The sequence below is a fragment of the Salmo salar genome, chromosome 09 (assembly GCF_965601325.2).
Source record: "Salmo salar chromosome 09, fSalSal1, whole genome shotgun sequence".
Classification (NCBI taxonomy): domain Eukaryota; kingdom Metazoa; phylum Chordata; class Actinopteri; order Salmoniformes; family Salmonidae; genus Salmo; species Salmo salar.
The window spans coordinates 117,782,783-117,854,871 of record NC_138299.1 but is presented as its reverse complement, the minus strand read 5'-3'; the positions used below and the strand labels follow the sequence as shown (position 1 = coordinate 117,854,871).

Below are 72,089 nucleotides of genomic sequence, written 5' to 3'. Positions count from 1 at the left end.
TTTGTGACATTGTAGGTTGGTTCCAGGACTTGGAGGTCCAGAGGGAGTGTAAAGCCTTGTCCCCCTGGCTCTCACTGCCCGACCACCACCACCATTGGCAGCACCAGTGGCCCCACCACCCTTCTGCCCTGCCCGGCTGGCTATGTCTGCCCAGAGAGAGCTCCTTCAGCCAACACTCCCCCTGCCCCAAAGGCACCTACAGCTCTGTGTCTCCCATCCCCTGGTGAGAAATAATATACTATAGTTAGTGACCAGAGTTTTACCGGACCAAACAAGGTAGATGCTATATATATGGGCCAGGAGTTTTTCATCACAGCGAACAACTGACCAAGAAAGACTCTTAGCCCTAGCTTTTGTCTATAACAAGAGCCCAAAGGGCCCAGAGGTTTTCCTGGTCAATTAATGTGGCAGCCAGGACAAAACTCCTGGCCGTACATGTACTACCTACCTTATTTGAAATGGTAATCAGCCATAACCCTTTGTATTAATGAAGTTTTGAATTCATGTTTATTTTTTACGAATACATTTGTTATATCATATAATTGAATTTTGTGTCAGAGCCCATGCCCACGTTTGTCTCACTGCGGTTGCAGTTGAGTGCTTGATGTGTCTGGGGGGCCAGTTCTGTGGATCAGAGGGTCTGGTTGAGCCCATTGAACCCTGGTCTCCTGGGTTCCTCTGTGTTACCAGGGCCACAGTGCCCAACCCCACTGACAGTTGGACAGGGTCACCCTGCCCCCCCGGAAATTACTGCCAACTAGGACTCAGAGCAGGTAAAGTACAGAGAAACTCTCTCATCATTCTACACTCTGAGCTCCTGATTCAGACTTAAGATAAGTAGACTTAACATGGACTTAAGTCAATAAAACATGAAATTAAGAAGAAATGTTTTTTTTTACCTAAGTCCATAGTAAGTCATTTTATCTCAAGTCTGAATAGGACCCATAGGGCATTCATCAAACTTCTTATTAAGGCTAGGGGGCAGTATCCTGGATTTCCGGATGACTGACGTGCCCAAAGTAAACTGCCTGTTACTCAGGTCCAGAAGCCAGGATATGCATATAATTGGATAGAAAACACTCTGAAGTTTCTAAAACTGTTAAAATAAAGTATGTGAGTATAACAGAACTGATATGGCAGGCGAAAACCCGATGAAAATCCATCCGGATGTTCTCTTTTTTTGAGGTCACAGGCCATTTCAATGCTAGCCTATGGGATATACAAAAAAATAGCTCCCAGATTACAGTTCCTATGGCTTCCACTAGATGTCAACAGTCTTTAGACAGGGTTTCAGGCTTGTTTCTTTAAAAACGAACAAGTAGTTGTAGTTTATCCAAGGTGTTCTCATCAGGAAAGGTAGACTTTTGGTGTGCGTGAACGAGGGCGCGCTATTCGTTATTTTCCTTTTCTATTGAACACTGTTCTTTCTGTCTGAAATATTATCGTTTATTTACATATTAGGGTACCTGAGGATTGATTAGAAACATTGTTTGACTTGTTTGGACGAAGTTTACCGGTAGCTTTTTGGATTCCTTGAAGAGGAAGATCTTAAAAGGTAAGTGATTTATTTTATCGCTATTTGTGATTTTTGTGAAGCCGGTGCTAGTTGAAAAAGTATTTTGATGTGGGGCGCTGTCTTCAGATAATCGCATGGTATACTTTCGCCGAAAACTTTTTTGAAATCTGACAACGCGGTTGGATTAACAAGAAGTTAAGCTTTTAAATGATGTAAGACACTTGTATGTTCATGAATATTTAATATTACAATTTTGTAATTTGAATTTGGTGCTCTCCAACTTCACCGGATGTTGTCGATTTTGATCCAGCTAGCGGGATCTAATCCCTAAGTTAAGATGTTGGTTATTGTTGTTACGCTAAGTACAAATGGTTAGTTGCTATGTGTAAACATGTTTATATATATGAATTGGTTGGCGAGCAGAGGTGGTTCCAATTTTTCCACAATTTAAAATTATGTCCTTTTGTTTGAATGAATACCAATAAAACAAAAAGTACTCATTGTGTAACTACCATTTTACCAAGTAAAAAATGAGCCATTTCTGTACCGCTTAAATAATGTTTGACCTCATGTTAATTGTGGGAAACAATTGTAGGTGCTTGTTGCCCTGGGTTCTTCTGTGACTGGGGCTCCAGTAGTCTTGAGGAGGACCTCTGTCCAGCAGGCTACTTCTGTCCAGGATGAACTAGGGCCCCCCTGGCCTGTCCTGCAGGGACACACAGCTCAGTGACAGGCAACAGCCACCAGAACAACATGTCCTGATGGCTACTACTGTTGGATTTCAACTTCAAACATGATTATCAGTGTCATTTTAAAACCGTAAGATCAGTTTTTAGTTTAACATGTAATTACAATACCAGTCAAAAGTTTGGACACACCTACTCCTTCAAGGGTTTTTCTTTATTTTACTATTTTCTACATTGTAGAAGAATAGTGAAGACATCAAAACTATGAAATAACACATATGGTATAATGTAATAACCAAAAAAGTGTTCAACAAATCAAAATATATTTTAGATTTTAGATTCTTCAAAGTAGGCTCCCATTGCCTTGATGACAGTTTTGCTACAATGCTACTGAATATGAGGTGCCTTTGTAGTAATATTGAATGAATGAAGAGGCACAAACAGAAGTGGTCATCTTTTGATGTGTTTGCTCTTTCTGTGCATGTCATGCACAAGTACCCTACAAGGGACATTTAACCACACCTTTACAATAAAACATCACAATTCCCCAAAATGTGATGGGGAGTTGATCAAAATCAAACAGTATACAAGGAATTCATGTGTCACGCTGGAATAAAGGATTTGGTGACAGGCGCAGGAATACACAATAGTTTTTTTAATACACCCAAAACAAACACGTATACAAAAACACTGGGCTGTACCCAAACAAAAGAGCGAGGGTAAACCTCGTTGAGCGATACGAGACAATACCCGTAATACACAATACATATAGTATGCAGCATAACAGCTGCACCAACGCATCGGTACTCACGCCACCAACGGACATGGGAACAATAACCGACAAAGACAGAGGGAACAGAGGGCACATATATAACGCACTGATCAGGGGAAATGGGAACCAGGTGTGTATAATCAGATAAGACAGTCGGGGTTGATGATAATGAATCCCGTTCAGTGAAACCTTTGAAGATAATGAATCCCGTTCAGTGAAGCCTAGAAAGCTGGTGTCGTACACCTCCGGAACTGGTGAACAGAATGAGTATCAGTACCGGGGGGATCCGTGACATCATGTTTCTTCATTCTGTTGTTTTCCATCAGAATTCTACCAGCAATAATCCACTAATGTCCAGCTGGCACTGGCTACCCTCTTCTGTGCCCATCGGGCTCGCTCTCCAGCTTCCTGGGACTAAGGAGCGTAGAGTGCCAGCGTTGCCCCCCTGGGCATTTCTGTGACAGGCCTGAGCTGGCGCTGACCTTGGACTCCACCCCATGTAGCGCTGGGTAATATAAACACATGCTGCTCATCTCCTAATGAGGAGCCCTTGGCTAATGTCTGACCAAAATGCAACTAAAATTGATACAATTTATCTAGTTAATCTGGCAGTTTATCTCTCTGTCTCAAGTGACCTGGAAACAGCGGAAAGGAAACGACTCAGAAAATGCAGTTGTTATGGTCACTGACTTTCTGTTCCTTGTGCTCATTGCTGTGAGAGAAATTAGCAAAACAGACTCGAGCCAATCGAGAGATACAGATTGAGCTAAGCATTTCCTGTTTATCTATTGTTTGTATCTACACTACAGTGTGTGGTTGACTCTTTCTCTACTTATCTAGGTATGTGTGTCTAGGGGTAGCTCCAGTGCCACACCCCTCTGATGGTCTCCATGGTTACCTGTGCCCCACAGGGCATCGCTGTCCTATTGGCACAGCTTCAGATGTGCCCTGTGAGCCTGGCACCTACAGTCCTGCCCCCTCCTACTGCCTCACCTGCCTTAATGGCACCATGTGTCCCTCTGCCACTCAAGAGCCCTCTCTCTGCCCTGCTGGTGAGTATAAAAAAGTATATTATATAATGTAATATAACTATTACTTGTTGGACCCTTCACTGCTGCGGGAGTTCCAACGTCGCCATCCAGATCGCCCTGCACCTCGAGGCCGGTGTCGGCGCGCTGCTGTAGCCGTGCTTCAAGGGGGGGGGGGGGGGTACTTGTTCGGGCGGCGTTCAGCGGTCGACGTCACCGGTCTTCTAGCCATCGCCGCTCCACCTTTCATTTTCCATTTGTTTTGTCTTGTTTTCCCGCACACCTGGCTTTATACTCTACATGTATATTATCCTCTGTTCCCCCCATGTCTGTGTATGGTATTGTTAGGTCGTCACATGTGTGAAGCTTAAGGCTGGTTTTGCGCCGGGTATTATTGTAACCCGTGGTTTTGTATTTTGTACCAGTTTGTGTAATTTGTGCGCTATTCGCTTTTTTCCTTGGGCCGGAGTGTTGTGATGCAGTTGCGTCCGGCTGTTTTCCTATGCGTGATTAAAGTATGCCTGTTCACTCATCTCTGCTCTCCTGCACCTGACTTCTTTTGACCAGTTGCGCACACGCTGACACATTTTCTGCTTCTCTCCTTTTTCCACCCAGGTCATTTCTGTCCTGCCGGGTGTGTGTTACCTCTGCCCTGTCCTGTTGAAGAGCTCTTTTCGGTTCCATGTAGAACCCATTCCACAGTGTTCTACATGGAACCCAAAAGAGTTCTGCCTGTAACCAAAAAGGATTCTATCTGGAACCAAAAAGGGTTCTCCTATGGGGACAGCTGAAGAACCCTTTTGGAACCCTTTTTTGTAAGCGTGTATGTACTGCGCAGGGTTCAAATCCTGACACTGCTGTCTGTTGTGGATGAAACATCTGACCAATTGCTTGGCTGATAATTATTGTCCCCCATGATGAAATCTGTGGGGGGGTTTGGCAACTATGGATCTATCTCTGCCGCCCATTCATATGTACCAGTCAAAAGTTTAGACACCTACTCATTCAAGCGTTTTTCTTTATTTTTACTATTTCCTACATTGTAGAATAGTAGTAAAGACATCAAAACTATGAAATAACACATATGGAATCATGTAGTAACCAAAAAAGTGTTAAACAAATCAAAATATACTGCTCAAAAAAATAAAGGGAACACTTAACCTCTATGGGCTAGGTGGGACGCAAGCGTCCCACCCGTGGTGCACTCCATCAACAGCAGGTGCATTTCAAGAGCGGCAAATTTGAATCCAAATAAATGTCAAAATTCAAATTTTTCAAACATACAACTATTTTACACCCTTTGAAAGATAAACATCTCCTTAATCTAACCACGTTTTACGATTTCAAAAAGCTTTTACGGCGAAAGCATAAATTTAGAGTATGTTTAGAGTACATTTACAAGAGTTGTGTGTAATGTTTTGTCAATTCAAAGACAGGGTCACCAAAACCATAAAACCAGCTAAAATGATGCACTATCCTTTTACAATCTCCATCAGATGACACTCCTAGGACATTATGTTAGACAATGCATGCATTTTTAGTTCTATCAAGTTCATATTTATATCCAAAAACAGCGTTTTACTATGGCATTGATGTTGAGGAAATCGTTTCCCTCCAATAACCGGCAGTCAAGTCAGCACGACAAATTAAATAATTAAAATTAGAAAACATTGGTAAAATATTATATTGTCATTTAAAGAATTATAGATTTACATCTCTTGAACGCAATCAACTTGCCAGATTTAAAAATAACCTTACTGGGAAATCACACTTTGCAATAATCTGAGCACTGCGCCCAGAAAAATACGCGTTGCGATACAGACTAGCCATCATGTTGGGGAGATCTAAAATCGAAAATACTATGTAAATAATCCATTACCTTTGATTCTCTTCATCAGATGTCACTTCCAGGTATCACAGGTCCATAACAAATGTAGTTTTGTTCAAAAAAGCTCATCATTTATGTCCAAAAATCTCCGTCTTGTTAGCACATGATCTAAGCCCGCCGGACTTCACTTCATGAACGAGGGGAAAAAATATATTTACGTTCGTTCAAACATGTCAAACGTTGTATAGCATAAATCATTAGGGCCTTTTTTAACCAGAACATGAATAATATTCAAGGTGGACGAATGCATCCTCTTTTATAACGTATTGGAACGAGGGTACCCAACATGAACTCGCGCGCCAGGTGTCTAATGGGCCATCATCGTTCCATGGCTCTTGTTCGGTCAGATCTCCCTCCAGAAGACTCAAAACACTTTGTAAAGGCTGGTGACATCTAGTGGAAGCAATAGGAAGTGCCAAAATATTCCTCAGCCCCTGTGTTTTTCAATGGCATAGGTTTAAAGGTAATACAACACATCAGGTATCCACTTCCTGTCAGAAAATGTCTCAGGGTTTTGCCTGCCAAATGAGTTCTGTTATACTCACAGACACCATTCAAACAGTTTTAGAAAATTTAGGGTGTTTTCTATCCATATATAATAAGTATATGCATATTCTAGTTACTGGGTAGGATTAGTAACCAGATTAAATCGGGTACATTTTTTTATCCAGCCGTGCAAATACTGCCCCCTAGCCCCAACAGGTTAACCTCTATGGGCTAGGTGGGACGCTTACGTCCCACCTACTCAACAGCCAGTTGAATCCTGTGGCGCGTTATTCAAATACCTTAGATATGATATTACTTCAATTTTTCAAAAATATGACTATTTTACACCATTTTAAAGATAAGACTCTCGTTAATCTAATCACACTGTTCGATTTCAAAAAGGCTTTACAACGAAAGCAAAACATTAGATTATGTCAGAAGAGTACCGAGCCAGAAATAATCAGACACCCATTTTTCAAGCTAGCATATAATGTCACATAAACCCAAACCACAGCTAAATGTAGCACTAACCTTTGATGATCTTCATCAGATGACAACCCTAGGACATTATGTTATACAGCCTTTGTGCAAGGAGGAGCAGGAGGAGCACTGCCAGAGCCCTGCAAAATGACCTCCAGCGGGCCACAAATGTGCATGTGTCTGCTCAAACGGTCAGAAACAGACTCCATGAGGGTGGTATGAGGGCCCGACGTTCACAGGTGGGGGTTGTGCTTACAGCCCAACACCGTGCAGGACGTTTGGCATTTGCCAGAGAACACCAAGATTGGCAAATTCGCCACTGGCGCCCTGTGCTCTTCACAGATGAAAGCAGGGTCACACTGAGCACATGTGACAGACGTGACAGTCTGGAGACGCCGTGGAGAATGTTCTGCTGCCTGCAACATCCTCCAGCATAACCGGTTTGGCGGTGGGTCAGTCATGGTGTGGGGTGGCATTTCTTTGGGGGGCCGCACAGCCCTCCATGTGCTCGCCAGATGTAGCATAACTGCCTTTAGGTACCGAGATGAAATCCTCAGACCCCTTGTGAGACCATATGCTGGTGCGGTTGGCCCTGGGTTCCTCCTAATGCAAGACAATGCTAGACCTCATGTGGCTGGAGTGTGTCAGCAGTTCCTGCAAGAGGAAGGAATTGATGCTATGGACTGGCCCGCCTGTTCCCCAGACCTGAATCAAATTGAGCACATCTGGGACATCATGTCTCGCTCCATCCACCAACGCCACGTTGCACCACAGACTGTCCAGGAGTTGGCGGATGCTTTAGTCCAGGTCTGGGAGGAGATCCCTCAGGAGACCATCCGCCACCTCATCAGGAGCATGCCCAGGCATTGTAGGGAGGTCATACAGGCACGTGGAGGCCACACACACTACTGAGCCTCATTTTGACTTGTTTTAAGGACATTACATCAATGTTGGATCAGTCTGTAGTGTGGTTTTCCACTTTAATTTTGAGTGTGACTCCAAATCCAGACCTCCTTGGGTTGATAAATTGGATTTTCATTGATTATTTTTGTGTGATTTTGTTGTCAGCACATTCAACTATGTAAAGAAAAAAGTATTTAATAAGATTATTTCATTCATTCAGATATAGGATGTGTTATTTTAGTGTTCCCTTTATTTTTTTGAGCAGTGTATATTTGAGATTCATCAAAGTAGCAACCCTTTGCCTTGATGACAGCTTTGCGCACTCTTGGCATTCTCTCAACAAGCTTCATGAGGTAGTCACCTGCATTTCGATTAACATGTGTGCCTTGTTAAAAGTTAGTTTATGACATTTATTTCCTTCGTAATGCGTTTGCATTCCAGGTGACTAGGTGACTACCTCATGACTACCTCATCAATATTGTACACTCAGTGTATATGCTTCTCCTCATGAGCAACACGTTTTCCATAAAGACCTATAAGCTCGGCCCATTACGTTTTCCCCAATTTAGAATTTGAACAAGCATATCTGAGCTACAGACATTTTGTACATGCTGTATATGCATCTCCTCATGAGAAACCAATTTTCCATAAGGATCTATAAGCTCCGTCCATTCACTAAAGGTGAACATTTTGAAAGCATGTATAGACTATCTACACGCACTGTAATTCCATGCAGATACAGTGACAATTAATAATGTTGATAATGATTTATTTATTTTTTTTATAATCAGGGGGATGGGGGGACTATGGATCTGTCTCCCTACGTTTGTACACATATTACATAACCAAAGTATGTGGACACCTGTTCCAACAACTCATTCCAAAATCAATCATTAATATGGAGTTGGTCCCCTCTTTTCTGCTGTGACAGCCACAAGAGCATTAGTGAGTTTGGGCACTGATGTTGGGCGATTAGGCCTGGCTCGCAATCGGCATTCCAATTCATCCCAAAGGTGTTCGATGGGGTTGAGGTCAGGGCTCTGCAGGCCAGTCAAGCTTTGTGCAACGGGTCATTGCTGAAACAGGAAAGGGCGTTCCCCAAACTGTTGCCATAAAGTTGGAAGCACAGAATTGTCTGAAATGTCATTGTATGCTGTAGATTTCCCTTCACTAGAACTAAGGGGCCTAGCATGAATCATGAAAAACAGCCCCAGACCATTATTTCTCCTCCAACAAACTTTACAGTTGGGGCAGTTAGCATTCTCCTGGCATCCGCCAAACACAGATTTGTTCGTCGGACTGCCAAATGGTGAAGCGAGATTCATCACTCCAGAGAAAGTGTTTCCACTGCTCCAGAGTTCAATGGCGGTGAGCTTTACACCACTCCAGCCGACGCTTGGCATTGCACATGGTGATCTTAGGCTTGTTTGCGGCTGCTCGGTATTGGAAACCCATTTCATGAAGCTCCCTACGAACAGTTCTTGTGCTGACGAGAGGCAGTTTGAAACTCGGTAGTGAGTGTTGCGAGGACAGACAATTTTTACGTGCTACACGCTTCAACACTCGGCGGTCCCGTTCTGTGAGCTTGTGTGGCTTACCACTTTGTGACTGAGCCGTTGTTGCCTAGACGTTTCTGCTTCACAATAACAGCACTGACCGGGGAAACTCTAGCAGGGCAGAAACTGCCAATGTTTGTGTATGGATATTTCATGGCTGTGTGTTTGATTTTATACACCTGTATACACCATTTGAAAGGGTGTCCACATACTTTTGTATATATATAATGTATGTTTGTAAGTTCGTAAGTTAGTCACACTGTCACAGTTTCCACGGAAGGTGGCGCCCCTCCCCGGTCGGGCGGCGCTCGGCGGTCATCGTCGCCGGCCTACTAGCTGCCACCGATCTATGTTTCTGTGTTGTTTGGTTTTGTCTGTCTAGGTCTGCACCTGTTCCTTGTTTGTAATTCGTGTGGGGGGTTATTTAGTTTGTCCTTTTTGTTCAGGTATTCGTGCGGGATTGTTTTGTGTCATGTCGAAGGGCTGTTCGTATTTATGCTGCCCGTTTATGCAGCGTTTTGTGGAGCTGTCAATTTATTATTGCAGGGCTGCGCCCCGTTCTCTTTATTGTTTTGGAGCTGTGCTCCTGTCGGGTGTTTAGGCGCACCCAGTATTACGGCTGCCTATTTTTTTCCAAACGGTGTTAATAAACATCTGTGTTTTTGGACCTCCGTCTCCTGCCCTTGACTCTGACCCTTCCTGCTACACTGATAGTCGTGACACACACCCGATACCTCAGACACCACTTGGGTGAATGATGCGTCTTGCCATGGAGATCCGACGTTTACAAAATTACAGTGATTGGCCCAAGTCGGAACGATTACCATTGACTAGATGTTATGAAAGTGTCGTCACTATCATTAATGCGATGACAGTTAATTGATTTTATAAGATAACAATGTTAATTATTACGTGATTAAATTAATTATGTAAGAATGAATTCATTAGCAACCTTTGGGCACCACGGAAAAAGTTTGTTTAACCTGTTGGGGGTAGGGGGCAGTATTTACACGGCCGGATAAAAAACGGACCCGATTTAATCTGGTTACTATTCCTGCCCAGTAACTAGAATATGCATATAATTAGTAGATTTGGATAGAAAACTCTAAAGTTTCTAAAACTGTTTGAATGGTGTCTGTGAGTATAACAGAACTCATATGGCAGGCCAAAACCTGAGAAGATTCCATGCAGGAAGTGGAAATCTGATTTGTGGAATCACCTTCAACACTTTGCCTATGAAACACACAGTGAGTTAGGATTCCTTTAGCACTTCCTATGGCTTCCACTAGATGTCAACAGTCTTTACAAAGTGGTTTGAGTCTTCTCCTGTAGAAACTGACCAAACGAGAGGCCTGGAAAGTTGGTCATAGGGGGAGGGCCATTACTACTATGACGCGGGCGCCCGTGGGTACCCTCTCATTCAGAAACGTTTAGTAAGACAATGCAATCGTCCGCCTTGAATATTATTGAATCTCTGATTGAAAAAGGCCCTAAAGATTTATGTTATACAACGTTTGACATGTTTGAATGAACGTAAATATATATTTTTTGCACATTCGTGACGACAAGTCCCGCGCGCCTCGTACATTATGAGTAGCCTTCGGAACGTGCTAACATGAAGGAGCTATTGGGACATAAATTATTAACTTTTTCGAACAAAACTACATTTGTTGTGGACCTGGGATTCCTGGAAGTGCCTTCTGATGAAGATAATCAAAGGTAAGGGAATATTTACAATAGTATATTTGATTTTAGATGGTTCCAAGATGGCGCTAACCTGTATCGCCTAGCCTATTTTTCTGAGCATAGCACCTCGTTTATTGCAAAGTGTGATTTGCCTGTAAAGTTATTTTTAAATCTGGCAATGCGGTTGCATTCACGAGATGTTAATCTATAATTCTTTGAATGACAATATTAAATTTTAACAATGTTTTCGAATAGTAATTTTGTAAATTGTAGCACTGGTTCACCAGAAGCATTTGAGGGAAAATATTTTCTGAACGTCACGCGCCGATGTAAAATGCTGTTTTTATATATAAATATGAACTTTATCGAACAAAAAATGCATGTATTGTGTAACATGATGTCCTAGGAGTCAAAGGTTAGTGCTGCATTTAGCTGTGTTTTGGGTATTTGTGATGCATGCTAGTTACTTTGAAAATGGCAGTGTGATTATTTTTGGCTGGGTACTCTCCTAACATAATCTAATCTAATGTTTTGCTTTTGCTGTAAAGCCTTTTTGAAATCGGACAACGTGGTTCGATTCAGGAGAGGTGTATCTATAAAATGGTGTAAAATAGTCATATGTTTGAGAAATTGAAGTTATAGCATTTATGAGGTATTTGTATTTCGCGCGACACGATTCCCTGGCTGTTGACTAGTGTCACAGGCCGGCTCATAACCTGTGGCAAAAATGAGAGGACATCAACAACAGCTATAGGCCAATTTAAAAAGTTCTTTATTATAAAACAAAACTATTAATTCTAAACAAAGAAAAAAGGAATGAGGTGTGGAAATGTCATAATGTAAGGTGTATGTAAGGTGCATGGATGCGTGAATATGTGTGTGTGAACATGACTGAATGGAAACTAAATAAACCAACAAAGGAACAAACAAAACAGGATCATACCTGGAGGAGCAGGGAGAGAGAGAACAAGCCAAGCCAGGAGACCAGCGAGGAGACAGCCCAGCGAATAGCCAGACCGAGAGGTTAGTGGAGCAGTTTGTTAAATACCCTGAGCCCAGGTGGCTCCAATCACACCAGCTGCAATCACTAATGACCCTCCTCTGCCTGCAGGGGAACCACCCCTGCACTGCAGAGGAGGAGCCGTGACACTAGGGTGGAACGCAAGCGTCCCACGTTTCCCAGACAGGTTAATGAGTTACCGTTTCCCGAATTAACTCAAGAATATCTCAGAATATATCGTTATCATATTAGTCATCCATTAATTATTATTACCTCATATCAGTCTCATTCTGAACGTCGTTGACTTCAAATCTTTACGGACCCTAGTCCACATGATGACTCAGCGATACACAAATTGGCTTCATTATTTATTTACTAACTAACTTAATAATCACACAGAATTACTTAAACACACACACAGGATAGATTATACATTGATTACTAACATAATGCAATGCAAAGTCCCTAGTGGACTAACCTGATATGATGGCTGGTTACACAATTGAAGGGGTGGGGAAAGAAAGAACAGGAATGTTGATATTTAGCACCCTAACAACTGCTCATTCGGACTTAGAAATGCAATGTACATCTATACGCTTGTACGTCTTTTTCGTCTCTCTTTTGAAATCTCCCGATCTGTCTGTGACAAATAGTTTGACAGAAAGTCTCTGGTTGTCCACCAGAGGTCACCATGTCCTTAGTAGTAGCTTTCTTTGTTCTGGAAGTATTCGTTAGAATCAAATCAAATCAAAGTTTATGGATACTGGATACATCATGGTCATTTGATAAGATCTTCCTTGTGTCTTTGGTCAAAGTTCTAGACTACTTTACATGCAGAGCTGCAGGCGGTGCATGTCTTAGTCTTCTTCACTCGTCGAGTTTCAGAGGGTCTTGTAGTTTTTGACCATTTGTCACGTATTCAGCTCGCGCTGTACTTATACTGGTCTAGTAATTTTAAACCATTTTACACGCCAGTAACCCGACAATGTACTGGTCTGTTTTCAAATTGCAACCATTTCAACGTGTAGCCACCGCTCCACGTTTTCTGGTCTAATGTAAATTTTGTTAGGAGTCCTTTTATGCCCTCGCCTTGGAGGGCGGTTCCATCACGTTGCCACAATGTCTGTGCTCACGTGGCGTGGTTACTGACTTGGCAAAAGTTTATAGAAAAACAATTATTTAATTTAGAAGGCTAAAATCACATTTCATCTTCTCACAAATAGTTTCATATTTAATCAAAACCTGACTCCTTGAGTGCGTACACTTTCAGAGATACAGTCCTTAATGATATCACAACTCAATTTGACATGATTATTGTTTGGAGCCCCACCAACCATTTCCCACATTCTTTATGAAGAAATATTGTTTCATTATCCACTTTTGGATGTTGGAGTTTTTGGCGGCAGATTCTCTCTCTCTACACACAAAGGATTGTTGACTTCTCCGTACTGCCGTGCATGAGAGAGAAAGTTTACGGCCGGTCGTTAAAGTCCTAGAACCGGCCCCACTTCCCCCCCTTCCTCTCTGGTGGGAGAGAGAGGGGGGGCTCTCTTTGATCCTCACCCAGGAGGGAAAGTTATGACACAAGGAACCAAGCAGAAGAATCAGATTGGATAGAGTATAAAAGCAAACAGGTTGGTGTGATTCTGTGTGTGTTTGGATGTTGTTACCAGGTCAGTCTCAGCAGGGCTACTTTTGCCAGAGTGGAGCACCAGGTCCAGCTCCCCAGAGTTTAGCCATCTTTCCCAGGAACGGGCCCTGCCCCGTGGGCCGCTATTGCCTGTCTGGGACCCTCACCCCACTGCCGTGTCCTGCAGGCAGCATCCAAAACCACAACAGTACTTAGCGATACATCAACGTGATAAGGATTCTTGCTGGGATTCATGCCAACACAGATGAACATCCTGTGTACTACGATTTACTTTTAAAGGTGATTTATGCTTGAGCTGACAGCCACAGTGACACAATCTCGGGGAACATCTGGGAATTTCCTGTAAAGGTCTATCGCGGAGTGCAGGTTTTTCATCTGCGTTGGTTTGAATCCTGGCCTTACTTAGTGCTGTTTTTTTCTGAGACAGTCAACTCATGTGCCTTTACAAATCAGATACACACCCTTTTTTTTTACTCACTCCTGATATCACCATGTTCTGCTTTAGTGCTAAATGACATGCATTTGTCAGGAGTCAACAATCATCTGAATGCTCACTGGCTCATGGCGGCATAATGCCTTTATTCAAAGATGTGATCTGAATAATGCTAAATTAATGTAAGGCTGTGAATGTCTTTTGTTACTGTTATCCAACAGGTGGGTTATCCATAGACAGCTGCTCCACCTGACCACTGGACACTACTGTTCCATTGAGGGCCTCCCCCAGTGGCCTGTGTACTGCTGGCTTCTACTGTCCATTTTGACTTCTCCACGACGCCCTATGCCTTCCTCTGCCCTAATGTGAGCCCTGTCCTGCTCGCCTCACTCCGCGGCTGAATCGAGTTGATGATCCCTGTGCCTGTAGCCACAAAACGTTTCAGAGTAGGAGTGCTGATCTGGGATCAGTTTAGCCTTTTGGATCAAATGAATAATATTATATGGACAGATCCTAGATCAGCATTCATACTGTGAGATGCTTTATGGATATGGGCCATGGTCATTAATAATGTACTGTAACTATTCTTACCCTAAGCCTGGTAAGATCCAGGGCCGTTGTGCAGCAGGGTATCTGTGTATGTCTGGCAGCTCTAAGTTCACACCACAGGGGCCTCACTCCAACTGGAGCCAGTGTGAATGGGGAATGCAGTGTGCCGGCCCTTGTTCAGCAAGTGGCTGAAAACAGGATAACATACAATGTATTATTTCAAAGTCCAAGATCATTACAGGGGTGTAATTTATTGGCCATTTATTGTATATGAGAGAGTTTGGCTTACGATTTTGGAGTTCCTGTGTTTGACGTTTGTTGTTACAGTACTTGGTCATACAGGTCTGAGTGTCAATTTTAATGTGTAATAATTTGTAGTGTTTGTTGTCTCTGGATTCTACTGTCCAGAAGGTTCAGAAAAGCCTGAAGTCTGCCGTGACAACACCATCAGAGTTTAACCTGGAGCAGCCAATATCCATGATTGTCTACCTTGTCCACCACAGCACTGGTGCAAAAAAGGTAATTATAACGCCAAATAATAATGATGCCTCATAAAGCTTATTCTTTCTTCCCATTTTAATCAAAACATTGGAATTCAAAGACATGTTGTACTATGAGACACCAGACCTAGGTTCAAATAATATTTGAGATCTTTCAACTACTTTGAGAGTTTGCTCTAGTCTGCCTGGTGGATGGGCGGGGTTTGCACTTTTGGGACTTTTATATTGATTCCATTGCAACAGGCAGCTCAATCTGGCGCAGTTAAATATTTTTTTATTATTTCAAATATACTGAACAAAAATATAAATGCAACATGTAAAGTGTTGGTCCCATGTTTCATGAGCTGAAATAAAAGATCCCAGAAATTGTCCATATGCACAAAAAGCTTATTTCTCTCCAATTTTGTGCACAAATGTGTTTACATCCCTGTTAGTGAGCATTTCTCCTTTGCTACGATAATCTATCCACCTGACAGGTGTGGCATATCAAGAAGCTGATTAAACAGCATGATCATTACATAGGCCACATGATAGGCCACATGATCATTACAAAGGCCACTCTAAAATGTGCAGTTTTGTCACAAAACACAATGCCACGTATGTCTCAAGTTTTGCTGGAGCGTGCAATTGGCATGCTGACTACAGGAATGTCCACCAGAGCTGTTTTCAGAGAATTGAATGTTCATTTTTCTACAGTAAGCCACCTCCAACGTTGTTTTAGAGAATTTGTAAAAACGTCCAACCGGCCTCACAACCACAGACCACATGTAACCACGCCAGCCCAGGACCTCCACATCCAGCTTCTTCACCTGCGGGATCATCTGAGACCAGCCACCCAGACAGCTGATGAAACTGAGGAGTATTTCTGTCTGTAATGAAGCCCTTTTGTGGGGAAATAGTCATTCTGATTGGTGGGCCTGCCTCCCAAGTGGGTGGGCCTATATCCTCTCAGGCCCACCGATGGCAGCATCCCTGCCCAGTCCTGTGAAACCCATAGATTAGGGCCTAAGGAATTTATTTCAATTGACTGATTTCCTTATATGAACTGTAACTCAGTAAAATCTTTGAAATTGTTCTATGTTGCGTTCATATTTTTGTTCAGTATAGTATTTGAACCCACTTCTGTGAGACACCCTTAGTATTTTGTCCATGAACTAGGCATTTTTAGAATTCCATTAAACTCTTCTACAGGTGACACTGTCCGGTATCTGTGTCCTGTTGGTCACTACTATGATGGGGTGGCTAGTAGTGATTACGAAGGAGGGTCGGGACCCAGGGCATGTCCAATATTCACCTACAGATCCACCCCCGGGACAGCCAGCAAGGGGGACTGCCACTCCTGTCCCCCTGGATCCTACTGTAACTCTACAGGTCAGACTGAAACACCTTAGACTTCAATATCTTACCGTACTATTACTGTGCCATTACTGTAGCATTGGTGCGGCAGGTAGCCTAGGGGTTAAAAAAAGCGGGCTAGCAATCAGAGGGTTGCCGGTTGGACAGAGAAAAAATGACTGACAGGGAAAACATTTGGCAGGGAAAATGTCTGACAAAGCAAAAAATATTGTCCTACATGCCATCTCCTGCCTTTATGTCTTTGATCAAGCCACTGAAACCCTAAACTGCTCAACGGGTGCCATAGTACGGCTGCCCTGCTCCAACCTCTCCAACCTCTGTATGTGTATGTGTCTTTCCGGGGTATGGAGTAAAGCAGAAGGCAAGTTTCCGCCATTAGACACAATAATGCATTCTTCTTTCATTGAGTTCCTTCGGGAAAGACAACATTCGTTTAAGTTATGAAATAGGAGAGCAGAGGCGGGTAATGAGCTATAATAAGGGGGAATCTAAAACACATTTTCCTGAGACAACACAAATGAGTACCCTGTGGATTTACATATAACTATGGTAATCCATTTACTTTCCTTGACAAACGGCATACATTATCTTCCGACCACTTTGGATTTGCATTTGAATAAAGCTGTTTTGTAATCATTCGGCTCAAATCACCAGTATACTTTTATAGTGCTTGCTCTGCCTGGGTTGTTTTTTCAGGTCTTACAGATTACTCTGGCTACCCCTGTCCCCCGGGCTACTGGGGCGGCAGCTGCCAGTCAGTGTGAGCCATTTGCAGGGGGCACCTACTGCCCTGACCCCATGTCCACAGGGCAGCCCAACATTGCTGGAATCTCCTGTAGACCCTCGTACCAGTGGGCCCCTGGTAGGTAATGATGTATGAAGGAATGTAATGTCTTAGAACCAGGAGTTTTTCATGACTGGGGAAAACTCCAGGCCCTAGTTAAGTCGTTTTTTTTCTGACCAAAAAATCTGATTAAGGAAGGCCCCAGGCCCTAATAAGTGTGAGGGCGCCGAGTTTTTCCTGATGTAGTAATTGAGTGTGTGTGTGTGTGCGTGCGCGCATGCATGTATGTTGGTCAGGTGCGGTCTCAGAGAGGCTGTATAAGGCTGACTCCTACTGTGGGCCCCAGACTGCAGAATCTAAAATCTGTCCTGAAGGCTACCTCTGTCTAGAGGGATCTAACACCTACAACACACCAAACCAAAGGCCTAACTTAAAACCATAATGTAATACTTACCCCTGTTCCTAGGCACATTCATTATGGTCCTTAACATGACAAACAGTAAGATGTATATTAGATTTATGCCATGACACGTTTCCCATCTAATGTCCTGCCAACAGCTCTGCCATGCTGTCCTGTGGGGGGGGCTCTGTGCCTCTCAACACCAGTGGCCCCAGAGCCTCCCAGGAGAGCAGCTGTGGGCTGTGTGAGGCAGGGACCTACCGACCCCCACCCTCACTGTCTCACCTGCCCACCAGGGTACCGCTGCACTCCAGGTTAGCTGTTTGTGTTACTTTTAGTTTAGCGTGATTGCTTTAGCAAGATTTAGCGATGCTTTCCACAATCCATCCATCTTTTCAACACTTCTTTATCCATTCATTCATCCTTCCAACCCTCATTCATCCTTCCAATTTTTCACTGATCCACCCATCTTTCAAAGTTTTATCTATCCATCTATACATTCTTAGCCTCGTACGAACCATCCCTGTCTACCGTGTAGCGAAACAGAATGTAAGCTTGTGAGATCAGGATGGTTCGTACTAGGCTCATAACTTCTTGCCTACTTAAATGAATCCAACCAACCATCATCCATCTATCATACCGTCATCTTCTTTCCATCCATTCCTTCCATCCATACATCTATCCATTCTTCAAGCCTTTCCTTTATCAATTTTTTCGACATTCTGTTATCGCTCCATTCTTCTTTCTTCATCCATCACACGTTTCATCTTTCTTGATTTCGAAGGCTTCCTAACCGTAAAGCTGTCCAATATTTTCTGTCCATCAGGGACAGAGCACTACCACAGCAACCCCTGTCCCCTGGGCTATGTGTATCTGCTGGGCTCATCCAGTCCTGTCCCTTGCCCCCCCCCTGATTATTTTGCTAATCTCTCCAGCGCTGAACACCTGGAGGACTGCTACCAATGTCCACCTGATACCGTCAACCATCTGGCTGCCCAGAGAGCATGTTCCTCTACTGCACCCCAAAGCCTGATCCAACAGGCGTACTACACTAAGGGCCGGGAGTTTTTCCTGATCACGTGACCAGACCAGGAACAACTCCTTACCCTTTGTGTGTTTGTGTGTATGTGTGCATTTTTGTGTAACATAATTAGGGCCATGTGTTTTGGACTATCATGTCACATTAGCTAGATTTTAATAATAATAATGATAATAAAAGTAACAATAATAATAATGGTAACACTTTATTTTACACATGTTAACCACTAATTTGTAGTTTATAAGTATGTATATAAGTAGCTTAAAGGCCTTTATTAGGTCTTATTAGCCAAATATTAGGCCTTATTTAAGTGATTTATTATTCAAACATTATAAGTCATGTAATACTGGCCAATCCTTAATAACTTAATTATTAACTATGATAAAGGCATATTTATAGTCAATAAAGAGCAAGTTACGCAATAAACCGATTCTTAGTTAGCCGTCTCAATGTGGGACTTATTAGGGCATACTACCTCAATGTGTGTTCCCTATTCTGAATTGTGACTATATTATTACATGCAGAATTGTTTTCTCCAGGAATGACATTGGACTGACAGGGGCATACCTCCCCTCACATATACCATTCAGCCAACATTCTCACAGCGAGGTGAAAGATCTGAGATATAGGATGGGGCTAAACCAAGCCTAGCCTTAAATGTGATTAATATAGTTTGTAAATCTATTCTCAAAGTGACTGCTAGCCATAGAAAATAGGTGTGATATGGTTCCATTTCCTGGTGCCTGTTAAAACTCACTGTAGACGATGGAGTGATTTTGTACATGCAGCTTGATGTTTAGGTCAGGGTTAAAGAAGACACCAAGGTTTCTGGCCGTTTGCTTTACATTTGTGGACAAATGACCAAGATTATCTACAATCTGAATTCTAGCAAGGTAGGGGCCAAATACAACCTCAGATTTTTTATCATTGAGCTGAAGAAAATTGTCAGACAGCCAACATTTGATTTCAGTAAGACACTTGTGAAGGTTAGCTACGCTGGCTTTGGTCACTGGGTCTTATTTGTAAATAGAGCTGTGTGTTATCCGCATAGCAGTAAAACTGAATTTTATGATTGCGGATGATCTCAAAAAAGGGAACCATATACAAGGAAAAAAGGATGGGGCCCAGAATTTACCCCTGAGGGACACCGTAGTGAATAGGTGCTTGGGACAATACTGAGCCACCCATTTTCACTGAGAAAAGTGAATTTTCGAGTTGTGGGAGTGCTCAGAGATCATGATAGATAAGTAGTTAGCTCTTGCATCTTGAATAGCAACATTGTAATTTCTCGTAGAATACTTGGACGTTTGCAGGCCTTCCATTTTAGTTATGCCTTTCGAATTTCACTTTTTAAAGCGCACATGTGGTTATTTAACCAGGATGAGACACTGGCAGACAATTTATTATTGATTTTAACTGGTGCAACTGAGTCTAAAGTAGCCTGACATACACTACATGGCCAAAAGTATGTGGACATCTGCTCGTCAAACATCTCATTCCAAAATCATGGGCATTAATATGGGGTTGCCCCACCCATCCCCACTCTTTGCTGCTATAACAGCCTCCACTCTTCTGGGAAGGCTTTCCACTAGATGTTGGAACATTTCTGCTGGTACTTGCTTACATTCAGCCACAAGAGCATTAGTGAGGTCCAGCATTGATGGTGGACGATTAGCCTGGCTCGCAGTCAGCGTTCCAATTCATCCCAAAGGTGTTTGATGAGGTCAGGGCTTTGTACAGGCCAGTCAAGTTCTTCCACACTGATCTCGACAAACCATTTCTGTATGGACCTTATTTTATGCACGGTGGCATTGTCATGCTGAAACAACAAAGGCCCTTCCCCAAACTGTTGCCACAAAGTTTTGTCTAGAATGTGATTGTATGCTGTAGTGTTAAGATTTCCCTTCACTGAAACTAAGGGGCCTAGCCCGAACCATGAAAAACAGCCCCAGACCATTATTCCTCCTCCACCAAACTTTACAGTTGGCACTATGCATTGGAACAGGTAGCGTTCTCCTGGCACCCGCCAAACCCAGATTCGTCCGTCGGACTGCCAGATGGTGAAGCGTGATTCAACACTACAGAGAACACGTTTCAATGGCGGCGAGCTTTACACGAATCCAGCCGATGCTTGGCATTGTGCATGGTGATCTTAGGCTTGTGTGCGGCTACTCGGCCATGGAAACCCATTTCATGAAGCTCCCGACGAACAGTTCTTGTGCTGACGTTACTTCCAGAGACAGTTTTTGGAACTCAGTAGTGAGCGTTGCAACCTGAGGACAGGTGATTTTTACACACTATGTGCTTCAGCACTCGGCGGTCCTGTTCTGTGAGCTTGTGTGGCCTACCACTTCGCGGCTGAGTCATTGTTGTTTCTAGAAGTTTCCATTTAATAATAACAGCACTGTCAGGTGACTGGGGCAGTTCTAGCAGGGCAGAAATTTGAAGAACTGACTTGTTGGAAAGGTTGCGTCCTATAATGGTGCCAAGTTGAAAGTCACTGATCTCTTCAGTAAGGCCGTTCTACTGCCAATGTTTCTCTATGGAGATTGCATAGCTGTTTGCTCGATTTTATACACCTGTGTGGCTGAAATAGCCGAATCCACTTATTCAAAGGTGTATCTACAAACTTTTGTATATATAGTGTATGTCATCGAAACTGTTCACCAAATTATCGGTGTGAAGACAAAGACCAGATCAGTGGTAGGGAATAGAAAAGCATTTGTAAATTTACTAGCATTTGTGGAGTTAATGACACGAGAGCGAGTGGGGAAAGACATTTTTGGAGGAGGATAATGCATTTTAAAAACAATACTGAGATGGTCAGTGTTGACATCAATAGTTTCCAAGTTATCAATATTCAGACCATAGGACAGCACAATATCAAGAGTATGGCCTTTGCTGTGTGTAGGCCTTGTGGCATGTAGCACAAGTTAAAGGATTCTAACAGGTTATGAAACTCCCCTGCTAGTGCATTGTTTGGGCAACACACATGAATGTTTCAATCTCCAAGAATAATAACCCTGTCATATTTAACCAAAGAAAGCAGGTCAGAGAATTGTGTATGAACAAACTATTATGTTTAGGAGGGTGGTACACTAAAATATACAAGGTGGCAAAATATAAGGCTCTCAAGTAAGGAAAACTTGCCACATGACACAGGGCTACATATAAACTTGTCTCTATGAATGACGGCTACCCCACCACCATAGCCAGACGGCCTTGATTTCTGTAGATAAGAAAAGGATGGAGGGGTAGTGTAACGGCTGTCTGAGGAAGAAGTGGACCAAAATGCGGCGGAGTTAGGGTTCGTCATATTTAATTACACGAACACTATGCAATTTACAAAAACAACAAAACTGACAGCCAACACAGTCCTGTCAGGTGCAACCACAATGACAAGCACAATTACCCACGAAACACAAAGGAAACGTAGGCAACTTATGTGTGACTCCCAATCAACCACAACCCTCTACAGTTGTGCCTGATTGGAAGTCACACGGCCAAAATCAATGAAACAATAAAACACACACTCCCTTCTGCCACGTCCTGACCCAACTACACCCTCTACGGTCGGACAGTGACGCCCCCCCCCCCTCAAGGTGCAGACCCCGGGATGCACCTAAAAAAGGAAAACACAAGAAAATCCCCAATACCCCAACAAAAAAGAACACCTAAACAATAAGGGAGGGAAGGGAGGGTGGCTGCCGTCACCGACGGCACTGTGCTACACCCTCCCTCCCCAACCCACCTATCCTGGAGGTGGCTCAGGTGCAGGACGTGGACCTCGCTCCACCTTCGGCGTTGCCCACTTTGATGGCGCCGATAGCTGCGCCGGGCAGACGGGCCACTCGGGCTGGGCCGGGGGACAGGAGGGCCCCTCGGGCTGGGCCGGGGGACAGGAGGGCCCCTCGGGCTGGGCCGGGGGACAGGAGGGCCCCTCGGGCTGGGCCGGGGGACAGGAGGGCCACTCTGGCAGTTCCGGGCAGTCTGGCCACTCTGGCAGTTCCGGGCAGTCTGGCCACTCTGGCAGTTCCGGGCAGTCTGGCCACTCTGGCAGTTCCGGGCAGTCTGGCAGTTCCGGGCAGTCTGGCGGTTCCGGGCAGTCTGGCCACTCTGGCAGTTCCGGGCAGTCTGGCAGTTCCGGGCAGTCTGGCCACTCTGGCAGTTCCGGGCAGTCTGGCCACTCTGGCAGTTCCGGGCAGTCTGGCCACTCTGGCAGTTCCGGGCAGTCTGGCCACTCTGGCAGTTCCGGCTCAGGATTCACCAGGCTGGGGAGACATAACGGAGACCTGGCTCTGGGCGCAGGCCCTGGACTCACCAGTCTGGGAAGCTGGAGGCCTGGTTTGAGGAGGTGGCACAGGAGAGACCAGGGTGGAGAGACCCACTGGAGGACTGGTCCGTGGAGGAGACACGGGCTTGACCAGGATAGGGAGACCCACTGGCGTACTGGTCCGTGGAGGAGGCACGGGCTTGACCAGGATAGGGAGACCCACTGGAGTACTGGTCCGTGGAGGAGGCACGGGCTTGACCAGGATGGGAAGACATGCAGGAGGCTTGGTTCTGGGCGTAGGCACAGGACGTGCAGGGCTGGGAAGACATGCAGGAGGCCTGTTTCTAGGCGCAGGCACAGTCTTTACCAGACAACCAGCACGCACCTCAGGACGAGTATGGAGAGCTGCCTCAGGTGACATCATTCCCACGACACGCTCATTAGGGCGAATGCCGTATTTTATGCACCATACTAGCAGCTCTCTCATCTCTCTCTCTCCTAATTTCCCCATTAACCCCGTCACAGTCTCTGCCTCATATCCCTTGCTCACCTCCAATGTCATCCCGACTGGCTCTGGTTCCGACCTCAGCTCCACGGACCTTCCCGTGTGCCCCCCCCCCCCCATTTTTTTTTATTGGGGCTGCCTCTCGCGCTCGTTGCGCTCTCTCTCCTCGTAATAGCGCCTCTCCGCTCTTGCCGCTTCAATCTCCCACTGCGGGAGGCGATAATCCCCAGCCTGAGTCCATGGTCCCTCTCCGTCCAGGATTTGTTCCCAAGTCCATTGGTCCATCACGCTGTACTCCTGCTGCTCCTTCCTCTTCCGCCGCTTGGTCCTGGTTTGGTGGGTAATTCTGTAACGGCTGTCTGAGGAAGAAGTGGACCAAAATGCGGCGGAGTTAGGGTTCGTCATATTTAATTACACGAACACTATGCAATTTACAAAAACAACAAAACTGACAGCCAACACAGTCCTGTCAGGTGCAACCACAATGACAAGCACAATTACCCACGAAACACAAAGGAAACGTAGGCAACTTATGTGTGACTCCCAATCAACCACAACCCTCTACAGCTGTGCCTGATTGGAAGTCACACGGCCAAAATCAATGAAACAATAAAACACACACTCCCTTCTGCCACGTCCTGACCCAACTACTCCCTCTACTGGTCAGGACGTGACAGGTAGTTTCATTTAGAGAACTAAAATCCTCAAGTTTAAGCCAAGTCTCAGTTAGCTTGAAAATATCAATGTCATTGCAAATAATAAAATCATTGCATATGAACAACTTATTATTTAGAGATCTAACGATCAATCAACCGATCTTGACATGGATAGCTGCAGGATTTACAGAGGTATTCAGGGGAGTTAGAGGAACATAAATGAGGTTACTTACAGTGAGGGAAAAAAGTATTTGATCCCCTGCTGATTTTGTAGGTTTGCCCACTGACAAAGAAATGATCAGTCTATAATTTTAATGGTAGGTTTATTTGAACAGTGAGAGACAGAATAACAACACAAAATCCTGAAAAACGCATGTCCTTTTACCAACCGTCCTGTGTGACTCAGTTGGTAAGCGTGTGGTGCTCGCAACACAAGGTCGTTGGTTCAGTTCCTGGAGGGATCATATATACTTACTATGTACTGTATGCACTCCCTGTAAGTCACTTTGGATAAAAGCGTCTGCTCAGTTATATTACAGTTGTATTTGTGTATAAGCAGATCTATTTTATATGAATCTATTCCATGATGTATAGTAGACTATATAAATCCCTCCTACTTCCAACTCAGTAGTTTACAGTCTCTCTCCTCATCAGTTGCCACTGTGAGCGCTACGTATCAGCAGAGGAGCTGTGCAACACCTCGTGTCTGTCCAGACTGCCCCACATATCTGCCAGGCTCTCCCCAGATGGACAGCTGCTGCTTGGGATCAAAGAGCCAGATGAAAGCTGAGTGTGGAGCAGAGTGAGCACCACCAGCCACCACTGCATGCTTACTGTACAGCCTTATGGCCCGATCCATCTGGAACTTTCTGAGAAGTCACACACTCAAGGGACCTGACCTCCGTCACATGACTGTGCCCAAAGTGGCTTCAGTAGCCTCAAAGCCATACTGTATGTGCTATAGCCAACTCTGCTGTTGTTGTGATGGCATTTGGATTTGGATTTATTATGGATCTCCATTAACTGCTGTCAAGGCAGCAGCTACTCTTCCTGGGGTCCAGCAAAATTAAGGCAGTTATACAATTTTAAAAGCATTACAATACAGTCACATGTTTCACAACACACTGTGTGCCCTCAGGACCCTACTCCACCACTACCACATATCTACAATACAAAATCCATGTGTAGGTGTGTGTATAGTGCGTATGTTATTGTGTATGTGTATGCATGTGTCTATGAATATGTTTGTTGCTTCACAGTCCCCGCTGTTCCATAAGGTGTGTTTTTATATGTTTTTTAAATCAAATTTTACTGATTGCATCAGTTACTTGATGTGGAATAGAGTTCCATGTAGTCATGGCTCTATGTAGTTCTGTGCTTTCCCATAGTCTGTTCTGGACTGTGAAGAGACCTCTTGTGACATATCTTGTGGGGTATGCATGGGTGTTGAGCTGTGCACCAGTAGTTCAAACAGACAGCTCGGCGCATTCAACATGTCAATACCTCTCAAAAATAAAAGTAGTGATGAAGTCAATCTCTCCTCCACTTTCAGCCAGGAGACTTTGACATGCATATTATTAATATTAGCTCTCTGTGTACATCCAATGGCCAGCCGTGCTGCCCTGTTCTGAGCCAATTGTAATTTTCCTGAGTCCCTTTTTGTGGCACCTGACCACACGACTGAACAGTAGTCCAGGTGCGACAAAACTAGGGCCTTAGCTACTGCTGTATCAATATGTTTTGACCATGACAGTTTACAATCTACGTTACTCCAAGCAGTTTAGTCACCTCAATTTCCACATTATTTATTACACGACTTAGTTGAGGTTTAAGGTTTAGTGAATGATTTGTCCCAAATACAATGCTTTTAGTTTTAGAAATATTTAGGGCTAACGTATTCCTTGTCACCCACTCTGAAACTAACTGCAGCTCTTTGTTAAGTGTTGCAGTCATTTCAGTTGCTGTAGTAGCTGACATTTATAGTATTGAGTCTTCTGCATACATAGACACATTGGTTTTACTCAAAGCCAGTGGCATTTTGTTAGTAAAAAAGTAAGGGGCCTAAACAGCTGCCCTGGGGAATTTCTGATTCTACCTGGATTATGTTGGAGAAGCTTAAAGAACACCTTCTGTGTTCTGTTAGACAGGTAACTCTTTATCCACAATATAGCAGGGGGTGTAAAGCCATAACACATGTTTTTCCAGCAGCAGACTATGATCGATAATGTCAAAAGCCGCACTGAAGTCTAACAAAACAACCCCCACAATATTTTTATCATCAATTTCTCAAAGCCAATCATCAGTCATTTGTGTAAGTGCTATGCTTGTTGAATGTCCTTACATATAAGTGTGCTGAAAGTCTGTTGTCAATTTATTTACTGCAAAAAAACATTGTATCTGGTCAAACACAATTGTTCCCAAAAGTTTACTAAGGGTTGGCAACAGGCTGATTGGTCGGTTATTTGAGCCAGTAAAGGGGGCTTTACTCTTCTTAGGTAGCAAAATGGCTTTTGCTTCCCTCCAGGCCTGGGGGAACACACTTTCTAGTAGGCTTAAATTGAACATTTGGCAAATAGGAGTGGCAATATCGTCTGCTATTATCTTCAGTAATTTTCCATCCAAGTTGTCAGACCCTGTTGCCTTGTCATTGTTGATAGACAACAATAATTGTTTCACGTCTTCCACACTCACTTTATGGAATTTAAAATGACTATGCTTGTCTTTCATAATTTGGTCAGCTCTACTTGGATGTGTAGTGTCAGCGTTTGTTGCTGGCATGTCATGCCTAAGTTTGCTAATCTCGCTTATGAAAAAAATCATTAAAGTAGTTGGCAATATCAGTCTTTTTTTATGAATGAGCCATCTGATTCAATGAATCATGGAGCTGAGTTTGCCTTTTTTCCCAAAATTTTATTTAAGGTGCTCCAAAGCTTTTTACTATCATTTATTATCACTACTTTATGTCATTTATCTTTGTTTCATAGTGTAGTTTCTCCTTCTTTTTATTCAGTTTAGTCACATGATTTCTCAATTTGCAAAACGTTTGCAAATCGGTTGTGCAAGGAGACTTATTTGCCATTCCTTTTGCCTCATCCCTCTCAACCATACAGTTTTTCAATTCCTCATCAATCCACAGGGATTTAACAGTTTTTACAGTCATTTTCTTAATGGGTGCATGCTTATTAGTAACTGGAATAAGCAATTTCATAAATGTGTCAAGTGCAGCATCTGTTTGCTCCTCATTACACACCATGGACCAACAAATATTCTTTACATCAACAACATAGGAATTTCTACAAAACGTATTGTATGACCTCTTTTACACTATATTAGGCCCAGCCTGGTTTTCCTAGATATGGCTACTATATTGTGATCACTACATCCGATGGATCTGGATACTGCTTTCAAGCTAATTTCTGCAGCATTAGTAAAGATGCGATCAATACATGTTGATGATTTCTTTCCTGTGCTGTTTGTAACTACCCTGGTAGGTTGACTGATAACCTGAACCTGGTTGCAGGCACTGGTTACAGTTTGAAGCTTGATGAAAGCCAGTCATTATTTAAGTCACACATGTTATCCAGATACTGACTGTTAGCACTTGGTGGTCTATAGCAGCTTCCCACAAGAATGGGCTTTGGGTGAGGCAGATGAACCTGTGGCCATATTACTTCAACAGTATTTAACATGAGATCCTCTCTAAGCTTTACAGGAATGTGGTTCTGAATATGAACAGCAACAACTCCACCATTGGCATTTCTGTATTTTCTGTAAATGTTATAACCCTGTATTGCTACAGCTGTATCATCAAAGGTATTATCTAAGTGAGTTTCAGAGATAGTCAGAATATGAATGTCATCTGTTACTAGCAAATTATTGATTTCATGAACCTTGTTTCTTAAGCTACATATGTTAATGTGGGCTATTTTGAGCACTTTTCTTCTGGGATGTTTACTTGTTTTCATTGCTTTTTACTGGGAAGCTTAGCTGAAGTATATATGCTCATGTTATTTATGTTAGTGCAGGGTGAGCTGCACACAGTGGACTTCCTACTAGGGGACACCACCTCAGTGCTAACAGTATAAATCTGGTTCATTGGCACATGATTACTGCATACAATAGCTGTAGGATCAGCAGAGGCCTTCAGGGCATTACATTACATTAGGTTACTTACATTGTGTCTTCCAACGCCCCTGGTATAATGTACATTTGCTCATGTGGTAGGGATTAGCTGAGCTGGGCTTGGGTCATTGATAAGTCATTGTCTCAACGCAGCCTTATAACGCTGTGACAGGATCCAGGAACCCAAATAATTTGGGTGGATCCCATCCTTATAAAACGTGTTTTGTTTCCATAAGGTATCGAAATTGTCAACAAACGTTACACCCATTAAGCTGCAATAATCACTTAGCCAGTTGTGAAGAGAAAGGCATGACATGTATGGCACATGCTAATGTTTGAAAACTAGAGTTAGCTTCAGCACATATGGTATGGATACGAAGATAGCTGCAGTGTGATGACTTGACTATTAAAGCTGTTGTATCCTTGGGATAGCCTTGTGGTGAAGAAACATAGTATGGATCAGAGTTGGTGTCAATTCCTTTTCAGTTCAGAAAGTAGACTGAAATTCCAATTCCACATTTTTCCTAATTGGGGAAAATTGGAATAGGAAATTGAATTTCAGTTTACTTCCTGAATTTACATGGAATTGATCCCAATGCCGGTATGGATTCATATTCTATATTTACACAGTAAATCCTTTTAACTATTCTGTTTCGTGACAGTTCAACAGCTATGAAGGTACCTTATGGCCTTTAGTCTTCAGTTTGGTCCTATTAAATACACATTAGCAATCTGAAGCATCTGTTCTCTAATTGTGGATGCCTCCAAAATGGCACCCTATTCCCTATATATAATAAATACTCCACTATATAGGGAATACATAGGGAATAAGATGCCATTTCAGACTTCTTTTACCATATACAGAATATGCCCACATGTTCTATGAGACAGGGAAGTACAATATGTGAATGGGCTCTGGGCGAAAGTAGTGCACTATATACACTCTTAGAAAAACAGTTGCTATCTAGAACCTTGAAAGGTTCTTCGACTGTCCCCATTGGAGAACCCTTTGAAGAACCCCTTTTGGTTCCATGTAGAACCATTTTGGGTTGAATGTAGAACCCTTACCACAGAAGGTTCTACATGGAACCCAAAAGTGTTCTGTCTGGAACCAAAGGGGTTCTAACTGGAACCAGAAGGGTACAATTTTGTGGCTTGCTATATCTAGGATTACAGGGACTCTCCGCAACTATATTCAATGTGCGGGAAAAAATTGAGGCCACGATTAAGACGTTGGAGTTCTTCTCTGTCTGCATTAACAAGGACAAGACACAGGTCTTTCCATTATTGTATGATTTTTTTGTGTGCAAATGAACTCAAGCTTGCGGACAATGTCAAATGTGATATAGCGAAGCACCTGAGTGAGTTGGGTGCGCAATTAAGTAGGTATTTTCCCGAAATAGATGACACAAACAACTGGATTTGTTATCCTTTTCATGCCCTGCCTTCAGTCCACTTACCGATATCTGAGCAAGAGAGCCTCATCGAAATTGCAACAAGCGGGTTCTGTGAAAAGGCTAATTACAGATTTTTGGATTGGGCTGCGCGCAGAATGTCCTGCCTTGGCGAATTGCGCTGTTAAGACACTGATGCTCTTTGCAACCATGTACCGATGTGAGAGTGGGTTCTCGGACCTCACTAGCATGGAAACTAATTACAGGCACAAACTGTGTGGAAAAGAATTTAAGACTGCGACTCTCTCCAATACAACCCAACATTGCAGAGTTATGTGCATCCCTTCAAACACACCCTTCTCATTAATCTGTGGTGAGTTATTCACAATTTTCGATAAACAAACAAGGTTGTATATGTAAGATGGCTAAATAAAGAGCAAAATTATTGATTATTATTATATTATTATTTGTGCCCTGGTCCTATAAGAGCTCTTTGTCACTTCCCACCAGCCGGGTTGTGACTAAAACGCACACTAATTCTTATGTTTAATAAATGTATCGAATAGTGTGTGTGTGGCAGGCTTACAATGATGGCAAAAAAACTATATTTGAGAGTGCGCTGACCCTGGTGCTAGAGGGGCTACGCAGCTGGAGGTTGAATGTTTGAAGGGGTACGGGACTATAAAAAGTTTGGGAACCACTGCTCCAGTGGAATACATCTACAGTGGAGAAAGGTCAGCCAGACGCAACCAAACGATCAATACTGGTTTATTCTATTAGCTTAGCTAACAGCTTTCAGGAAGTGTGCCAGCCATTTATCTGATATCTGATCTTACCACAGCTAAGATTGAGAGTTGGTAGATAGCAGGGAATGGCTCTACTAACAGCTCTCTTGTCAGAATTCAATCACGGCATATAATGGGTTCTCTGAATTGTATTTTCAGAGGTGTATTGTATTTCCACTGCAGTATGTCCCTTAAAAATCAGCAGTCCAGTTGAATTACCCATTCAATTCTGATAGTGAGCGTGGCTGAGAAGTCTTCAGGTGCGTCATGCAACAGGACTGTTGTTTTTGTCTTAATGATGATAGGTTCATAGTTATGATGGGTTAATCCCCATCTACACCGCAATTGCACAACCACCCATGCATGGTACAGTTGAAGTCGGAAGTTTACATACACCTTAGCCAAATACATTTAAACACACAATTCATGACATTTAATCCTAGTAACAATTCCCTGTCTTAGGTCAGTTAGGATCACCACTTTATTTTAAGAATGTGAAATGTCAGAATAATAGTAGAGAGAATGATTTATTTCAGCTTTCATTTCTTTCATCACATTCCCAGTGGGTCAGAAGTTTACATACACTCAATTAGTATTTGGTAGCATTGCCTTTAAATTGTGTAACTTGGGTCAAACATTTCGGGTAGCCTTCCACAAGCTTCCCACAATAAGTTGGGTGCATTTTGGATTGAGGTCAGGGGTTTGTGATGGCCACTCCAATACCTTGACTTTGTTGTCCTTAAGCAATTTTGCCACAGCTTTGGAAGTATGCTTGGAGTCATTGTCCATTTGGAATACCCATTTGTCACCAAGCTTTAACTTCCTGACTGATGATTTGAGATGTTGCTTCAATATATCCACGTCATTTTCCTACCTCATGATGCCATCTATTTTGTGAAGTGCACCAGTCCCTCCTGCAGCAAAGCACCCCCACAACATGATGCTGCCACCCCCGTGCTACACAATTGGGATGGTGTTCTTCGGCTTGCAAGCCTCTCCCTTTTTCCTCCAAACATAACGATGGTCATTATGGCCAAACAGTTCTATTTTTGTTTTGTCAGACCAGAGGACATTTCTCCAAAAAGTACGATCTTTGTCCCTATGTGCAGTTGCAAACCGTAGTCTGGCTTTTTTATGGCGGTTTTGGAGCAGCGGCTTCTTCCTTGCTGAGTGGCATTTCAGGTTATGTCGATATAGGGCTCGTTTAACTGTGGATATATATACTTTTGTACCTGTTTCCTCCAGCATCTTCACAAGGTCCTTTGCTGTTGTTCTGGGATTGATTTGCACTTTTCGCACCAAAGTACGTTCAGCTCCAGGAGACAGAACGCCTCTCCTTCCTGAGCGGTATGACGGCTGCGTGGTCCCATTGTCACGTCCTGGCCAGTATAAGGGTTAATTGTTATTGTAGTTTGGTCAGGACGTGGCAGAGGGTATTTGTTTTATGTGGTTCAGGGTGGTGTTTTGGTAAAAGGGCGTTTGATTTCGTATTTCCGGGTTTTTGGTTTATGATCTTTGTTTATGTAATTCTATGTTTAGTCTAGGTAGTCTGTTTCTATGTAGAGTTAATTGGGGTGGACTTCCAATTGAAGGCAGCTGTGTGGTGTTGCCTTTGATTGGAAGTCCTATATTAGTTGGGTGTGTTTGTCTGTGTGTTTGTGGGAGATTGTTTCTTGTTTTGCTGAGTGTGCCTTTCAAGACTGTTTTGGTGTTCGTAAGTTCGTTTTCGTTTTGGTGTTCACTTAGTTGGTAAATAAATACACAAGATAAGCGTCAATATTCCTGCTGCGTTTTGGTCCGACGACAACCGACGACAACCGTGACAGAATCTCCCACCAACTAAGGACCAAGCAGCAGAAGAAAAGGGATTTCGAGTTGGACTGGCGGGAGAGATGGACCTGGGAGGAAGTTCTGGACAGGGCTGGACCTTGGCACCAGGCTGGGGAGTACCGTCGCCCACGGGAGGAAATTGAGGCAGCCAAGGCAGAGAGGCGGAGGTACGAGGCCTTGGACGCGCTGAGGGAGAAGCACGAGAGGCACCCCCAATAATTTTTTTGGGGGGGGCACACAGGTAGTTTGGCTAGGCCTAGGAAGAGCCGGAAGCCAGCTACCCGTGGTTATATGGAGGATCGTATGAGGTGGAGAGCGCCATGTTTCGCTGAGGAGCGCACGATCTCACCCATACGCACGCACAGTCCGGTGCGCGTTATTCCAGCCCCTCGCAGGTGCCGTGCTAGAGCGGGCATCCAGCCGGCTAGGAGGATGCCTGCGCAGCGCATCTGGTCGCCGGTACGCCTCCGAGGACCAGGCTACCCAACTCCCGCTCTACGCACGGCTACCATCAGGCCCCTGCACAACCCAGTCCGCCCTGTACAAGCACCCCGCTCGTGCAGGGCTACTAGTTCCATCCAGCCAGGACAGGTTGTGCAGGAGGTAAGATCAAGACCGCCTGTGCGCCTCCATAGCCCTGGGTTTCCAGCTCCTGTCTCTCGTGCGGACCCGGAAGTGCGTCAGCCCAGTCCGACTCGTCCTGTTCCTGCTCCCCGCACTAGCCTGGAGGTGCGTGTTCCCAATCTGGTACGTCCAGTACCAGCACCACGCACCAGGCTTCAAGTGCGTCATCCCAGTCCGACGTCGCTAGAGCTGCCCGTCAGTCAAGAGTCGCCCGAACTGCCCGTCAGTCAAGAGTCGCCCGAACTGCCCGTCAGTCAAGAGTCGCCCGAGCTGCCCGTCAGTCAAGAGTCGCCCGAGCTGCCCGTCAGTCAAGAGTCGCCCGAGCTGCCCGTCAGTCAAGGGTCGCCCGAGCTGCCCGTCAGTCAAGGGTCGCCCGAGCTGCCCGTCAGTCAAGGGTCGCCCGAGCTGCCCGTCAGTCAAGGGTCGCCCGAGCTGCCCGTCAGTCAAGGGTCGCCCGAGCTGCCCGTCAGTCAAGGGTCGCCCGAGCTGCCCGTCAGTGAGGAATCTCCAGAGCCGCCCGTCAGTGAAGAGTCGCCAGAGCCACCCCCTAGTCAGGAGCTGCCAGAGTGGCCAGACTGCCCGGAGATGCCAGAGTGGCCAGACTGCCCCGAGCTGCCAGACTGCCCCGAGCTGCCAGAGTGGCCAGACTGCCCCGAGCTGCCAGAGTGGCCAGACTGCCCCGAGCTGCCAGAGTGGCCAGACTGCCCCGAGCTGCCAGAGTGGCCAGACTGCCCCGAGCTGCCAGACTGCCCCGAGCTGCCAGACTGCCCCGAGCTGCCAGACTGCCCCGAGCTGCCAGGCTGCCCAGACTGCCCCGAGCTGCCAGAGTGGCCAGACTGCCCCGAGCTGCCAGACTGCCCCGAGCTGCCAGACTGCCCCGAGCTTCCAGACTGCCCCGAGCTGCCAGGCTGCCAGAGCTGCCAGACTGTCCCGAGCTGCCAGAGTGGCCAGACTGCCCCGAGCTGCCAGAGTGGCCAGACTGCCCCGAGCTGCCAGAGTGGCCAGACTGCCCCGAGCTGCCAGACTGCCCCGAGCTGCCAGACTGCCCCGAGCTGCCAGACTGCCCCGAGCTGCCAGAGTGGCCCGACTGCCTGGAACGGCCAGAACCGGAGCCACCTCCAGATATAGGTGGGTTGGGGAGGGGGGGGGGTGTAGCACAGTGCCGTCGTTGACGGCAGCCACCCTCCCTTCCCTCCCTTTAGTAGGGGGGAATTTTTGTTTTTGTTGTTTGGGGTTGTTGTTTTTTTTTTTTTTTTTTTAAGGTGCTTCCGGGGTTAGCACCTTTAAGGGGGGGGGGGGGGGGTACTGTCACGTCCTGGCCAGTATAAGGGTTAATTGTTATTGTAGTTTGGTCAGGACGTGGCAGAGGGTATTTGTTTTATGTGGTTCGGGGTGGTGTTTTGGTAAAAGGGCGTTTGATTTAGTATTTCCGGGTTTTTGGTTTATGATCTATGTTTATGTAATTCTATGTTTAGTCTAGGTAGTCTGTTTCTATGTAGAGTTAATTGGGGTGGACTTCCAATTGAAGGCAGCTGTGTGGTGTTGCCTTTGATTGGAAGTCCTATATTAGTTGGGTTGGGTGTGTTTGTCTGTGGGAGATTGTTTCTTGTTTTGCTGAGTGTGCCTTTCAAGACTGTTTCGGTGTTCGTTTTCGTTTTGTTGTTTTGGTGTTCACTTAGTTGGTAAATAAATACACAAGATGAGCGTCAACATTCCTGTTGCGTTTTGGTTCTCCTTAACCGACGACAACCGTGACACCCATGGTGTTTATACTTGCGTACTATTGTTTGTACAGATGATCGTGGTACCTCCAGGCGTTTGGAAATTGTTCCCAAGGATGATCCAGACTTGTGGAGGTCTACAGTTTTTTGCTTCCACTCCTATAACTAAAAACAAGCAGAAGCGGCTCCAGTGGGCACCCGATCACCAATACTGGACAATGGAGGAGTGGAAAAACATGGCCTGGTCTGACATATCCCGGTTCTTGTTGCGTCATGCTGACTGCAGAGTCAGGAGTTGGTGTAAGCAGTAGGAGTCCATGCCTGCTGTCAACGGCGGTGGTGTAATGATGTTGGGAATGTTTTCCTGGCACACGTTAGGTTCCTTGATACCAGTTGAGCAATGTTACCTTGCAATGTTGCCAGAATTCTGGCTGTTCTGGAGGCAAAGGGGGGGTCCGACCCATAATATGTGCTATTTAGCAGACACTTTTTTTTATCCAAAGCGACTTACAGTCATGAGTGCATACGTTTTTAACATATGGGTGGTCCAGGGAATCTAACCAACTATCCTGGCAATGCAGGCGCCATGCTCTACCAACTGAGCTATAGAGGACCACCGCCATTCACCAGCATACCTGTATTTACATTTTCTTTGAGAATCTAAAGGAATATGGGATGTGGATGTTGTTTCTAACTCATCGACTAATAACTCATCATAGTATTTCCGTTTTTAGTTTTCCTCAGCCAACATGACCAAACCGGCATCAAGCCATGAGACAGGACCACCACCTCATGATCTAGGTAGGATACAGACACTGTACACATTTTTTCCCTCATGTACACCTGTAGACTCATTCACTAGATGTGAGTATATTTCTACACAACTTCTTATAGGAATGACTAGAAGTGCCAGGCATATTGTGAGAATATGCAACCTCAGTCCACTGTAAATTCAGTAGATAGTGTTAAGTTGTGAAGTGAGGAGACACGAACACTGTAGTTGGGGCACGTTTAGGAAGAGTGGTTTTGTTTATTGAACCTGAAAGACTTTAATACTTTTCAACACAGTATTTTTAAACTTGGTCAACTTGCATCGCCCTATGAAGTGGGACATGCAACTACTCCCACACATATAGGACATTGCAGTGTTGTGTATTCATTTCTGACTTATCTTCTGATTTATTTGTACTAGTACACCTACAGAGCACAGCCCCCTGTCTGACTGAGCAGGAACTGTCCAAACTAGTGGCCACGACCCCTCTGTCCAGGAGATACAGGAGTCCCTCCAGAACCTATCCAGTGTAGACAGAGGTTAGGGACAGCTTGAACCTCTCGAAAGCTCCATGTTTCTCTTCTCTGAGATAAGAGATTATCCTCTGTAACTGTTGATTGAAATGTTGGAGATAACAGCTGTGACTCGAGATGGACTAGAGTCCAAGGCAATATTGACTCGAGTGCCCATCATGGGCTATGGTCAATTATACTGTAAATCAATAAATGCTGCATATTACTTTTATTCAAAAACATTCTTTAAAAACTGAAATAAATATTGATATACCAATCAATTAAAATGTCATTACCCTCATAATACAGAAATTGTTCAGTAAGACACTCAGAAAAGTAGGCCACAAAAATACTATCTTAGTGTTTATCTGGTTAGCTGACTTGTACAGTACACTAATGATGCCCTCTGACACTATAGTTTGTATTCCAGCCAGTACTGACAAGACCACAGAGGACCCAGCAGTGCACCTGATCCCCGTTGCCCTGGACAACCTCTCCCCACAGCGCTTTGCCTTCTTCCTGTTCGGCTGTCATGTTGTGAAATTGCTGTGCAACACCCAAATCTTCCCCCCGGTCACGCTGCTTTTGGCCAAAATGGTTCCTGTCTCAGCCTACGAGGGCGTGGTGTCTCAATCAGATTCTGTATCTCTGTGAGGCAAAGCTTGAGAGTGTTGGACAGTTTATTGCCACTCTCCTACAGTCTATGGCCTTTATTGCTTCAGGTAAATAGATACGAAATAACGTTGTGAAGCATGGTCACATTTTAAGCAGATCTTTTTGTACCACTTTGTTGTTGATGTTCTCCCACAGTAGGTTTATCATGTCAAATTAACTTCCTGTATTAGGTTCCAAGCCTGAAAGCATGATGGAGGGCTTGCATGAAGCTATCTCAGCTTTGAGCCTTCAGCTCTTTCACATATGAAGAAAACAAGGTAAGAAGCCTTGAAGTTTCTGTAACCCATTTATTCAAAGTTAAATATACTGTGATGATGAGTGCAGCAAGCAGACTTTTGCCTTACTTTAACAGGCAAAGAGGGACACCTCACTGAATTCAGACCAGTCTCCTGGGAAGTTAGTGGAGGACTTTGTCAATGTCTGTCCCCACTGAAAGCCAGTTCACAGAGCACCTCTTGTCAGACAGGTTTGTGTTACATTTTTGAAAATGACTTCATGAAAATTGTAAAACAATGTTTACAATCCTTTATTTTATTAATTTGATTTTAGACTTAAGCGATAAAATTATTTCTATTTGCAAATCACATTAAACGGGATGAGCCGGCGCCAGCTAGACGGCAACAGTCCAGAGGAAAAGGAGCAGACCAGTGAATACCCACACCCAGAGCAAGACAACCATAGAGCAGATGGTCAGGAGGAACACAGTAATTCTCCAGACCATGAAGATCTAGAAAGCAGGGTACCAAAGAACCATAAACTAGAAGATAACCAGAACCCATACAATCAGGAAGTAGAAAGCCAGGGATCAAGCAGTCAGATGACAAGCATGGGTAAAACAGGCTACACAGAACTAGATGTATGGGAATGAGCCAGTCAGAAGCATGTGAAAATGGGGCACTAATGAAGTGTGTGGTTTTGGTATGATTTGTCTTCTCGTGATTTTGTTAATCACATCTGATTTAATAAAACTGGTCATTTTCATTGGACTGATATTTATTAAAAATATGAATTATGCTTGTGCACTATCACTTTTATCACATTGTCGCCTAGTAGAAATACTTCCCAGGTCATCGGCCCTCCATATCTTTCAGGCTTCAGCCACCACTGTCAAATCAATACATCACCGTTTCATTGGATGACCAGTCTGCTCTGGCGCCTGCTTCTCTTTGTTTCAACCCAACATCTTTGTACGAGTGACCCAGAATGTTTTAAGAGTATTTATTCATATTTTATTACACGATATTCTTTCTTCCATTAATGGTCATTTCCCTCTCTCTCCGAGCAGCGGTAAATGTATTATCATCGCTCCAACCCCTGGACCCATTCCAGGCTGAGTAATCTAGACAATACGCACTCTGCTAATAGAAATGGAGTATTCCTACAGGTGGGTGGGGATGGAGGGGTTAGACTGTGAGCAGATTGAGGAGGTCAGCTGGACCAATCGTCAATGGCTATCAGTATCAGTGCCCACAACTCGGTGCCAAGTCCCGGGTTAAAATGGGGTGATGCCCCTTAGAAAGTTCCATAGGCTGACTCAGCCTGACAGACCCTATCATGGAGATTAGAAACAATGTCTCACTAAAAATGATATTTTATACCTCCCAATATCTGACTACTTGTCATACCTCTCTCAGCTGGCACTGTACTATTAGAAAAGGGTTGCCAAATGGTTATTTGTGGAGGGGTAAGCAAAAGAAGCTGTTATGGTTCTAGGTAGCACCTTTCATTCTAAGAGTGTAAACCAGCATACATCTTTCTCATGTAAGGATTTGCAATGTTTCAATATTATTTCTGCTCCGGTTGCTTAAACGAGAACAACAGTGTTATTTATAGAAAGTAAAGCCCTGTGTATGTTTTTTTCCTCAGGTTGGCATAATGTTACCTTTTGCCAGCTGCTAGTGGAGACCACAACTATTCCTGTCCCATCACTGTCTGTCCATAACGAATGGACAGACAGCTGCAAAACACAGTCCATGATACAAACACAAAATACTTTTTCCAAATGTTATTTGAACTTGTTTCGTCATTACAGTTTTGTTTGGAGCAGCACATATTTTTAAGGAAACGTGTTTGATAAGGAAGATCTTTCAGGATCCTATGGATACAGACTCACTGTAAGTGTTGCTATTTGATTTCATTTGGGGGTGGGGATAATGCTGTGTTACAGACAATTGCTAAGTTATATTTGTTGCAGTATTAAAATCTCTAATTGTGGTACATAAGTATTGAAATTGATGAGTATATCAGTAATGCCACAAAAAAAGATGCACAATAACAATGATCAGACCCTTCAAAATCTATCCTCCTCTTCATATAGGAGTGTGTAAACCCCATATGCATGTTTGTATTGAACATCTGAACTACACCGCTGGGGATAAGCATATAGTCTACTTCTCATTAATTTAGCACTGATTTTCAATAATGAAAATGTTTCTATAGTTGCTGGGCAGATTTCGCGGTTAAGTTCCAACATTTCCCATTAGTGTCCACATGCTGTAATCATGTTGTAATCTTGAAATCCCTCCAAATCCCCGAAACTCTGTTCACTTGCCCCGGACACCGTGCAGTAGTAAACATAGTTAGGGTTTTATAAACGTTGGAACAAAGCGTTTTAATGTTTTTTTTAAATGTTTGACTAAATACTTTCAACCTTTTTCGTTGAGGCAAAACATTTAATTAAGTTTGTAAGATTATTATTTTTTTATTATTTTTTAACAGCAAATGTGTTTCTTATTGGACAGTACAGTACCTTCCCCACTGAACTCCAGCCACTCATAGTGAGCCTCATACCTTTTGGTCATCCCAATTCACAATCTCATATTTCTACTGAGCCAAAGTGTCACCTGACCAGTGCATCCACTTACCAGTTGGGTGTCATTATCTAATCAGTATACTTTACTGTAAGTAGGCCACCAGTGATTGCTTGTATTTGCTTGGTGTGCATTACCACCAGCCTCAAAGCTTAGTGTTGTGTGTACCTTTATTAGGACATGGATCACTTGATTTTCACTCTACGCTGTACCCACTGGGCACAGATGTCAATTCAAATTAAATAAAATGTTATTGGTCACATACACATGTTTAGCAGATGTTATTGCGGGTGTTTGCGGGTGTAGCGAAATACTTGTGTTTCCAGCCCCAACAGTGCAGTAATATCTAATAATTTCACAACAATATACACACACATCTAAGTAAATGAATGTCATTAAGAATATATAAATATATAGACAAGCAATGTCGGAGCGGCATAGACTAAGATACAGTAGAATAGTATAGAATACAGTATATACATATGGGATGAGTAATGCAAAATATGTAAACATTATTAAAGTGACTAGTGTTCCATTTATTAAAGTGGCCAGTGATTTCAAGTCTATGTATATAGGAATCAGCCTCTAATGTGCTATTGATGGCTATTTAACAGTCTGATGGTCTTGAGATTGAAGCTGTTTTTCAGTCTCTCAGTCCCAGCATTGATGCACCTGTACGGACCTCACCTGCTGGACGATAGCGGGGTGAAAAGGCAGTGGCTCGGGTGGTTGTTGTCCTTGATGATCTTTTTGGCCTTTCTGTGACCTCGGGTGCTGTCCTGAACAGATGTCCTGGAGGGCAGGTAGTTTGCCCCCGGTGATGCGTTGGGCAGACCGCACCACCCTCTGGAGATCCCTGCGGTTGTGGGCGGTGCAGTTGCCGTACCAGACGGTGATACAGCCCGACAGGATGCTCTCAATTGTGCAGCTGTAAAAGTTTGTGAGGGTTTTAGGTGCCAAGACAAATTTCTTCAGCCTCCTGAGGTTGAAGAGGTGGTGTTGTGCCTTCTTCACCACGCTGTCTGTGGGTGGACCGTTTCAGTTTGTCAGTGATGTGTACGCCGAGGAACTTGAAGCTTTCCACCTTCTCCACTACGGTCTCGTCGATGTGGATAAGGGGTTGCTCCCTCTGCTGTTTCCTGAAGTCCAAGATCATCGCCTTTGTTTTGTTGACGTTGAGTAAGAGGTTGTGTGCTCCTTTTTTAGTCCGTGATTGTCTGTAGACCCTGCCACATACGTCTCGTGTCTGAGCCATTGAATTACGACTCCACTTTGTCTCTATATTAACGTTTTGCCTGTTTGATTGCCTTACGGAGGAAATAACTACACTGTTTGTATTCTGCCATATTCCCAGTCAGTTTTGCCCGAATGCTGCCATCTATCCACAGTTTCTGGTTAGGGTAGGTTTAAATAGTTAGTGGGTACAACATCTCCTATCCACTTCCTGATAAACTCAGTCACCGTATCAGTATATTCGTCAATGTTATTCTCGGAGGCTACCCGGAACATATCCCAGTCAGCGTGATCAAAACAATTTGGTCAGACCAACTTTGAATAGTGAGTTTCTGCCTGTATGAAGGGAGGAGAAAAACGGAGTCATGGTCAGATTTTCCGAATGAAGGGTGGGGGAGTGCCTTGTAGGCATCCCAGAAGTCGGAGTAGCAGTGGTCGAGTGTTTTAGCAGTGCGAGTACTACAGTTGTTGTGCTGATGGAACTCAAATTTGCTTAGTTAAAATCCCCAGCTACAATAAATGCGGCCTCAGTATATGTGGTTTCCAGTTTGCATAAAGTCCAGTGAAGTTCTTTGAGGACCGTCGTTGTATCGGCTTGAGGGGGAATATACACGGCTGTGTCCATAACCGAACAGAATTCTCTCGGGATGTAATGAGGTTGGCATTTGATTGTGAGGGATTCTAGGTTGGGTGAACAAAAGGACTTGAGTTCCTGTATGTTATCACAATCACACCATGAGTAGTTAATCATGAAACATACACCCCCTTCTTCACAGAGAGATTTATTCCTGTTTGCGCGATGAACTGAGAACCCAACTAGCTGTACGGACTCGGACAGAAAATCCCAAGAGAGAAATGTTTCCATGAAACAGAGTATGTTACAATCCCTGATGTCTCTCTGGAAGGAAATCCTCGCACTCAGCTCTTCAACTTTATTATCCAGAGACTGAACATTAGCGAGTAATAAACTCGGAACCGGTGGGTGGTGTGCGTGCCTCCTGAGTCGGTCTAGAAGTCCACTCCGGGTACCTCCTCTCCACGGACGATATCTGGGTCAGCCTCTGGAATCATTTCAATTGCCTTGGGGGTTACGGACAAAGGATCCGATTAGGAAAGTTGTATATTCCTGGTCGTAATGCTAGTGAGTTACCGTCACTCTGATATCCAAAAGTTATTCCCGGCTGTATGTAATAACACAAAAAAATGTCTGGCATAATAATGTAAGAAATAACATATAAAAAAAACCAAATACTGCAAAGTTGCCTAGTGGCTAGAAGCACGGCTGCCCTCTATATCGGCGCCATTCAACGTCTATTCCACGTTGGTTTCACATAATTCCGTGGAATCAACTTTGATTCAACCAGTGTGTGCCCATTGGATAGGAACAAATCCATTTGTTTTGTTCTTGGAAATGAGCATGATAAACAAACCAGTGTGGTTTCTTCCCAGAGCTGAGCTTCTCCTGTGTTAGTCTACGGGTTTTTCATTTTCTCTACCTTGTTCCCATCATCCGGTCCTTGTGCATCACTGTTGCCATGGTTCCCTTATCTCTGGGATGTGGCAGTGGCAGCCACCAGGCTTGCCATATTTAGTGTTTCTGAGACACCCAGCCTGCTGGCAACAACGCACTGTGCATTCTCCACTGCCATTTTCATTGTTGTTTATGTGTTTTCATTAGAAATAATATGCCGTGGGATTAGTCATATGATTGCTGCCTACTTGCCTGATGCCATGGATATATCAGCCATGTGCTCTGATATTTAAACATTGAAAAAAATGTATGACATACAACATCCATAGAAATAGAATGGCAACATACTCCAAATGAAATTTGTAATCCATGGTAGAAAGCTGAAAGCATTAAACCTACGGTATCCTTTGAGGTAAGCCTTTCTTATTCCTCCATGCACACATACTTTACATCGGCCACTAGATTAAACACAGTGATCTCATTGTTAGATTACACTGCATGTTCTAATTTGAGCACTACATATACACTGTATCTGTCTTATGAAGTTGAATGGAGTTTTAAGATGTCTTCACTGGATAAACCTTTGAGTTTTTCCCGGATTAAGAACATTGAAGAACAGTCGAGAGTTTAAGAGGTCGAAGTGCCATAGAGAAATTTAGAAATACTGCCTAGAAGATTTCGGAATAAATATCACAATAGCTTTGCTTTAGATGCTGGGTTCAGAATGAACTGTATTTATGCAATGTATGGAATACTCATACACACAGTACCATCCATTACAGTACAAATCTGATTTATCATATTCCATATGTCAATGCCTAACAGTTCATTAAACAGCGTAGTCTTTCCTAAATAAATGTCCAGGAAGGCAAACATAATTCATACTCAATGTGACTCATGGAGAATAATGGGTATAGTTGATATCATGCCGATCCTTCATAAGTACTTTAGGGCCGCGTCTCAAAGGGTACACTATTCCCTATAAGTGTACTACTTTTAACCAGGGCCCATAGTGTCCTCTGGTCAAAAGTAGCACACTATATTGGGAATAGGGTGACATTTGAGATGCAGCCCAGGCTTCTTCCACACTGGTATGTGGGTGAACTGGGGGGAAGATAATGACTGCTCTCAGAGGTAATGGCAGAGAGGAGCAGTGAAGCAGAATGGAATAAAACATAATCGAAAAACTCATCGCTTTGTGTCAAATGCAGATTAGGTTTTATGTAGATGAAAGGTCATTGCATCATCCTGCTATAAGCACCAAATATGAGAGAGAATCAGTGGGATTGTAAGGTTGCATTAGAAGCTCTGTAGGCTGGTTTTTCTTGGTATGCTCAGAATTATGTGTTTTTCAATGGCCTACACATACCATACACACTGAGGTCAGAGTATAATTGTTTTTATTTTACCTTTATTTAACTAGGCAAGTCAGTTAAGAACAAATTCTTATTTTCAATGACAACCCACTGTTCACAGGCTAACTGCCTTGTCCAGCTCGAGGATTTGAACTTACAACCTTTTGGTTACTAGCCCAATGCTCTAACCACTAGACTACCCTGCCGCCCCAATATTAAATCAAGATTCTACTCCAGGGTGATCTTTGAGCTCTATCACTGCTGTGTGATTCTTTGGAGATGCCTAAGGGGGTGAATAAAAATATATGTGCTTCACTGATCTGTATTAAATGAGTGGCTATGAGTAAGCACTCTCCTTCCAGATGCTAAACAACATTATATAACATTTGTGTGGTTGGTACATTGGATGTCTGTTGTCATTTTTGTTCATAAGTCTTAAATTATTTGTAAGAGAGGACCTCGCACTTGCAACTCATAACATTAACGTTAAATCGCCCTTCATAGAAATTCCCTCCTGTACATGTTTTGGTGGTAAAATTGGATGTGTTTATAGGGCAACCGATACTGACATTGGTAGTTTTAATGATGCCCTTTCATCAAGATTGGATTTAAGGTGCTGACCTGTTGCACCCTCTACAACCATAATAATATTATTATTATTTTACCCTGCTGGTCATCTATGAACGTTTGAACATATTGGCCATTATAATCTCAACCCAGCTCAGCCAGAAGAGGACTGGCCATCCCTCAGAGCCTGGTTTCTTCCTAGGTTCCTGCCTTTCTATGGAGTTTTTCCTAGCCACCATGCTTCTACATCTGCATTGCTTGCTGTTTGGGTTTTTAGGCTGGGTTTCTGTATAGCACTTTGTGACATCGACTGATGTAAAAAGGGCTTACTGATGTCGGACTTTTTGAATTCTTTATACACCAGCTATCTATATCTCCTCAACTACAAGCCCACAAAAGTGACCAGTTCATCGGTCATCCTTATTAGTAATATTTTTACTGATTAATTGAATAATGTGGCAAAAACAGGTAGACTTTATAGTGACATTTATACTGACAATATCCAATATTCCACTTCTCTTTGTCAGCTAGAAAAATGTGGAGCAGATGGGAATGGATAGTAGCATTAAATGTAGAATATTTAACAAAAGTAATACTGAAGATTTTCAAATGTTGATTGATATTTAATGGGAACATTTTTATAATAATTTACTGTGGAGTCTGCTTACCAGACTTTTCTCACATCCTTCAATTCTGTATTTCACCGCTGCTTTTCCTTATTCAGACCTCATAAGAGAGCAGCAGATGGGTTCTGGAAAGCATGGTACACAGTCTGTCTCCAAAAATCCTCAGTAAAAAAAGTTTCAAAAAAATTCTACCCCCCTTGAATTCTGCCAATTCAAAATATACTACACAAAAATATAAACGCAGCATGTAAAGTGTTGGTCTCATGTTTCATGAGCTGAAATAAAATTTGTTTACATCCCTGTTAGTGACCATTTCTCCTTTGCTAAAATAATCCATACACCTGACCGGTCTGGCATATCAAGAAGATATTATTAAACAGCATGATCATTACACAGGTGCACCTTGTGCTGGGCACAATAAAAGGCCACTTTAAAATCGCTGCAGCTGTACACAGCCAATCTGTAAATAGCCCATCCAATCTACCTACCTCATCCCCATACTGTTTTTATTTACTTTTTTGCTCTTTTGCACACCAGTATTTATTCTTGCACATCATCATCTGCACATCTATCACTCCAGTGTTAATTTGCTCAATTGTAATTACTTCACTACTATTGCCTATTTATTGCCTTACCTCCTCACACCATTTGCACACACTGTATATAGACTTTTCCATTGTGTTATTGACTGTATGTTTGTTTATTCCATGTGTAACTCTGTGTTGTTGTTTGTGTCGCACTGCTTTGCTTTATCTTGGCCAGGTTGCAGTTGTAAATGAGAACTTGTTCTCAACTGGCCTACCTGGTTAAATAAAGGTGAAATAAAATAACAAAAAAAAAGTGTAGTTTTGTAAGACAACACAATGCCACAGAGTTTTTAGGGAGCGTGCAATTGGCATGCTGACTGCAGAAATATCCACCAGAGCTGTTGCCAGAGAATTGAATGTTAATTTCTCTACCAAAAGCCACCTGCAATTTCGTTTTAGATAATTTAGTACTACGTCCAACCGGTCTTACAACTGCAGACCAGGTGTAGCCATGCCAGCCCAGGACATCCACACCGGCTTCTTCATTCACCTTCTTCTGAGACCAGCCACCCGGACAGCTGATGAAACTGAGGAATATTTCTGTCTGTAATAAAGCCCTTTTGTGGGGAAAACTCTGATTGGCTGGGCCTGGCTCCCCAGTGGGTGGGATTATGCCCTCCCAGGCCCACCCATGGCTGCACCACTGACCAGTCATGTGAAATGTATAGATTAGGGCCTAATGAAGTTATTTCAATTGACTAATTTCTTTATATGATCTGTAACTCAGTAAAATCGTTGAAATTATGCATGCTGTGTTTATATTTTTGTTCAGTATAGTATAAAAACACATTTACCCATCTAGTTCGGATATCCACAAGAATATGCTTTACTAGCAAATCACAAGAATATGCAAACAATATAAAGTCAACATGGAAAATCAACATCTGTTGAACAAGAAAAAGTATTCTACAGCTCTCCCATCTCAATTCAATGTTAGAAGTAAGACATATGGTGAACCTTTGTTATTTTATGTGAATTTAATAACGTTTTTGTGAACTGCACAGTAGTCTCTCTCCTCCATATAGCCTAACTCTCATGCACACACATGCACACTCACAAAAAGAAACTTATTACTGTACACTGAATCTACCATGTTCAATTGTTAGTATGCTTTGTTTTAATTGATTGAACAAACTGTATTGTACACGCGCACACACACACACACACACACACACACACACACACACACACACACACACACACACACACACACACACACACACACACACACACATACTGTACATATACAGTACCAGTCAAAGGTTTGGACCCACCTACTCATTCAAAGGTTTTTCTATATTTTTACTATTTTCTACATTGTATAATAATAATGAACACATCAAAACTATGAAATAACACATGGAATCATGTAGTAACCAAAAAAGTGTTAAACAAATCAAAATATATTTTATATCTTAGATTCTTCAAAGTAGCCACCCTTTGCCTTGATGACAGCTTTGCACACGCTTGGCATTCTCTCAACCAGCTTCACCTACAATGCTTTTGCAACAGTTTTGAAGGAGTTTCCACATGCTGAGCACTTGTTGTCTGCTTTTCCTTCACTCTGCGGTCCAACTCATCCCAAAGCATCTCAATTGGGTTAACGTCTGGTTATTGTGGAGGCCAGGTCATCTGATGCAGCACCCCATCACTTACGCAGCCTTACACAACCTGGGGGTGTGTTTTGGGTCATTGTCCTGTTGAAAAACAAATGATTGTCCCACTAAGCGCAAACCAGATGGGATGGCATATTGCTGAAGAATGCTGTGGTAGCCATGCTGGTTAAGTGTGCCTAAATCACAGACAGTGTCACCAGCAAAGCACCCCCACACCATCACATCTCCTCCATCCTTCACGGTGGGAACCACACATGCAGAGATCATCCGTTCACCTACTCTGCGTCTCACATTTGCACTCATCAGACCAAAGGAGAGATTTCCACCAGTCTAATGTCCATTACTCATGTTTCTTGGCCCAAGCAAGTCTCTTCTTATTATTGGTGTCCTTTAGTAGTGGTTTCTTTTCGGCCATGAATGCCTGATTCACGCAGTGTCCTCTGAACAATTGATGTTGACGTGTCTGTTACTTGAACTCTGTGAAGCATTTATTTGGGCTGCAGTTTCTGAGGCTGGTAACTCTAATGAACTTATCCTCTGCAGCAGAGGTAACTCTGGGTCTTCCTTTCCTGTGGGTGTCCTAGTGAGAGCCAGTTTCATCATAGCGCTTGATGGTTTTTGCGACTGCACTTGAAGAAACTTTCAAAGTTCTTGAAATTTTCCTCAGTGATTGAGCTTCATGTCTTAAAGTAATGATGGACTGTCATTTATTTTTGCTTATTTGAGCTGTTCTTGACATAATATGGACTTGGCCTTTTACCAAATAGGGCTATCTTCTTTCTGTATACCACCCCTACCTTGTTACAACACAACTGATTGGCTCAAATGCATAAAGAAGGTAAGAAATTCCACAAATGTACTTTTAACAAGGCACACCCGTTAATTGAAATACATTCCAGGTGACTACCTCATGAAGCAGGTTGAGAGAATGCCAAGAGTGTGCAAAGCTGTCATCAAGGAGAAGGGTGGCTACTTTGAAGAATCTCAAATAGAAAATATATTTTGATCCGTTTAACACTTTTTTGGTTACTACATGATTACTTATGTGTTATTTCATAGGTTTGATGTCTTCACTATTCTACAATGTAGAAAATAGTAAAAATATAGAAAAACCCTTTTAATGAGGAAGTGTGTCCAAACTTCTAACTGGAACTGTACTTTGTATTGTCCATGTGCCTGCGAACAAGAAGATACGGAGTGAAAATACATAGGTTGTGACTTTTACGCATGCGCATCAATGGAAACGTTATCGGAGCCCTAAGTGACCGCTTATTGCGAAAAACAAAGGCAGTGAACAGCGGAACAGAACGTCATTTTCGGATTGCTCCTCATTTTATGAAGAATCTGACAAAAGAGTATCATTTTTTGATTAAACCAATTTATTATTCGCTATTCATATAAAACTTTTTACAATCCATTGTCATTGTATGATTGAGGATTTCTAGACGCTCACCCAAATCCCGCAATAGAAAGTGGCCTCAGCGGAGTGTGGAATCTACAGGTCTCTTTTGGGTTTTATTCATGGTGAAGCTGCGAGGAATATCGAATGAATGAGTGTGAGTAATTTTTTTCTCACCACAAATATACTACGACTTGAATAATGTGGGAGAAGTTTACAAAAAAATAAAGTGATTAATCTTAGGCAACAGGCCAGTCAATGATAATATTAAATTAATGTTATCTTCAGACACTGACAAATAACCATCATATAGCCTAAAGCAAGATTTTTCTCACACTTTGTCAAATCTCTACGGAGAATGTGTTATATTTATCGACGACCGATCTCCTGGGTAGCGGTGCGCTCACTGTCCATTGTCCTGAAATTACGCTCTACAAATAGCCTAATCAAACTAGGGCATTCGCTACCACGACATAGAAATACTGTAGATGAAAATACTGTAGATTAAATATGAGATTATTCGAGGTTTAACGTGTTTTTTCTTTCTTTGATTGTGAACAGGAGAGCGTGTCCAAGACAGCTATACCAGAGAATACCGAATATGAGAACTCGAACCAGGGTTATATTGCATTCTCTATTACTTTTGGTTTTAGTAGGTAAGTATTTGCACTTACATCATGTGTTTTGTCTCTAATGGTTGAAAATCACAGATTTGTGATGCAACGGTTTTTGCCATTAATTGATACATCACGATCAAACAAGTTGTAATCCCAACACGTAGGCCTTTATGTTCCATCTTGAGAGATCTGAGAGATCTGACTAAGGCTAGTATGGCATGATTTGACACGGTCAAGTGACATAGAAAACCTACAGTAGCATTCACTTGGCTTTTGGATAAAGTGAAATCAAGGTATAAGCCTATTATCATTACATGTAGAAGCCAACAGACAGGACATGATCTGGGTAATCCGTCTCTAAAGTAAAATAAAATGCAATTTGGTAACACTTTTATATAAAATATTCTAAATATGTCACCAACTATTCCAACATTTAAAAACATGAACAAACTAATAGAGGTACTTAAATAGGGAGCAGAAGGTAGATCATCTTCAACAGTAACCTGCTCTAAACCTGCTCTAAATGATATCTGTCAGCAGCCTAATGTTATGCAAATGCATTTCTTATTTCTGAATGGCAGCACTGATAGACCTCATTTGAGACTTTCACTTACTGTTGAAGATGATCAACTGTCTGCTCCCAATTTAAGTACTTCTATTAGTTTGTCCATGTTTTTAAATGATATGTGTCAGCAGCCTAATGTTATGTAAATGTATTTCTTATTTCTGAATGGCAGCACTGACCGGGTCCTCTTTCCCAGTACGTTTCTGTGTCACTTTCACTACTGTGACTTTCCTGGTTTCCATGTGGCTGCATGGAACTATCAAACTCTCATGGTCCAAACACATTAAGACAGTTGTGAAGAGAGCACGACAAAGCCTATTCCCCCTCAGGAGACTGAAAAGATTTGACATGGGTCCTCAGATCCTCAAAAGGTTCTACAGCTGCACCATCGAGAGCATCCTTACTGTTTGCATTACTGCCTGGTATGGAAATCGCTCGGCCTCTGACCACAAGGCACTACAGAGGGTAGTGCGTATAGCCCAGTACATCACCAGGGCCAAGCTTCCTGCCATCCAGGACCTCTATACCAGGCGGTGTCAGAGGAAGGCCCTAAAAATTGTCAAAGACTCCAGCCACCCTAGTCATGGGCCGTTCTCTCTGCTACCACACGCCAAGCAGTACCGGAGCGCCAGGTCTAGGTCCAAAAGGCTTCTTAACAGTTTCTACCCCCAAGCCATAAGACTCTCGAACAGCTAATCAAAGGGATACCCAGACCCCACTTTTTTACGCTGCTGCTACTCTGTTTATTATCAATGCATAGTCACTTTAACTCTACCTACATGTACATAATTACCTCAAGTGCCCCTGCACATTGACTCTGTACCGGTACCCCCTGTATATAGCCTCGCTATTGTTATTTTACTGCTGCTGTTTAATTATTTGTTACTTCTATTTTCTATTCTTTACTTATCTATTTTAGTGAACTTTTTTTTACTGATCTTCTTAAAGCATTGTTGGTTAAGGGCTTGTAAGTAAGCATTTCACTGCTGTATTCGAAGCATGTGATAAATACATTTGATTTGATTAGTATGACCCTTAATGAGCTGGAGATGTGATTGATGTTGACAAACACAGCCCGGGGCTCTGGGTTACATAATACTAACTGTGCGTTTTGTCAATCAGTCACACAAAGACTCCATGCAGAAAACCACACATTTTCTTCCCTCAATCACTATTGGTTGCTTCCCAAATGGCACCCTAATCCCCATATAGTGCACTACTTTTGACCATATAATGCACTACTTTTGACCCGGGCCCTGGTCTAAAGTAGTGCACGAAATATGGAATATGGTGCTGTTTGGATCTCAGGCCTTGTTTGTGGGGTTGATGATATTACGCTCACTGCGTGTGTCAGTCTAGTGTGAAATGTACAGTGAAAGTTGGAAGTTTACATACACCTTAGCCAAATACATTTAAACTCAGTTTTTCATAATTCCTGACATTTAATCCTAGTAAAAATTCATTGTCTTAGGTTAGTTAGGATCACCACTTTAATTTAAGAATGTGAAATGTCTGTGACGACTTCCACCGAAGTCGGTTCCTCTCCTTGTTCGAGCCGCGTTCGGCGGTTGGCATCACCGGTCTTCTAGCCATCGTCGATCCACTTTTCATTTTCCATTTGTTTTGTCTTGTTTTCCTACACACCTGGTTCTCATTTCCTTCATTAAGTGTTGTGTATTTAACCCTCTGTTCCCCCCATGTCTTTGTGTGGAACTGTTTGTTGTAAGTGCTTGTGCACATGTTTACTGGTGCGCGACAGGTTTTATACCCATGTTTGTTATTCTTTATGCTGTTGGTTTTGCAATTAAACTGCTCCGGCTATTACCTAGTTCTGCTCTCCTGTGTCTGACTTCCCTGCCACCAGTTACGCACCCCTTACAATGTCAGAATAATAGTAGAGAGAATTATTTATTTCAGCTTTTATTACTTTCATCACATTCCCAGTGGATCAGAAGTTTACATACACTCAATTAGTATTTGGTAGCATTGCCTTTAAATTGTTTAACTTGGGTCAAATGTTTCGGGTAGCCTTCCACAAGCTTTCCACAATAAGTTGGGTGAATTTTGGCCCATTCCTCCTGACAGAGCTGGTGTAATTGAGTCAGGTTTGTAGGCCTCCTTGCTCGCACACTCCAATACCTTGACTTTGTTGTCCTTAAGCCATTTTAGCCACAGCTTTGGAAGTATGCTTGGGGTCATTGTCCATTTGGAAGACCTATTTGTGCCAAGGTTTAACTTCCTGACTGATGTCTTCAGATGTTGCATCAATATATCCACATAATGTTCCGACCTCATGATGCCATCTATTTTGTGAAGTGCACTAGTCCCTCCTGCAGCAAAGCACCCCCACAACATGATGCTGCCACCCCCATGCTTCACGGTTGGGATGGTGTTCTTCGGCTTGCAAGCCTCCCCCTTTTCCCTCCAAACATAACGATGGTCATTATGGCCAAACGGTTCTATTTTTGTTTCATCAGACCAGAGGACATTTCTCCAAAAAGTACGATCTTTGTCCCCATGTGCAGTTGCAAACCGTAGTCTGGCTTTTTTTGGCAGTTTTGGAGCAGTGGCTTCTTCCTTGCTGAGTGGCCTTTCGATATAGGACTCGTTTTACTATGGATATAGATACTTTTGTACCTGTTTCCTCCAGCATCTTCACAAGGTCCTTTGCTGTTGTTCTGGGATTGATTTGCACTTTTCGCACCAAAGTACGTGTCACGCCCTGACCTTAGAGATCCTTTTATGTCTCTATTTTGGTTGGTCAGGGCGTGAGTTGGGGTGGGCATTCTATGTCCTTTTTTCTATGTTTGGTATTTCTTTGTTTCGGCCGGGTATGGCTCTCAATCAGGGACAGCTGTATATCGTTGTTGCTGATTGGGAGCCATACTTAGGCAGCCTGTTTTCCTTTGGGTTTTGTGGGTGGTTATTTTCTGTTTAGTCATTTGTTACCTGACAGAACTGTTTGGCTGTTGTCTTTTGTTTATTTTGTAAAGTGTTCTCTTTTTTCATTAAATTACAAAGATGAGCACTAACCACACTGCGCCTTGGTCTAGTCCATTCAACAGCCGTTACAGTACGTTTGTCTCTAGGAGACAGAACGCGTCTCCTTCCTGAGCGGTATGACGGCTGCGTGGTCCCATGGTGTTTATACTTGCGTACTATTGTTTGTACAGATGAACGTGGTTCCTTCAGGCGTTTGGAAATTGCTCCCAAGGATGATCCAGACTTATGGAGGTCTACAAAAATTTTTTTCTGAGGCACTGAGTTTGAAGGTAGGCCTTGAAATACATCCACAGGTACACCTCCGATTGACTCAAATTATGTCAATTAGCCTATCAGAAGCTTCTAAAGCCATGACATCATTTTCTGGAATTTTCCATGCTGTTTAAAGGCACAGTCAACTTAGTGTATGTAAACTTCTGACCCGCTGGAATTGTGATACAGTGAATTATAAGTGAAATATTCTGTCTGTAAACAATCGTTGATAAAGTTACTTGTGTCATGCACACAGTAGATGTCCTAACCGACTTGCCAAAACTATAGTTTGTTAACAAGACATTTTTGGAGTGGTTGAAAAACGAGTTTTAATGAATCCAACCTAAGTGTATGTAAACTTCCGACTTCAACTGTATACATATATTTTTATATTTTTGTATTATTATTTTATTTTCTCCCCTATTTCGTGGTATCCAATTGGTAGTTACAGTCTTGTCACATATCTGTAACTCCTGTACGGACTCGGTAGAAGCAAAATTCAAGAGCCGTGCGTCCACCAAAATACGACCCCACCATGTCGCACTGCTTATTTGACACAATGCTCGCTTAACTCGGAAGCCAGCCGCACCAATGTGTCGGAGGAAACACTGTACACCTGGCGACCATGTCAGCATGCATGCACGCAGTCCGCCACAGGAGTGATGGGACATGGACATCCCGGCCGGCCAAACCCTCCCGTAACCCAGTCGACGCTGGGTCAATTGGGTGCCGCCTCATGGCTCTCCCGGTCGTGGCCGGCTGCGATGGTCTGGGGTGTGAGGGTGTATTATGTGGTGAGTGAGTTGTGATTTGAGAACAGTGGTGTCTATGGCACTGCATTATGCCAGTCTGACTGGCACAACAGGAAGCTCATCCAAGCCTGGCTCACATTACATCATTAAGAGGGCAGCAAAATTAGGTCACAGGGTTATCCAATAGAACACCACGCTCTGACAACAGACCAAAGGGTGATGGGCGGAGGGTGTAGTTGAATAGAATAATACATTTGTGTTTTTGCTGTCTTTTATTCCCGCCAGCTCCCACACGCAGTTTGATGTTTAAATTCACGAGTGTTGTCCTGGAGGCAGAACTGAGTGATTTCCCCTTAGGCTAGCTTCAAAGTCAGAATTGTCTATATTGTAGAAATGAATAAAAAACATTTTGCTTTTCGGTATTAATTTAAGGTTAGGCATTAGGTTTAGCAGTGTGGTTAAGGTTAGGTTTAAAATCTGATTGTATGACTCGTGACCACTCTGCAGAGCTGCCTCCAGAACAAGATTCATGACGAAAAACTCAAACCTGCCTCTCTCACACACACACACACGCGCACACGCACAAACATACACATGTATGTATCTCTGGGTGATGTGTACTGTACATGCTACAGTGTGGTGCTGGTGTGATGCCACTCTGTGTGTTACTATCTCCAGTGCAGGTGAGCAGGCCAGTATGTGTGGATGTGCCCTCAGAAACAGAGGCGGTTGTTGGGAACCCCATGAAACTGACCTGCATCTCATGTATGAAGAGAGAGGAGGTCAACGCGGAGACACGTGTGGACTGGTACTACATCCCACCTGACAAAGAATCCATCCCTGTAGGTCTCCTCCATCTAACATCCATTTGCACAAACACAAACTTCTACATTTTCATTACAAGTATTTCACCTGACAGGACCAGCAGTATTTCCTGACCATGTGTCCTGACCAGGAATGATTGCCTATAACTTTTTCCTGGTCAGGCTGTATGGTCCACAAATACTTTGAATTATGAGGGAAAAATCTGGCAAAGGTAGCTAACAACGATGGGTGTGTGTTTCCTTGCTACGTTGCCCCCTCAGATCTACCTGTTTGATGGACAACCCAGGGAGCTAGAGGGACCTTGGAGGGGTCGCCTGATGTGGAATGGAAGTAAAGACCTGCAAGAACTCTCCATCAGTATCATCAACGTCACAATGAACGACACGGGCACCTACAAGTGTGTGGTCTTCCGACAGTTTGAGTTTGACTGCTACTCTCCCTCGGTTACCAACAGTCTGGTAATCAACCTGGTGGTCAGAGAGGAAGGTAAGATTACTTCCTGTTTTGTAATTGTACTTCCTGTCCTTTCAAGCTCCTTGCTGGAGGCTTAACTATCTGTGGTTTGTAATGTGTGATTTGCGTATTTATATGTGCTTTACCCATAAACCTTATTCTTGTTGCCAATGTATTATTTTGTCTTAGGTGCTAATAGGTATGTTAATCTTATTTACAATTTTCATGAAATGTTTTTAATAGTTGTATTGTATGAGTAATTGTGTGTTTTTGTTCTGTTTTTATTATCAAAGCTCAATTGAAGGCCTCTTATAGTAAGGGAGGGTTTCTTCTAACCATCTACTTCAGTATCTATTATAGGGGGTAATGTACATCATTTGGTTTCCATTTACTGGATGCTTGCTGGATGTTCACCTTACTCATAAATACTATTTAATAGGTATATTTGCATATAGTTATTCCTACATTCACTTTACAATACCTCTATCTGCCTATCTATTGTGAACTGCTGGGGTTCATACAGTGACTTCGGAAAGTATTCAGACCCCTTGACTTTTTTCACATTTTGTTATGTTACAGTTTTATTCTAAAATGTATTAAATATTTTTTTTCCCTCATCAATTTACATACAATACCCTACAATGACAAAGCAAAAACAGGTTTTTAGAAATGTTTGCTAATTTATAAAACCTAAATAAACAGAAATATAATATGTAAGTATTCAGACCCTTTACCTTTGGCAGCGATTGCAGCATTGAGTCTTCTTCGGTATGACGCTACAAGCGTGGCACACCTGTATATTGGGAGTTTCTCCCATTCATCTCTGCAGATCCTCTTAAGCTTTGTCAGGTTGGATTAGGAATGTCGCTGCACAGCTATTTTCAGGTCTCTCCAGAGATGTTCGATCGGGTTGAAGTCCGGGCTCTGGCTGGGCCACTCAAGGACATTCAGAGACTTGTCCCGAAGCCACTCCTGCATTGTCTTGGATGTGTGCTTAGGGTCGTTGTCCTGTTGGAAGATGAACCTTCACCCCAGTCTGTGGTCCTGAGTGCTCTGGAGCAGGTTTTCATCTAGGATCTCTCTATACTTTGCTCCGTTCATATTTCCCTCTATCCTGCCACCACCGTGCTTCACCATAGGGATGGTGCCAGGTTTCCTCCAGACGTGACACTTGCCATTTAAAAAAATATATATATTTCACCTTTATTTAACCAGGTAGGCCAGTTGAGAACAAGTTGTCATTTACAACTGCGACCTGGTCAAGATAAAGCAAAGCAGTGCTACAAAATCAACAACACAAAGTTACACATAAACAAACGTACAGTCAATAACACAATATAAAAAAATATATGTACAGTGTGTGCAACTGTAGAAGAGTAGGGAGGTAAGGCAATAAATAGGCCATAGAGGCGAAATAATTACAATTTAGCATTAACACTGGAGTGATAGATGTGCAGATGATCATGTGCAAGTAGAGAAACTGGGGTGCAAAAGAGCACGAAGATAAACAACAATATGGGGATGAGGTAGTTGGGTGTGCTATTTACAGATTGGCTGTGTACATGTACAGTGATCGGTAAGCTGCTCTGACCGCTGATGCTTAAAGTTAGAGGGGGAGATATAAGTCTCCAGCTTCAGTGATTTTTGCAATTTGTTCCAGTCATTGGCGGTAGCAGAGAACTGGAATGAAAGGCTGCCAAAGGAAGTGGATGACCAGTGAAATATACCTGCTGGAGCGCGTGCTACGGATGGGTGTTGCTATGGTGACTAGTGAGCTGAGATAAGGCTGGGCTTTACATAGCAAAGACTTATAGATGACCTGGAGCCAGTGGGTTTGGCGACGAATATGTAGTGAGGTCCCACCAACAAGAGCATACAGGTCGCAGTGGTGGGTAGTATACGGGGCTTTGGTGACAAAACGGATGGCACTGTGATAGACTGCATCCAATTTGCTGAGTAGAGTGTTAGAGGCTATTTTGTAAATTACATCGGAGAAGTCAAGGATCGGTAGGATAGTCAGTTTGGCAGCATGAATGAAGGAGGCTTTGTTGCGAAATAGGAAGCCAATTCTAGACTTAACTTTGGATTGGAGATGTTTTATGTGATTCTGGAAGGAGAGTTTACAGTCTAACCAGACACCTAGGTATTTGTAGTTGTCCACATTATCTAAGTCAGAACCGTCCAGAGTAGTTATGATAGTCGGGCGGGCGGGTGCGGGCAGCAATCGGTTGAGGAGCATGCATTTAGTTTTACTAGCATTTAAAAGCAGATGGAGGCCATGGAAGGAGTGTTGTATGGCATTGAAGCTCGTTTGGAGGTTTGTTAACACAGTGTCCAAAGAAGGGCCAGATGTATACAGAATGGTGTTGTCTGCATAGAGGTGGATCAGAGAATCACCAGCAGCAAGAGCGACATCATTGATATATACAGAGAAAAGAGTCGGCTCGAGAATTGAACCCTGTGGCGCCTCCATAGAGACTGCCAGAGGTCCGGACAACAGGCCCTCCGATTTGACACACTGAACTCTATCTGAAAAGTAGTTGGTGAACCAGGAGAGGCAGTCATTTGAGAAACCAAGGCTATTGAGTCTGCCGATAAGAATGGGGTGATTGACAGAGTCGAAAGCCTTGGCCAGGTCGATGAAGACGGCTGAACAGTACTGTCTTTTATCGATGGCGGTTATGATATCGTTTATGACCTTGAGCGTGGATGAGGTGCACCCATGACCAGCTCTGAAACCAGATTGCATAGTGGAGAAGGTACTGTGGGATTCGAAATGGTCGGTGATCTGTTTGTTAACTTGGCTTCTGAAAATTTTAGAAAGGCAGGGCAGGATGGATATACGTCTATAACAGTTTGGGTCTAGAGTGTCTCCCCCTTTGAAGAGGGGGATGACCCCGGCAGCTTTCCAATCTTTGGGGATCTCAGACGATACGAAAGAGAGGTTGAACAGGCTAGTAATAGGGGTCGCAACAATTTCAACGGAAAATTTTAGAACGAGAGGGTCCAGATTGTCTAGCCCAGCTGATTTGTAGGGATCCAGATTTTGCAGCTCTTTCAGAACATCAGCTATCTGGATTTGGTGAAGGAGAAGGGGGGGGGGGCTTGGAAAAGGTTCTGCAGGGGTGCAGAGCTGTTGGCCGGGGTAGGGGTAGCCAGGTGGAAAGCCTGGCCAGCTGTAGAAAAATGCTTATTGAAATTATCGATTATCGTAGATTTATCGGTGGTGACAATGTTTCCTAGCCTCATTGCAGTGGGCAGCTGGGAGGAGGTGCTCTTATTCTCCATGGACTTCAGTGTCCTAAAACATTTTGGAATTAGTGCTACAGGGTGCAAATTTCTGTTTGAAAAAGCTAGCCTTAGCTTCCTAACTGACTGTGTATATTGGTTCCTGACTTCCCTGAAAAGTTGCATATTGCCGGGGGCTATTCGATGCTAATGCAGAACGCTGCAGGATGTTTTTGTACTGGTCAAGGGCAGTCAAGTCTGGAGTGAACCAAGGGCAAAATCTGTTCTTAGTTCTACATTTTTTTGAATGGGGCATGCTTATTTAAGATGGCGAGGAAAGCATTTTTAAATAGCAACCAGGCATCCTCTACTGACGGGATAAGGTCAATATCCTTCCAAGATACCCGGGCCAGGTCGATTAGAAAGGCCTGCTCACTGAAGTGTTTTAGGGAGCGTTTGACAGTGATGAGGGGTGGTCCCATTACGGACCACAGACTCATTACGGACGCAGGCAATGAGTCAGTGATCGCAGAGGTGTATTTTGAGGGCAGGTTGGTTAGGATGATATCTGAGGGTGCCCATGCTTGCGGATTTAGGGTTGTACCTGGTAGATTCCTTGATCATTTGTGTGAGATTGAGGGCATCTAGCTTAGATTGTAGGATGGCCGGGGTGTTAAGCATGTCCCAGTTTAGGTCACCTAACAGTACCAACTCTGAAGATAGATGGGGGGCAATCAATTCACATATGGTGTCCAGGGCACAGCTGGGGGCTGAGGGGGGTCTATAACAAGCGGCAAAGGTGAGAGACTTGTTTCTGGAAAGGTGGATTTTTAAAAGTAGAAGCTCGAATTGTTTGGGCACAGACCTGGATATTATGACAGAACTCTGCAGGCTATCTCTGCAATAGATTGCAACTCCGCCCCCTTTGGCAGTTTTATCTTGTCGGAAAATGTTGTAGTTGGAGATGGAAATATCAGGATTTTTGGTGGCCTTCCTAAGCCAGGATTCAGACACGGCTAGGACACCCGGGTTGGTAGAGTGTGCTAAAGCAGTGAATAAAACAAACTTATGGAGGAGGCTTCTAATGTTAATATGCATGAAACCAAGACTTTTACGGTTACAAAAGTCAACAAATGAGAGCGCCTGGGGAATGGGAGAGGTGTTGGGCGCTGCAGGGCCTGGGTTAACCTCTACACCAGAGGAACGGAGGAGGAGTAGGATAAGGTTACGGCTAAAGGCTATAAGAACTGGTCGTCTAGTGCGTTCGGAACAGAGATTAAAAGGAGCAGATTTCTGGGCGTGGAAGAATAGATTCAAGGCATAATGTACAGACAAGGGTGTGGTAGGATGTGAGTAAAGTGGAAGTAAACATAGGCATTGAGTGAAGATGAGAGAGGTTTTGTCTTTAGAGGGACCAGTTAACCTCTCTTGGGTAGGGGGCAGTATTTTGAATTTTGGATGAATGAGGTGCCCAATGTAAACTGCCTGTTACTCAGGCCCAGAAGTATTGGATAGAAAACACTCTAAAGTTTCCAAAACTGTTCAAATAATGTCTGTGAGTATAACAGAACTGATATGGCAGGCGAAAACCTGAGGAACATCCATCCAGGAAGTGGCATTCTTTTGAATTGAGTGTTTTTCCATTGAAAGCCTATCCACCATATAAATGGATGGGACCTAGATTGCGGTTCCTAGATGTCAACAGTCTTTAGACATTGTTTCAGGCTTTTATTTTGAAAAATGAGTAAGAATGACAACATTTTCTGAGTGGTCGGTCGAATAAACCAGAGTTTTTTTGCACGTGCGACCGGGAGTGCGCCCTCCGTTCTTTTTCTTTTGTATTGAATACGCTATTGTGCGGTTGAAATATTATCGATTATAAAGAAAATAGACAACCTGAGGATTAATAAAAAACATCGTTTGACATCTTTGACATGAGCGGAAATGGAGGAAAACTCGCCTCCCTGCGGACCTGGCATCCTTTCACTCCCTCCTCTCTACATTCTCCTCTTCTGTCTCTGCTGCTAAAGCCACTTTCTACCACTCTAAATTCCAAGCATCTGCCTCTAACCCTAGGAAGCTCTTTGCTACCTTCTCCTCCCTCCTGAATCCTCCTCCCCCTCCCCCCCCTCCTCCCTCTCTGCGGAAGACTTCGTCAACCATTTTGAAAAGAAGGTTGACGATATCCGATCCTCGTTTGCTAAGTCAAACGACACCGCTGGTCCTGCTCACACTGCCCTACCCTGTGCTTTGACCTCTTTCTCCCCTCTCTCTCCAGATGAAATCTCGCGTCTTGTGACGGCCGGCCGCCCAACAACCTGCCCACTTGACCCTATCCCCTCCTCTCTTCTCCAGACCATCTCCGGAGACCTTCTCCCCTTCCTCACCTCGCTCATCAACTCATCCTTGACCGCTGGCTACGTCCCTTCCGTCTTCAAGAGAGCGAGAGTTGCACCCCTTCTGAAAAAACCTACACTCGATCCCTCCGATGTCAACAACTACAGACCAGTATCCCTTCTTTCTTTTCTCTCCAAAACTCTTGAACGTGCCGTCCTTGGCCAGCTCTCCTGCTATCTCTCTCAGAATGACCTTCTTGATCCTAATCAGTCAGGTTTCAAGACTGGGCATTCAACTGAGACTGCTCTTCTCTGTGTCACGGAGGCTCTCCGCACTGCTAAAGCTAACTCTCTTTCCTCTGCTCTCATCCTTCTAGACCTATCTGCTGCCTTTGATACTGTGAACCATCAGATCCTCCTCTCCACCCTCTCCGAGTTGGGCATCTCCGGCGCTGCCCACGCTTGGATTGCGTCCTACCTGACAGGTCGCCCCTACCAGGTGGCGTGGCGAGAATCTGTCTCCGCACCATGCGCTCTCACCACTGGTGTCCCCCAGGGCTCTGTTCTAGGCCCTCTCCTATTCTCGCTATACACCAAGTCACTTGGCTCTGTCATATCCTCACATGGTCTCTCCTATCATTGCTATGCAGACGACACACAATTAATCTTCTCCTTTCCCCCTTCTGATAACCAGGCGGCGAATCGCATCTCTGCATGTCTGTCAGACATATCAGTGTGGATGATGGATCACCACCTCAACCTGAACCTCGGCAAGACGGAGCTGCTCTTCCTCCCGGGGAAGGACTGCCCGTTCCATGATCTCGCCATCACGGTTGACAACTCCCTTGTGTCCTCCTCCCAGAGTGCTAAGAACCTTGGCGTGATCCTGGACAACACCCTGTTGTTCTCCACTAACATCAAGGCGGTGACCCGATCCTGTAGGTTCATGCTCTACAACATTCGCAGAGTACGACCCTGCCTCACACAGGAAGCGGCGCAGGTCCTAATCCAGGCACTTGTCATCTCCCGTCTGGATTACTGCAACTCGCTGTTGGCTGGGCTCCCTGCCTGTGCCATTAAACCCCTACAACTCATCCAGAACGCCGCAGCCCGCCTGGTGTTCAACCTTCCCAAGTTCTCTCACGTCACCCCGCTCCTCCGCTCTCTCCACTGGCTTCCAGTTGAAGCTCGCATCCGCTACAAGACCATGGTGATTGCCTACGGAGCTGTGAAGGGAACGGCACCTCCATACCTTCAGGCTCTGATCAGGCCCTACACCCAAACAAGGGCACTGCGTTCATCCACCTCTGGCCTGCTGGCCCCCCTACCTCTGAGGAAGCACAGTTCCCGCTCAGCCCAGTCAAAACTGTTCTGGCACCCCAATGGTGGAACAAGCTCCCTCACGACGCCAGGACAGCGGAGTCAATCACCACCTTCCGGAGACACCTGAAACCCCACCTCTTTAAGGAATACCTAGGATAGGATAAAGTAATCCTTCTAACCCCCCCCCCCCCCCTTAAAAGATTTAGATGCACTATTGTAAAGTGGTTGTTCCACTGGATATCATAAGGTGAATGCACCAATTTGTAAGTCGCTCTGGATAAGAGCGTCTGCTAAATGACTTAAATGTAATGTAAGTGTAAATGTTTGGACAAACCTTACCGGTACTATTTGGATCTATTCGTCTGCCTGTTGTGACCGCCTTTGAGCCAGTGGATTACTGAACAAAACGCGCCAACAAAACTGAGTTTTTTGGATATAAAGAGGGACTTTATCGAACAAAACTAACATTTATTGTGTAACATGGAGTCTTGTGAGTGCAACCATATGAAGATCATCAAAGGTAAGTGATTAATTTCATCGCTATTTCTGACTTTTGTGACTAATCTACTTGGCTGGAAAATGTTTGTATGCTTTTCAAATCAAATCAAATGTATTTGTCACATACACATGGTTAGCAGATGTTAATGCGAGTGTAGCGAAATACTTGTGCTTCTAGTTCCGACCATGCAGTAATATGTAACAAGTAATATAACCTAACAATTTTACAACAACTACCTTATACACACAAGTGTAAAGGAATGAATATGAATATGTACATAAAAATATATGAATGAGTGATGCCCGAATGGCATAGGCAAGATGCAGTCGATGGTATAGAGTACAGTATATACATATGAGATGAGTAATGTAGGGTATGAAAACATTATATAAAGTGGCATTGTTTAAAGCGGCTAGTGATACATTTAATTACATCAAGATGGCAAGATGCAGTAGATGGTGTAGAGTACAGTATATACATATGAGATGAGTAATGTAGGGTATGTATGCATTATATAAAGTGGCTAGTGATAAATTGATTACATCACTTTTTCCATTATTAAAGTGGCTAGAGTTGAGTCAGTATGTTGGCAGCAGCCACTCAATGTTAGTGATGGCTGTTTAACAGTCTGATGGCCTTGAGATAGAAGCTGTTTTTCAGTCTCTCGGTCCCTGCTTTGATGCACCTGTACTGACCTCGCCTTCTGGATGATAGTGGGGTGAACAGGCAGTGGCTCGGGTGGTTGTTGTCCTTGATGATCTTTTTGGCCTTCCTGTGACATCGGGTGGTGTAGGTGTCCTGGAGGGCAGGTAGTTTGCACCCGGTGATGCATTGTGCAGACCTCACTACCCACTGAAGAGCCTTACGGTTATGGGCGGAGCATCTGCCGTACCAGGCGGTGATACAGCCCGACAGGATGCTCTCGATTGTGCATCTGTAAAAGTTTGAGTGTTTTTGGCTGCTGCTCCTTCTTCACCACGCTGTCTGTGTGGGTGGACCATTTCAGTTTGTCCGTGATGTGTACACCGAGGAACTTAAAACTTTCCACCCTCTCCACTACTGTCCCGTCAATATAGATAGGGGGCTGCTCCCTCTGCTGTTTCCTGAAGTCCACGATCATCTCCTTTTGTTTTGTTGACATTGAGTGTGAGGTTATTTTCCTGACACCACACTCTGAGGGCCCTCACCTCCTCCCTGTAGGCTGTCTCGTCGTTGTTGGTAATCAAGCCTACCACTGTAGTGTCGTCTGCAAACTTGATGATTGAGTTGGAGGCGTGCGTGGCCACGCAGTCGTGGGTGAACAGGGAGTACAGGAGAGGGCTGAGAACGCACCCTTGTGTGGACCCAGTGTTGAGGATCAGCGGGGTGGAGATGTTGTTACCTACCCTCACCACCTGGGGGCGGCCCGTCAGGAAGTCCAGGACCCAGTTGCACAATGACGAGTTTCGTGGGTACTATGGTGTTAAATGCTGAGCTGTAATCGATGAACAGCATTCTTACATAGGTATTCCTCTTATCCAGATGGGTTTGGGCAGTGTGCAGTGTGATGGCGATTGTGTCTTCTGTGGACCTATTGGGGCGGTAAGCAAATTGGAGTGGGTGTAGGGTGTCAGGTCCTTGACTAGTCTCTCAAAGCACTTCATGATGACGAAAGTGAGAGCTACACGGCAGTAGTCATTTAGCTCAGTTACCTTAGCTTTCTTGGGAACAGGAACAATGGTGGCCCTCTTGAAGCATGTGGGAACAGCAGACTGAGATAAGGAAGGATTGATTGAATATGTCTGTAAACACACCAGCCAGCTGGTCTGCGCATGCTCTGAGGACGCGGCCGGGGATGTCGTCTGGGCCTGCAGCCTTGCGAGGGTTAACACGTTTAAATGTTTTACTCACGTTGGCTACAGTGAAGGAGAGCCCGCAGGTTTTGGTAGCGGGCCGTGTCAGTGGCACTGTATTGTCATCAAAGCGAGCAAAAAAGTTGTTTAGTCTGTCTGGGAGCAAGGCATCGTGGTCCACGACGGGGCTGGTATTCTTTTTGTAGTCCGTGATTGACTGTATACCCTGCCACATACTTCTCGTGTCTGAGCCGTTGAATTGCGACTCCACTTTGTCTCTATACTGACGCTTAGCTTGTTTGATTGCCTTGCGGAGGGAATAGCTACAATGTTTGTATTCGGTCATGTTTCCGGTCGCCTTGCCATGATTAAAAGCAGTGGTTCGCGCTTTCAGTTTTGCGCGAATGCTGCCATCAATCCACGGTTTCTGGTTGGGGAATGTTTTAATAGATGCTGTGGGTACAACATCACCGATGCACTTGCTAATAAACTCGCTCACCGAATCAGCGTATTCGTCAATGTTGTTGTTCGACGTTATGCGGAACATATCCCAGTCCACGTGATCGAAGCAATCTTGAAGCATGGAATCCGATTGGTCGGACCAGCGTTGAACAGACCTGAGCGCGGGTGCTTCCTGTTTTAGTTTCTGTCTATAGGCTGGGAGCAACAAAATGGAGTCGTGGTCAGCTTTTCCGAAGGGAGGTCGGGGGAGGGCCTTATATGCGTCGCGGAAGTTAGAATAACAGTGATCTAGGGTTTTGCCAGCCCTGGTAGCACAATCGATATGCTGATAGAATTTGTTTTCAGATTAGCCTTGTTAAAATCCCCAGCTACAATAAATGCAGCCTCAGGATATATGTGGTTTGAACTTCGAATGAAGTTCTTTCAGGGCCGTCGATGTGTCTGCTTGGGGGGGAATATACACGACTGTGATTATGATCCAAGAGAATTCTCTTGGTAGGTAATGCGGTCGGCATTTAATTGTGAGGAATTCTAAGTCAGGTGAACAAAAAGACTTGAGTTCCTGTATGTTGTTATGATCACACCACGTCTCGTTAATCATAAGGCATACACCCCCGCCCTTCTTCTTACCAGAGAGATGCTTGTTTCTGCCAGCGCGATGCGTGAATAAACCAGTTGGCTGTACCGACTCAGATAGCGTGTCTCGAGTGAGCCATGTTTCCATGAAACAAAGAACGTTACAGTCTCTGATGTCTCTCTGGAAGGCAACTCTTGCTCGGATTTTGTCTACCTTGTTGTCAAGAGACTGGACATTGGCGAGTAGTATGCTCGGGAGTGGTGCGCGATGTGCCCGTCCACGGAGCCTGACCAGAAGACCGCTCCGTCTGCCCCTTCTACGGCGTCGTTGTTTTGGGTCGCCGGCTGGAATCCGATCCATTGTCCTGGGTGGTAGGCCAAACAGAGGATCCGCTTCGGGAAAGTCGTATTCCTGGTCGTAATGTTGGTGAGTTGACGTTGCTCTTATATCCAATAGTTACTCCCGACTGTATGTAATAAAACCTACGATTTTCTGGGGTAACATTGTAAGAAATAACACATAAGCGGGGCGCTGTCCTTAGATAATCGCATGGTATGCTTTCGCCGTAAAGCCTTTTTGAAATCTGACACAGCGGCTGGATTAACCTCTCTGGGCTAGGTGGGACGTTAGCGTCCCACTCTATTCAACAGCCAGTGGAATCGCGTGGCGCGAAATACAAATACCTCAAAAATGCTATAACTTAAATTTTTAAACATATGACTATTTTACACAATTTGAAAGATAAGACTCTCGTTAATCCAACCACATTGTCCGATTTCAAAAAGGCTTTACAGCAAAAACAAAACATTAGATTATGTCAGGAGAGTACCTAGCCAAAAATAATCACACAGCCATTTTCAAAGCAAGCATATATGTCAAGGTGAATGCACCAATTTGTAAGTCGCTCTGGATAAGAGCATCTGCTAAATGACTTAAATGTAAATGTAAATGTAAATGTCACAAAAACCCAAACCTCAGCTAAATGCAGCACTAACCTTTGATGATCTTCATCAGATGACACTCCTAGGACATTATGTTATACAATACATGCATGTTTTGTTCAATGAAGTTCATATTTATATCAAAAAACTGCTTTTCACTTTAGCATGTGATGTTCAGAACTAGCATACCCACTGAAAACTTCCGGTGAATTTACTAAATTACTTATCATAAACATTGACAAAATACATAACAATTATTTTAAGAATTATAGATACAGAACTCGTTTATGCAATCGCTATGTCAGATTTTAAAATAGCTTTTTGGTGAAAGCACATTTTGCAATATTCTGAGTACATAGGCTAGCTATTCAGACACCCGCCAACTTCGGGGCTCACTAAACTCAGAATTACTATTAGAAAAATTGGATTACCTTTGCTGTTCTTCGTCAGAATGCACTCCCAGGACTTCTACTTCAACAACAAATGTTGTTTTGGTTCCAAATAATCCATAGTTATATCCAAATACCTCCGTTTTGTTCGTGCGTTCAGGTCACTATCCAAAGGGTAACGTGCGAGCGCATTCCGTGACTTTAAAAATCTAAATGTTCCTTTACTGTACTTAGAAGCATGTCAGACGCTGTTTAAAATCAATTTTTATGCTATTTTTCTCGTAAAATAGTGATAATATTCCAACCGGACAACGTTGTATTCATTCAAAGAGGGAAAGAAAAAAATATTGAGGTCTTGTGAACACGCATCTCCAGTCTCTCTGTCACGTGGCAGTCCACTGACAAACTCTGCTCTTGTTATCTGCCCGGAGACAGGAGATGCGTCAATCCGGTTTCTGAAGGCTTTAGAGAGCCAATGGAAGCCTTAGAAAGTGTCACGTAACAGCACAGATACTGTAATTTCGATAGAGATGCAACAGAAGGACTACAAATTGTCAGACAGGCCACTTCCTGCTTGGAATCTTCTCAGGTTTTTGCCTGCCATATGAGTTCTGTTATACTCACAGACACCATTCAAACAGTTTTAGAAACTTTAGAGTGTTTTCTATCCAAATCTACTAATAATATGCATATTCTCGTTTCTGGGCAAGAGTAGTAACCCGTTTAAATCGGGTACGTTTTTTATCCGGCCGTGAAAATACTGCCCCCTATCCCAGACAGGTTAACAAGAAGTTAATCTTTAAGCCGATGTATAACACTTGTATGTTTTATGAATGTTTATTATGAGTATTTCTGTATTTTGAATTTCGCGCTCTGCAATATCACCAGATGTTGTCGAGGTGGGACGCTATCCGCCCCTTTTTTTCAATTTTTGCCTAAAATGACATACCCAAATCTAACTGCCTGTAGCTCAGGCCCTGAAGCAAGGACATGCATATTCTTGGTATCATTTGAAAGGAAACACTTTGAAGTTTGTGGAAATGTGAAAGGAATGTAGGATAATAACACAATAGATCTGGTAAAAGATAATACAAAGAAAAAATCAACCGTGCTTTTGTATTTTTTTGTACCATCTTTGAAATGCAAGAGAAAGGCCATCATGTATTATCCAGCCCAGGTGTAATTTATATTTTGGCCACTAGATGGCTACAGTGTTTGTGCAAAGTTTTAGACTGATCCAATAAACCATTGCATTTCTGTTCAAAATTCTGTATCAAGACTGCCCAAATGTGTGTAATTTGATTATTAATAACTTTCTATGTTAAATAATTGTGCACTCTCAAGCAATAGCATGGTATTATTTCACTGTAATAGCTACTGTAAATTGGACAGTGCAGTTAGATTAACAAGAATTTAAGCTTTCTGCCCATATCAGATATGCCTATGTCCTGGGAAATGTTCTTGTTACTTACAACCTCATGCTAATCGCATTAGCCTACATTTGCTCAACCGTATCGTGGAAGGGACTCCGATCCCGAAGAAGTCTGCCTCCTATATTGAGTGAGATTGACTTCACCTGGCTAACCGAACTAGCTGTAATGCCCACATATGGGACTGTTTATATTTTTCATTATGAGTGAATGGATAAATCAGAAATAGATTGCCACATACTGAAGCCATTTGAATTAGAATTGTCATTTCATTGCTAGTGGCGACAGGACAGTTATTTATTATGGCTGATATGCTGGGTCTCAAAACACATTGAGAATCTGTTCACCGTCCCATACAAACAAATAGACCTACATAGTTATCTAACTAACAAATAGTTATCTTTACAGCTCTATGCCTTATTCAGAAATCACATGATTGTAGAACAGTCTGTGCAAGATTTACAGTAAGTCTCTATCAAATCAATGCAGTTTAAATACATTGTCTATTTCTGTTGTCTTGCAGTGGTCAATCCAAACAGATGCGGTGTTGGTTGTGTCATAGAGATGGAAAGAGGGCACACCTATCTTTGCCATTCATCACTTCTGTGGCAGCATGGGCAGAACCATTGAGGGCTATATTAATTTAAAAGTAGTCAATGTCTTCTTCTTCTACTTCTATGAGTTTATTGGCGGTTTGTAATCAAACTAAAAGGTGTATACCTACACCTACTGTGTTCGAGTGTATAGTCTGAACAGGCATAAAGCTAAAGTTAATGATTTAACTGCCACCTGTTGAGCTTGAATCTTTGCTCAGAAGTATTTGCTGATCCCTTCTGCTGACTTGGATGAAATTCTGTTATCCTTCCTTGACCCATTGGTAGTCCCACCCAGTTGCCTACTTTAAAATGGTGAAAGCCTTTGATGGTGCTGCCAATGCTAAAACCGAGTTTGTAGCAAGTGTGCCCTATATCCATCTCTATGGGTTGTGTGTGTCTGTCTGGCAGCCAGTGACGACACCACTGCCCTGTACTCAGAGATCATGATGTATGTCCTGCTGGTCTTCCTCACCTGCTGGCTCCTGGTGGAGATGGTATACTGCTACAGGAAGATCTCCAAGTCAGACGAGCAGGCCCAGGACACCGCGTGAGTAGCTCTTAGCCATGTGTCTCATGGCTTTTTATCTCATAGGCTTGTCTTGTATCTCGTATCTTTGTATCTCGTAGCTTTGAATCTTGTAGGCTTGTATCTCTTAGCATTAGATCTCATAGCCTCATATCTCGCAGTCGTGTCTTGTATCTCGTAGTGTTATAACTCGTAGCCTCGTATCTTGAAGCCTCGTGTCTCGTAGTCTCATATCATGGCCTCGCCTCCATACTGAATGTACCAAGGCCAACTCTAGTCTTCTATAGTTGCTTTGCACCATGTATCTAGATGTATGCTGTAGGGCAATGATAGACGACTAGAGTTGGCTTCAGCACATACAGCATGGATACGATGCTAAGTGTCTCATACTATATGTGGAGTTTGGGCTTTACCCACAGTAGGCATTATTGACAATGTGGCGTAAAATTCCCTTTGCTGATTTTACGACTCCTTCAATAAATTGGGGTTAGTGAATATTTTGCATTTACTGTTAGGCCATGCAGTATCCAATGTATAGTTTGTGCGTTCTGTGAAAGAGTGTAATGGAGGTGTAATTGTCTGAGGGCTCATGCTGTCGGTCAATAGTAGTCGGTCAGCTATTTCAGTAAGTCGTCTTTCTGCTGAGGTCCCTGGATAGTTTGGAGCGCTCTGCTGACTCCTGTTCTGCCATTTTCAAACAACCAATTTAGTGCTCTGTGGATTTGCAGCCGGATCTGAAATTGACTTGTTCTGTGGCCAAGGCTTCCATATATTTCTGTGCTGTCAACTCCCAATGATTGGTGATGGTGCTGGGCAGTAGATGGAAGTCGGTACAGTGGATTGTGGGCCATCAAATTTCAACCTTACAATAAAGATATTGGGTAATATACAATGCATGTTTGAATCCAATGACACTATTCCTGTACCTTACACTGGAAGTACCAATAGTGCAGGATAGATGTACACAGAACTTACTTGGGAAATTGAGAGAATGTCTGAAGGCATCGATTGAGAAATGGGTTAAAATAATGCAATTCTGAATAAATGAAGAGAGTGTACACTGCTACGTTACATGGCTTGTGACAGTTGTTCCAAAAATGCTTTTTAAATGGACAACACTTTGCGCTCAGTCTAGAGGCAATGCCTAATGACCCTATGCCCAAGAATACCACAGTAAGTTTAACCACCGGTGGTGTGTTGCAAGGCGTGACCTCTGTCCGGTCTAGTGCCGACAGGACTTAGGGCTCTGGTAAAAAAAAGAATGCACTATATAGGGAATAGGGTGCCATTTGGGACGCAGCTTGGTATTGAGCTGTTTGAGCAGATAAACATTAGAGGCACACTGATGGCAGCCAGCCATAATATGTGAGTGTACAGGATAATGTACAGGATAGTACAGGATAATGCATCCATTTAAAAGGATCTGTAGCATGCATTACTGATCCTAAATCACATCAATCATGGACTGTTGGCTAGGAGACAGGATGATCTCCACCAGTTGCAAGTATGATTAACTGATTTCCTACCATTTTCCCACTTTCATTTGACCCGGTCCTCTTGAAGACTTTTTTCTTGTAGAATAATGGCTAGGAAATAGGCTAACTCATGGGTTGTGACAAAGTTGAAAGAAATCGATGTCATAGTTTCTTAGTCAATATCCAGGCTTATGTTCGGTATTGCTGTTGGCATGTTGTCATGAATAAACTGGAACATTCCCAATGATAATTTACCCCAATTGTCTCAATTGTTTTGCAATTGTCTCAATTGTTTTGCATTGACAGAGTTCAATAAGAAAAGCCCAATGAAATGTTCACAGTATGGTGCTCCATGGATGCACCACAGGATCTTAGATTTGCCTCTCTTTTTACCCATCTACAGGACAAACTACCTAGCCATTCCCTCAGAAAATAAAGAGAACCTGGGTGTTCCAGTTACAGAATAAAAGTGATTGTCTCACACCAATACGGTATTTTGAATGTGCCTCTCAATCTGATCTCGATCAGAACATCACTCTCCACTTCAACTCACGAGTCTCTTTCTGCTGCAAACGCATCCCCCATTTTCTTCCGTAAGACATTACTCACTCACACCATAGTAAGAACATTCCCTTCCTTAACCACTCATCTCTGTGCTTTATCTCCATTTACCATCAGCTCTTTCTCCCTCATAGTACTAGTACTAATATTAAAAGTCTACCTAATAGTGAAAATAATGAGAGGTGAAAACAATAGTTATATAAGAAATTCACTCTCCACATGATATTCTTTGGTACTTGATTTAAGTGTCATTTTCAAAGGGAGAGTGGCCCGATTACAACAGTGAAAGAAATGAGGCCTGTGAACACTCTGAACATACCCCCTGCTGTGTTCTCAGAACAGTGGACGGAGACATGTTTTCTTAGTATTGCTAAGGGGCTGTGTGAGGCACAATGGTACTTTCTGTTTTCTTTAAGTGGAAGAAAGTTTCTCGCAAGTTATTGTTTTACATTTCTGAATCTGTATTAGAATATCTGTTACTGTTGTACCTAATCTGAATTTTTCAACACATCAAGCAACTTAGTCTATCCTCTATTTCAGGTACTGACCAATGGTGTATCAAGCAGTTCATAGTCACCTGACGAATACAGACTGAACTCTTTGAAGGGAACATTCAGTGAAGATGTCGCAACGCCTCTCAGCAACCAGGAAACCTGCCAAGTGGAGTCCCCTTTGTCTTGGTCTTGTGGTGTGAGCTAGCCAAATACTTGAATGCTCAAGTATACTCTCCCTTCTTATTTCACTCTGACCCACTATATGCCAGACAGCAGTGATTTGATGATTAATAAGTTGTTTATGACATTTGAATGTCACCCACAGAAACAAAATTGTACCTACTGTTGCGGAGGACCAACCAATTGCTTCAAAGCAAATTACTTATACTTTTAAATGTGTGAAATGTTGTTGAAATGGTACACTGCACATCATTGGGTGCACATAAAAGCTTCTGGTACATTCATTTCAGTTCATTTTTACTCTACTGATAGAAAATGACGAGATTATGGGTCAACGTGCTCTTATACCACCGGTGTCTCGTCGTTATCTTTTTACAGAAATTGGATTGCGTAGCTTTTCAAGTTTACTTCACTCAAGTTGTTTGGTAAAATGAAATGTTTCATGCACAGTATGACTGTGGTTTATGATATGAACACTGAGTCCTCTCGCTGCTTCTTAGTGTGACTCCAAGGCTCCATTTGGCCTT

At 43.5% G+C, this 72,089-nt stretch overlaps 1 protein-coding gene across 3 annotated transcripts; it reads left to right on the top strand.

Moving 5' to 3' along the window:
- Positions 1-38,511: 38,511 nt before the first annotated feature.
- Positions 38,512-71,846, top strand: LOC106612464 (sodium channel subunit beta-3-like). Of its 3 annotated transcripts, none has more exons than XM_045724334.1 (7): positions 38,512-38,696; positions 48,808-48,902; positions 54,114-54,277; positions 54,521-54,746; positions 68,735-68,873; positions 70,731-70,818; positions 71,429-71,846. In XM_045724334.1, exons 1-6 carry the CDS (start codon positions 38,680-38,682, stop codon positions 70,792-70,794), a joined length of 705 nt encoding a protein of 234 aa, XP_045580290.1. In that variant the 5' UTR covers positions 38,512-38,679; the 3' UTR covers positions 70,795-70,818; positions 71,429-71,846. The 3 variants fall into 3 exon arrangements, with proteins under 3 accessions (XP_045580290.1, XP_045580293.1, XP_045580292.1); XM_045724336.2 differs by lacking the exon at positions 38,512-38,696 and adding an exon at positions 48,098-48,403; XM_045724337.1 differs by lacking the exon at positions 70,731-70,818.
- The last annotated feature ends 243 nt before the right edge of the window (positions 71,847-72,089 follow it).

Excerpts from the sequence above, each read along its gene's own strand:
- LOC106612464 (XM_045724334.1), top strand. Across the intron at positions 48,903-54,113 it reads ATTACTTTTGGTTTTAGTAG|TGCAGGTGAGCAGGCCAGTA; the intron begins GTAAGTATTTGC and ends TACTATCTCCAG. Across the intron at positions 54,278-54,520 it reads CTGACAAAGAATCCATCCCT|ATCTACCTGTTTGATGGACA; the intron begins GTAGGTCTCCTC and ends TTGCCCCCTCAG.